The sequence below is a fragment of the Cervus canadensis genome, chromosome 3, assembly GCF_019320065.1.
Source record: "Cervus canadensis isolate Bull #8, Minnesota chromosome 3, ASM1932006v1, whole genome shotgun sequence".
Classification (NCBI taxonomy): Eukaryota; Metazoa; Chordata; class Mammalia; order Artiodactyla; family Cervidae; genus Cervus; species Cervus canadensis.
In genome coordinates, this window is record NC_057388.1 from 83,813,774 (window position 1) to 83,885,862 (window position 72,089).

Consider the following 72,089-nt stretch of genomic DNA (forward strand, 5'->3'; position numbering starts at 1 on the left):
GACTTTCTGGTCGTTATGTGCAGCAAGAGGGACTCGTGCCATGAACTCTTTATTTTATTTAATTTTTTCCCCAATTATTTTTATTAGTTGGAGGCTAATTACTTTACAATATTGTAGTGGTCTTTGCCATACATTGACATGAGTCAGCCATGGAGTTACATGTGTTCCCCACCCTGATCCCCCCTCCCCCCTCCCTCCCCATCCCATCCCTCTGGGTCATCCCAGTGCACCAGCCCCGAGCACTTGTCTCATGCATCCAACCTGGACTGGCGATCTGTTTCACACTTGATAATATACATGTTTCAATGCTATTCTCTCAGATCATCCACCCTCGCCTTCTCCCATAGAGTCCAAAAGTCTGTTCTATACATCTGTGTCTCTTTTTCTGTCTTGCATATAGGGTTATCATTACCATCTTTCTAAATTCCATATATATGCGTTAGTATACTGTATTGGTGTTTTTCTTTCTGGCTTACTTCACTCTGTATAATGGGCTCCAGTTTCATCCATCTCATTAGAACTGATTCAAATGGATTCTTTTTAATGGCTGAGTAATATTCCATGGTGTATATGTACCACAGCTTTCTTATCCATTCGTCTGCTGATGGGCATCTAGGTTGCTTCCATGTCCTGGCAAGCAAGAGGGACTCGTGCCATGAACTTTAAAGCACGTGGGCTCCACAGATCACAAACTCATGAGAAAAATCAATGTGCTAAAGGACTCAAGGGCACCTTTGTCATTTGGCAGCCAGCACTAAACACTGGCACAGCAGGACCCCACATTCTAAACATCCATTATTGTGACTAACACAACTCAGTCCTACGGGAAATGTTTCTCCATATCATATGCCTTATATCCTTGAAACCAGAAGCAGCTTGCCTGTTGTGGGTGTGCCCCTTTGATGGCAGAGATTGGTGTTTTTAGAGTGCAGGGCAGGCTTGGGCAAGTGGAGCCCTTGGGTAAGTGAAAAGACTAACTTACTTGTCAAATGCTTCTCTCAGCCACATGAGTACAATTGGTTTTTGCCTGATAAAATATGCTTTAGATTAGTGCAGGGTGTCTACTGGGTTTTTTTCTCTTCAAATTCTCCACTTTGTGACTCCAGATAAATTCACAAATTGTATAGTACTTAGAATAGTGGTGCATAGTTGGAAAGCATCATTTTACAATAATAAATAATTTATATTGTTATAAATACATAAATGTGCATGGTAGCATGCAAGTTGCTGTATATGCAACTGAGAGGTTCTAGATATTATAAAAAGAAATGAAGAAAACTGAAACATTTGTATACAAACATACATTTGTATAATTTGATATTATAAAATTATTGTATTTTGTAATGTTTTCTGTGGAATGATAATTTTCATGCACAATCCTATTACATTTTGAACTATGGAATATAAAGTTCTTGGTTCATTTATGAGTTATTGATAATTCCTGTTGCCACTGCCTCATAAGAACAAAGTTTGTCCAAACTGATATACACAAATATATTATTTAAGAACTGTCATTAACTCAAGTGAGAGTCGTTCTGTTGTGTCCAAACCTTTTGCAACCTCATAGACTGCCAGGCTCCTCTGTCCAAGAGATTTTCCAGGCAAGAATACTGAAGTGGGTAGCCACTTCCTTCTCCAGGCAATCTTCCCTACCCAGGGATCAAACCCAGGTTCTCTGTATTGCAGGCAGATTCTTTACCGTCTGAGCCACTAGGGAAGCTCCATAACTCAAGAGTGGTTTTCTAATTTAGTATTACCATTGATAAAACACAAATTAAGTGAACATTTTGATTGTAACATTATAATCAGCAATTTTGCTGAAATGAGAGTAATAATTAATCTTGTGGAACATATTATTTATCGCTTCCATATATCTTTATTTTATTAGTCATCCAAAATCTGTTTATCAGCAGAACACCTAGATATGTACAATAATAAATTTATCTATGGTATTTTGCAATTTGGTATCTTGATTTATCCCTTTTAAATATTTAGTCATGTGTTAGGTAAGTAGCCACTGTACTCTTTTTTTTTTTTTTCATTTATTTTTATTAGTTGTAGGTTAATTACTTTACAATATTGTAGGGTTTTTGTCATACATTGACATGAATCAGCCATGGATTTACGCATATTCCCCATCCCGATCCCCCCTCCCACCTCCCTCTCCACCTGATTCCTCTGGGTCTTCCCAGTGCACCAGGCCCAAGCACTTGTCTCATGAAGCAGATCACCAGCCCAGGCTGGATGCCACTGTACTCTTATGCCATGTACTACAGACATTGATGGTAGGTCTATTTCTGGGACCTGCTTTTACTTTTTTTCTGGTTGAAATTTCTGTCATTATTTCTGTGAGATCTCTATTGTATCCTTTTAACAATACCCCATTGACTTGAGCTAATTTGAAGGGATTTCACTTCTTTGCACTAAAGAATCTTACCTAAGTCAATCACAGAGGCAAATATCATTTGCTACGTCAAAGAAAAATAAGTGGATTCTCATTTGAATTAAAAATCATGTAAACCATAGTTTACCAAATTCTGATTTTCTATATTCTGAACCTTTTAGAAATCAGAACTTTGAAAAAAAAATACGAATGATACTGCCAAGTTTATCAGTAAGCATATTTCTGTTTCTCTGAATATTTAGATGGATTTTGAGTGTACTGTAGGAGTGAAGCAGGCATAAAAAATAAAAATTTTACATTAAGTTCCATCTTTTTTTAAAATATTAAAACAGTTGTTTTCTTTCTTTATCTTTTTGGTCGTACTGGGTCTTCGTTGCTGCCTCTGGGCTTTCTCTGGCTGCAGCAAGCAGGCGCTACTCCTTGCCGCAGTGCTCAGGCTTCTTACTGCCGTGGCCTCTCTCGTTGCAGAGCCCAAGCTCCAGGCGCATGGGCTGCAGTAGTTTTGCCACATGGGGTCAGTAGTTACGGCTCATGGGCCCCAGAGCTTGGGCTCAGAAGTTGTGATGCTCGGGCTTAGCGGCTCCACAGGATGTGGAATCTTCCTGAACCAGGGATGGGATCAGTGTCTCCTATATTGGCTGGCAGATTCTTATCCACTGTGCACCAGGGAAGTTCAAGCTCAATCTTTTTAACAGATGAAAACACAGTTAGATTGATGCCTTATGTATATTAAGAACCAAAGTGATGTTAATGATATATGACTAGGACTTCAGACAGAAAACTGAACATTAGGAGAAAAGAACTTCATGTAAAATATTAATATTAGCCAAAAAAGGAGGCTCATCTCTGTTGTATGTGTATGTATGTGTGTGTGTGTGTGTATGCACTGATTTCTTGGTGAAAATTCAAGAGAAATATTTGCTGTATTTATTTGCTTGGTTAAAATCAGATTATTCACTGTTTGGAAAATGTTTCCTGATTTAGAGCCAGAGAATTCTTAAACATGAAAAGATCTTTATGTAATTCTCCACCCTCTCCTCCTATGGATGAGAAAACTGAGGCCTAATTTGCTATATTGATTTGCTCATAAATAGCAGCTAAAAATACCCATGTGTTTGAATTACTAGTCCAGTATTCTTTCCTTTAAAGAATATTCTTTCTGTAGTTTCTTTAAATAAAAGAAAATCTAAGAAGGAAGTGATTATAATACAGAGGAAAGAGATTTAATGATCAATTTTAGAATCTATTCCTGACATTGTTATTCATGAGGGCATTACTTTGAGATAAAGAGGAAATTTAAACAAAGATCTCCTGCACTATATTCAGATATAAGCATGTTTTGATTCCACCTAATTCTATACATTTATTCAGATGTGACACAGATATTCAGATCTCGTTTGGTGCCTAAATGTGTGGAGAGTTGATCTTGATATGAAAAGAAGACAGAATTGTTGAAGTTCCATAAAGTTTCCTTTTTTTGTGGAGTTACTATTTCAACCTCTTTTTTCCCTTCCTTCCTCCTTAGGGGACTTAATCATTTTCCTAAACTGTTTTATTACTTTCTTCCCTCCAAGGTGAATTGTTGCACTTAAATGCTTTGGAAGCTATCCATCTGTACCACTTCAGAGTCTTTTTTTTTTTTTTTTTAATACTTTCTACTTGTCTCTTTCTAGAAAGGTCTTTCCCATCACGATTTAAATGTGCTTAAGTTTCTCCTATTATTAAATGCAAGCAAGTGACCGACCTCTCTGATCCCCCCAAAAGGATATTGTCATCCATTTATCTTCATTTTCTCCTTCTCCCCAGGGCCAAGATATTTCAAAGATAAATGCCTAGAGCTCCTGTTGTGGCTCAGTGGTAAAGAATTCACTTGCTGATGCAGGGGATATGGGTTTGATTCCTGATTTGGGAAGATCCACATGCCACAGAGCAACTAAATCTAGTGCATCACAGCTATTAAGCCTGTGTTCTAAAGCCAGGGAGCCACAGTGACTGTAGCCCGCGTGCCTAGAAACTGTGCTCCGCAACAAGAGAAGCCACTACAACGAGAAGACTGTACACCACAACTAGAGAGGAGCCCCCGCTTGCCTCAACTAGAGAAAAGCCCACGCAGCAACGAAGACCCAGCACAGACAGAAATAAATAAAACAATAAACTTTCTAAAAATGATAGATGCTGTGTCTCTGTCTCCACCTGCTCAATGCATTTCATCTCAGCTTGACCCTCCCTTACTCATCTAACTCCAAATCCTTGTCACAAATTCTGGCACAGAAATTGCTCCCTACTGTTACCACTGACTGCCTGCTTGCTAACATTTTTAAGTCTTTATCTTGCTTGTTCTATAGAACCACAGGATGTCTCACGTGGAAAAAATAATCTACATCACCTACTCCAGCTGCCCCTCCCATTCCCCCGCCATGATGGACGTGAAAACTGAAGATGTGAAAACTCAAGGCGTTCACTTTCCCAAGCACTTTCACCACTGTTTCCATAGTCAGGGGAAAGAAAGGAAATGTCATGTTGCCGAAAGAGTCTTCACTGTTCATCTGACCATCTCTCTACCAGGATGTGTTTTGCTGTGCTTAGCGGCAGTCATTTCTGACTCTTTGTGACCCCATGGACTGAAGACCACCAGGCTCCTCTGTCCAAGTCAACGTAAATCTGTGATGCTGAAAGTGAAATGGTTTCAATAAGAGGTCAGGGTAAAAACGACTTGTGTTTTGCATGTCTAATGAGTCTCCTTTGAGAACTTCATGATAGCCAGTCTTTTTAAAAAGCATCAGTACTATCTATGGTGAAACAGATCACCAGCCCAGGTGGGATGCATGAGACAAGTGCTTGGGCCTGGTGCACTGGGAAGACCCAGAGGAATCGGGTGGAGAGGGAGGTGGGAGGGGGGATCGGGATTGGGAATACATGTAAATCCATGGCTGATTCATATATATGTATGACAAAACCCACTGGAAAAAAAAATAATAATAAAAAAAAATATATATAAAAAAAAAAAAGGATCAGTACAAAAATGCTCTTTACCTCTAAGATGTGGCAGGAGAGGGTAGGTTCATATTTTACATAATCTGTATGGCACAGTACAAAGTGAAAATATGTGGCCTCTTGTTTCAAACAGCAAAAAATGATGCATTATTGCTGCTCAAATATAGTTTTTTTCCTCAAATTTATTTCATTAGCTATAAAACACAATAAAAATCGTAAGCAACAAAAAAAAAATAAAAATAAAAAGCATCAGTAACTCTAGCATTTATTTTACAAAGGAGAATGGATATTAAGAGCCATGAAAGTTTTGACAAGGGTACAGTCCTACTCTTACTACTAGCGACTTTTTGAAGTGCACTAGCTGATACATCTACATGAGTGAATTTTAATTGTTACACAGGGAAGAAGTAAAAGTTATATCTTGTTGCAAATGTGATCTATCAAGCAGCTGGATAGATTTCTGCTAGAAGAGGAAGAAGCTGTCTTCTCCGCTTCCTTCCTCCCTCCTCATACAGAAGTGAGATGTTATGTTCAACCTTTTACTCTGGCCAGCCTGGATCTTTTCCTGTTCAAACTCGAGAACTTTTAAGTTTCACATCCATCTGCAGCTCCTCAGCTTCGAGAATTAGGTCAGCATTTAAATATAGAGCAACTCATTATTTAAAAACTTGAGAAGCTTTGGAGCCATGTCAAGCCTCATCTCCATGAAGCATTCTGCCTAATTCTTACTAGCACTATCTGAATATTATTACTACGTGAAATGTCCTTAGTGCTTGTACATTCAGTTTGTGCCAGACATCAGATGTCTGCTCATAGGTTGCCTAGGAGCACTTCTCTAGTTTTGTTTTTTTCTTTTCAGGTATGTTTCTTTGCCCATTCAGATGGTCATTTGCATGAAGAATTTGGAGTCCATCCAACTAGGTGAATGAAAACTGGCAATTTACTTAGCTTACCTATCCTAAATCTTAATGGGGCTTTCCTGGTGGCTTAGTGGTAAAGAATCCGCCTGCCAATGCAGGAGACACAGGTTCAATCCCTGGGTCTGGAGGAGCCCCTGGAGTAGGGAATGGCAACCCACTCCAGTATTCTTGCCTGAGAAATCTCATGCACAGAGGAGCTTGATGGGCTATAGCCCATGGGGTCACAAAAGAGTCGGACACCTCTTAGTGACTAAATAGCAACAAACAACAAATCTTCATCTCCTCAGCTCTCCAATGGGAATAGTATTTTAGGTTTACAGGGTTGCCATGAGGATTGTATGTTCCCAGCATGCTTGGCACGTGGCAGGCATCTAGCACAGATTAGCTTCCTTTCTATCATCCTCGTTTCCTCTCTTCCTTCCCTTTCTTTGTCATAGAACCAATAGCCAAGTCACTTTTGGTAGATTCTTTATACACTCTCATTAAATGAATGGGTATTACTACGACAGATTATGGTAAAGGCTTATTTTGCAAAGGTAATATTGAAAACTGTGTGTGACTTGGGATGAGTGATTCTATTCTATATACCTAATATGTAGTTCAGCTGGCTAGGTATATTTTGCAACTTTTTCAGAGAATGCAATGAATTGTTAATCCAAATTAGAGGGTGGTAGCTGGGGCCCTGTTGAGAGAACAGCTCAGCTCTGCCACATTATAGGCATATGGTCACTTGGTTGGGACAATGACTTTTTGTACACGTGCCAAATGAAACTGTACAATGTCCATTGACTTTCTGTCCTTTTGTTTTTCTGTTACTGGATGAATTTGCTGCTCTTGTGTGTGTGTGTGTATTTTGTCCCAACTTATGTCCAGTAAACATTACTGAGAAAATGAACAAGATGAAGGAACAAGTGTATCTTGTTAGATGGATTCACTGAGTGTTAAAGCTGAAACCCTTTCACACAAGGTTCACAGCCTTTTCATGAAGGCCCAGTTTTGCCTCAACTCACGTCTGTGTGTGCGTGTGTTTAGAGAATATGAAATACCACCAAGGTGAATATATGAATATGTGCAATCTCAGGAAGACTCTAGCTATTCTCGCATATAATAAATATATGCCATCCAGCTGCCACAAGGCTGCTTTCCCACATATCTGGTTTGAGATTCCTGGTTCTAAAATCCTCAGTACATTAATAATAATAAGTAACATATTTCTGGGGCTGCCTGACCTCAAGACATGGTTAGTGATCTAATTTCTGGATGAAAGATTAAAAAGCTGTATTAATCAGATGTGCATGTGGGGCACTGATAATTTGTTGTTGAAAATCAATGTTATTTTCTCAAAAACATTTTTCTCTTTAGTAAAGCAGATCATATGACCTAAATCATAAGAATATACATTTTGATCACTGAAATAAATTCAATTATTTTCAGACTAAATGGAAAAATAAATAAATAAAAGGAGTGTCTAAAGGTTTTTTAGGATTTTCTCAAGTTGAACTTCATGCCAGTTGCTTGCCACAAGGCTCCATGTTCACAGGCTGGGGATTCACCTATGACAGCCAGCACTGAAGTCACATGCATGTGGGAACTTAATTTTTCTTTCTGAACACGCTGACCTGGTTAATGGATCACACTTGGTGTGACCACTCTGAACTCCTTGGGAGATAGGTAAAGGACTGGTGATTTTTTGTATTTCTGCTTTGTAAATAAGACCATCTATACCAATGGATTCCACAGAGATGACAGACATAGAGAACAGATGTATGGATACATCAAGAGGGAAAAGTGGGTATAAAATGAATTGGGAGATTGGGATTGACATATATACACTATTGATACTATGCATAAAATAGACAACTAACGAGAATCTTGGAGGAGGAAATGGCAACCGACTGCAGTATTCGTGCCTGGAGAATCCCATGGACAGAGGAACCTGGCAGGCTACAGTCCATAGGGTCGCTCAGAGTCAGACACGACTGAAGTGACTTAGCACTCACAATGAGAACCTACGCTATACAGCACTGGGAACTCAACTCTGCTCTGTGGTGACCTAAATGGGAAGGAAATCCAAAAAAAGAGGGGATATATATGTCTTTATAACTCATTCATGAGGCTGTACAACAGAAACCAACACATTGTAAAGTAACTATACTCTAATAAAAATCTGAAGAAAAATAAAAGGATTAAAGAGCTTCAGTGAGGAAGGAGTGAGCAGGACCACAGCAGGGGAAAGCTTAGATAAGGGTCTGGGAGAGAAAAAAAGGACAAACAAGACTGATTTTGCTCAGGCACAGTTATACTAAAGGCCGGGTCCCTTTGTCAGAGGAGTTCCAGCTGCTGGAAACTGGCATATAGGGCTGTACTAGAAGAATGGGAGAGAAACTTATCTGAGAGGCAGGAATTATGGCTTAATCTGGGCTCTGCCTTAACCAGCTGTGTGATTTCAAATAAGCCACTATTTTGGATAAGGCCTCCATTTCCTCAGTTATAAAATAATAGAGTCAGATCACTTAAACCATCTGTTCTACTATGTATCCTGCGATTCTAAGATTAGCTAGTTCTGATATCATACTCTCTATGGAATGAGGACATTTCTCAAATCCCTAGGTAGAGCTGAGGAAACAACAGTGGGGACACTGCTGTCTTCTGGAGATTAATCAAATTCACTTTCAACTTCTGATTTTGTATTTCCAAATTGACTAGTACCTCTGTATTAGTTTGACTTGCATCTACCTCTTCACTGATGGGGAGTGATCTGAGGACAGTAAACATGATTTATAATTTTTTTTTTTTCAGAAACATACTGCACAACTTTAAAACCTCTATGATAATTAGAAAACACATATCCACAGTACTATTAACAAATATAAATTCTACGTACACTCAATATTCTTGTTTAAAAAAAGAACTTCGTTAAGCCATTTTTACCATGTATGATACTTTCTTTTAGCCTTACTTTACAACTCTCGTTTTCACAAAAAGTATTGATAGAATGCTCAGTGGAACAATATATTTTTCTTATCGTTTGGTTATTAAGTTGTTTATTCTGTTTGGTTCTATTAAATAAATATTACTGATGTAAAGAACTTATATGCAATTCCCTGGCTATTCATATGATATGATTCCACATTAAAAATTATCCCTGAATTAAAAAGGAAAAATCAGAAAAAAATGCTAAATATTACCTTAGAGTTGAAATAAGTCATTAACGTGTGAAATTGAATCAAAAGAGATCTGAAATAGACATAGAATTCTACATGAAGTGAACATATGGGCGATGCTAGAGGAAAATGCTGCAGTTTCCCAGACTAGAAGAAGCACCAGCAGCTGGTTATGCTCCTGGCACAGATGGAAAGACGTCCCATATTTTTCCAATAGATTAAAATATTCAAAGACATAGAAAATTTTAGTAGAGTAGGAAACTTTATAACCTCATTATCTAAACCTGGTTAGAAATTCTTACGGAGCTTCGATAGGGAAAATGCAAAAGGAACTATTTATGAGGAGTTATAGAATCATTTAACCAAGTTTCTTGGTTCTATAGAAGATATTTCCTTTGACTATATTCCTGAATAGAGGGGATGTATGAGGATTGTAACTTAAATTGAGTTCTGCCAAGGGAGTGTGAGTGAGAGGAGGGCAGAGTTTTTAGGAGTTCAGCCCTCTTTTCTCTGTGGAATTAAGAAAAAGAAATGGCAAGTGACCTGAAATTCAATGAGGCAATGTGACCACTTCAGTGAAAAAGTTCATCTGACTCACAGTGGAAAATAACTGAAATGGGGTTTTTATCTGAAACAAGCAACATTTATAGCCACCCAAGATATTTTATTCTGGCCTGGAAAATTCCATGGACAGAAGAACCAGATGGGCTACAGTCCATGGGGTCGCAAAGAATCAGATACCACTGAAAGACTGACACTAACTAACTAAGATACTTTGAAGGAGCAAAAAGTATTCTCAATAGTTCTAAGAAAACAAGATATAGCCAGAAAAATCATAATAATTCTTTGCCTGCTCCCTAAGAACATGGCCAGGAAGGACTGTTGGAAAGTGTGGAGGGGAAGAAGTGCTAAGGTACTGCTCCTTTCCTGATCCAGAATTTTGCAGCCTGAAAGGCAGTTGGAGAAGGACAGGCAGCCAGTTAGTTCAGCTGACATCCATTTTTAGAGGTAAAAATGTTACAATTATTTTGATAGACTTCTAGTTTAGACTCTTCCCAGGTCAGAGATTAGAGTTTTAGATGTCAAAAGTAGAAAGATGATACAGATGAAGCTATTTGCATGGTCAGAAATAGACACACAGACAAAGAAAACAGACTTGTGGACACAGAGGGGAAGGAGACGTTGGGAAAAATTGAGAGAGGAGTATGGAGAATATACATTACCTTGTGTAAAATAGCTAGCGAGTGGGAAGTTGCTGTATTAGGACAGGGAGCTCATTTTGGTGCTCTGGGATGACTTAGAGGGGTGGGATGGGGGGCGTGTGGGGGAGGTTCAAGAGGGAGGGGATATACATATCATATATATAGGGTTGATTCATGTTTTGGTACAGCAGAACGAGCATAACATTGTAAAGCAATTATATTCCAGTAAAAATATTCCAAATCTATTTAATACAATAAAGTCATACGCAAACCCAATTTTAAAGTATCTTTTTAGTGTAACTTAAATGCTACCTTTGATAAGTACAAGCACTGGGATGCAAAGCAGGTAGCGTGGCTCCAAAAGCCCTACTCATTACACTGCTTACCTTTACCTGATCATCCCTTAAACATCAGTATTGCCTAGGGTTCTCTGCTGGATCCTATTTTATTCTCCCTCTCCACACTTTTTCTGGGCCATGCAGCCCAGTGCTTCACTAACCACACGCTGACTACCTTCAAATGTATCTCATGAGCCTTAAACACCCCAGACACGTACTTGACAGCGTGTCATGGATGTCCAACAGGCAACTCGAAATTAGCACTTAATAAAATAAACCCATTTAACCCTTCCAAACTCTTAGCTAAAATGTGAAGTTCTTTGTGGGAACTCTGCTTATCGATATTTTACTTCTCCTTGTTCCATACCTTCCTTTACAAGTCATATTTCTCCGATTCTCAGACTTTTAAATTTAGTTTTTACTTTTCTATTGTTTGTATGTTTTGGAAGCTACCTTAAATCCAGTTGTTGCTGTTTATGAGTCGCTAAGTCATGTCTCTTTTTCTATCCCATGGACTGTAGCCTACCAGGCTCCTCTGTCCATGGGATTTCCCAGGCAAGAATACTGGAGTAGCCCTCTTAAGTCTATTAATATTACCAAACACCAGTAAATGAATGAACTAAAAAAAAAAAAAGAAATTACTCCATGTGGCAGTGGGTGAGGGCATGCCCATGAGTTGGCATGATCTGTCCAGGAGATGGCGCTCACAGTATATTTTTTACTTTTAGGCTTTTATATTGAGAAAAATCTCACAATTTCCTTATACAGATAATTAATTCAAAGCAATATTATATTTCATGTCTTATGTCTTGTCATCTTTATATAGTCCTCTGGGCTAACAAGACTTTATGTAATGATTTTGTGTTCTTATTTTACAGGTGAAGGTAGAGCTTGGGATGAAATTGTTAGAAGGAACAAAATGAGGAAGCAAATACCTTGACACTTGATTCTAAAATTCCAATAAACAGAAAGTCATAACCTTAGTATTATAGAGTGGGAAACATACAAGCTGGAAAGTATTAGTAGAAGAGAAGATGAGAGATTTGAGGAGAGAGAACTAATAACCACACATACATCTAGGGTTATCTGAAATAATAAGGAGGAAAAACTTTATTTCAAAGGCAATTACACAGTGGTGTCCTGACACTCCACATGTGTGATCATGGGTAAGGTCTCTTTCTCTGGTCTTTAGATTACTTTTCTAAGGAAAGAAATTGAGCTAGATAATATCTATGAATACCGCAGTTCTAAAATTCTGTGGTCGCCAAACAAAACTACAGAGTAAGGGGGGGAAATAATTGCAAGTTCAACTGGGGAAAGATATAGGCTACGAGAGCTTTCATAGCCTTATGAAAAGTTAACCTACTGGTCCTTGCATAGAACTAGTTTTGAAACCAAGCAGGACACTATGGTCCTTGTCTCCCACATCCTCAGCTTAGCTTTTGTCTGTAGAAAAACTTTAGCCGAATAATAAGTTTAATAAGAGAAGTGAGAAAATGCAGAAACAAAGGAAAACAGTCCAAGGAGACCAGATAATAATAGTTTAGTCATAAGCAAAGTCAAGGACCTTTATTTCCTCCTCATGGGCTATAGATAATATTCTGAGGCATATCCTTTAAGTTATCTTGTGTACGAAACCTCCACCAGGTGGGACTTAACTACATGATGGCCAGACAGTCATGACATAAGCCTCCGCAGTTCTGGGAACTGAACTCAAGGAAATGGGAACACACCGACCCTGGAACTGAAGATTAACTGTGCTTAAAACAATCAAGATGACCCTGAGCAAACTGCCCCATGACCAATTTCAGAGTTGACTGTGCTGTTTCTGTTAATACATGTAGCCCCCTCCCTTTACCTATAAAAGCTCTTGCCCACTGGTTGTTAACGGGGTAAGTTGGCCTTTGGACAAGAGTCCGACCCCCTCCCCCAGTTGCTGGCATTGAAAATAATGCAAGCTTTCCTTCCCATCAACTTGTCTCTTTATTGGCTTTTGAGCTGCAAGCAGCTGTAGCCTACATCAGGTTACAGTTTGTTGATGGATAGTAGTTCTGGGTCACTATCTTCAACCATGGTTGCGTACTAGGCTCACTGGGGAGTATTTTAAATTATGGCAATGGCTGGGGCCCATCCTCTCAGACCAACTAAACAGAGTCTCTGAAGGTGGGACTCAGCTCTCACTATTTGGTAAAAGTGCTCCAGGCAATTCTGTTGCACAGACAAGATTAAGAATCACTGATTTAGATCATCAAAAAGACTATTAAAACTAAAAACCTTTAATGAGAATAAACAATGTTCCTAATACTGATGAAAGGTGTAGGCATAATTTTGGAGGGGAAAAAGATGCAAACGGAAAAATGAGAATATAAAAGAAGAGGGCAGAATATATGAGGCAGAAATCTGGGGGAAAATACAGGAGAATAAAGGGTCAAGTGGCGGGAATATGGGCAAACTCAAGTTGTCTTGCTTTTGGAAAATTTAATCTAATTTTAAATGAAAAAAATTGTTTAGAAAATCGTTTAGAAAAAAAAAACACAATATTTTTCTTTGCCTTCCATTCTAAACCTTCCATGCTGTTATTATTGTCAGGAAGGAAATTAAAGCGGAAAATGTTAGGAGCAAGAAATAACACAACCTATATCATGTTATCTGGGATCTCTTCTCTCTCTTTTCTAGATGGAAAAGACTAAGTGTAAGGCATTTCCATGCAGACAAGAGTGTTCTGATATCCTCTTGTCTCTTTGTTATTGAACTTTTTGTTGAATTAGATTGCATGTGACTTTTATGGTTATCTACCTGATTTTACTGTTTTGTTGTTTTTTGAGTAATAGAATCATTCTTATATGCCTTTCTATCAGATTACTTGGCTTAATTCTGGGTGGAGACAAACTATTTGCTGCTTGGTTCATTGGACTTGGAAGCATTAAAAAAAAGAAGAAGAGTCATGCTATGCATGTGTTTCTTTCTTCTAAACATACAGAATTCCTATTCCTGGAGAATCTCACACTCTAGAAAGTTCTTATCTGAATGAGAGTGCAGAGGAAAATATACCGATCTCTCAGAGAAAGCAAGATAAAATAAAAATCGAATTTATGTTATACACATGTTCATACACACATATCCACACAAGAAGTTTTGTATATAATTTCAGGGACTCATTATGGTCTTGAAACTCATCCATGGATTTCTTCTGGGCCCTGGATCTCATCAGGATACATTCATGAGGGAACTGGACTGAACTTGTGAATAAGAACTGTTGTTGCCTTTGAATTGTTAAATGAATATACACCTAAATGGCTTCTTATGTACGAATGAATTTTTCTTGAAAGACACAGAAGTTGACTTGGACAATTAAGAAAAAAAAAATTCCCTGTTCTCAGGCAGGATTAGTCAACATCATAAAGTTGTCAGTTCTCCCTAAGTTAATTTAAAATTTTAATGCAATTCAATAAAAATACCAGTAAACATTTTTAATGGAGACAAACTGATTAAAATTTCATATAAAAATTTAAGAATAGCCAGAAAAACACTGAAAAGGTAAAACTGTGAGATGAGCTAACCTTACTAGATATCAAAACACACCATGAAGTCACTATAATTAAATCAGTGTGATACTGGCTCATGAATAGTCAAACAGGCTAGAGCAATAGAACAGGGGGAAGAAAATCCAAAAATAGACACAGCACATATGGAAATTTAGTATAATATAAAAGAGTATTTCAAATCACCATAGGAAAAATGAACTTTATAGTAAGTGGTGCTGAGACAACTGGGTAACAATTTTGAGAAAAAATAAAATTAGATACCTACCTCATACTATACACAAGAATAAACTCCTATAATAATATGAACTGATTATACATAAGAATAAATGGGGGAGGGATGAAGTGGGAGGTTGAGGTTAGCAGATACAAGCTTTTATATATAGAATGGATAAACAAGGTCCTACTGTATAGTACAGAGAACTATATTCAGTATCCTGTGATAAAGCATAACAGAAAAGAATATATTAAAAAGAATATGTATATATATATATATATATATATATATATATATATATATATAACTGAATGCCTTTGCCGTACAGCGGTAATTAACACAACACTGTAAATCAACTATACTTCGATAAAAAAGAATAAAAGAATAAAATGGAACAGAGATATAAATGCAAAAACAAAACAAAAAACCATACAAGTAATAGAGGAAAACATAGGTAGGTTCCTCTTTAACTTCATTGCAGGGAAAGGCTGTAAACTATATTCAAAATTTGGAGACAATAAGTAAATTGATAGATTTGGCTACATAAAAATAAAGCTATTTCCATGCAAAGAAAACCACTAACAAACCAAAAGATAGTTGAGGATTTTGCAAGTAAGGAACTTGGAAGTTGCCACTTTGTCCTAAGAGTAGAAAGCTAAACAGGCTGAAAAATCAACAACTCTTTGAATCAACAACAAAAATCAACAACTCCTTAGACGTGAGGACACAAGGCAAAGTGCTGCTTCCAAAATTGGAGAGACAGTCTGAGGGTACAAGGACTTGCTGCTTCCTGAACAGAGGCTCACGAGAGAGATTTGGTTTTCTTTTTTCTTTTCTTTTCTTTTTTTAATAAGGCCTGCCCTCAAAGGAGACTAGTTAACCAGAGCCTACTGTAGTGCTGTTGTTGTGTTGTGTTCAGTTGTTCAGCCACGTCTGACTCTCTGTGGCCCCAGGGACAGTAACCCACTAGGCTCCGTTGTCCATGGAATTTGCAGGCAAGAATACTGGAGTGGGGTGCCATTTACTACTCCAGGGGATAGAGCCAGGGATCAAACCTGCATCTCTTGTGTCTCCTGCATTGGCAGGCAGATTCTTTACCACTTGTGCCAGCCTGGTGTTATCAGAGCTGACAAGCGGGCAGCAGAGGATGAGATGGTGGGAGAGCATCACTGACTCGATGGACATGAGTTTGAGCAAACCCCGGGAGAGAGTGAAGGACAGGGAAGCTTGGTGAGCTGCCGTCCATGGGGTTGCAAGCAGTCGGACGTGACTGAGTCACTGAATAGCATACTCTAGTTGTCTGGTCCCACCTAAGGGAGGAGAAAGAAATCCTGAGAAACACTTGTGAAGATCACAGTCCAGAGGCACAGGCTTACAGAAAGACTGAGACTGAATGATAGGATGCTTCTCCTACCTGCACGCTTTACCATCTCATTCCTTATTTATGGCAGTTGTTTTTATCTGGTGTATCATGTCCATCTTCAAAAAAAATTACAAAGCATACCAAAAGGCAAAAAAATATAATTTGGAGTGACAGAGTAAGCATCAGAACTAGTCTTGGCAGGCATATTGGAATTATTAGATGGAGAATTAAAACAACTATGACTAATAGGCTAAGGATTCTAGTGAATAAAGTAGACAGCATATAAGAAAAGATGGGCAATGTAAGCAGAGAAATAGAAATCTTAAGAAAGAACCAAAACAAAACAAGGGCTAAAATGTGAAAGAGATTTTTTTTAAATGTCTATGACAAGCTTATTAGTAGATTGGACATGATTGAGTAAAGACTATCTGAACTTGAAGCTAACTCCATAGGAAAAAGTGAAAAAAAGTGAAAGTTGCTCAGCCATGTGACTCTTTGTGACCCCATACACTATGCAGTCCATAGAATTCCCCAGGGCAGAATACTGGAGTGGGTACCTTTTCCCTTCTCCAGGGGATCTTCCCAACTCAGGGATCGAACCCAGGTCTTCAGCAATGCAGGCAGATTCTTTACCAGCTGTGGGACAACCACCCCAAATGCAACGTTCCTGTAATGGGAATACCAGCAAGAAAAGACAGAAAAAGTAACAGGAAAAAAAAAAAGAAAATGAGAATTTCTCCATATTAATGTCAGACATCAAACCAAAGATCCAGAAGCAGGAGGTTCAGAAAACACCAATCAAGATAAATGCAAAATATCTACAGCTAGGGGCTTCCATGGTGGCTCAGTGGAAAAGAATCCACCTGCCAATACAGGAATCAAGATTGCTGGGAGAAATATCAATAACCTCAGATATGCAGATGACACCACCCTTATGGCAGAAAGCAAAGAAGAACTAAAGAGACTCTTGTTGAAAGTGACAGAGGAGAGTGAAAAAGTTGGCTTAAAACTCAGCATTCAGAAGACTTTTAAGATCATGGCATCTGGTCCCATCACTTCATGGCAAACAGATGGGGAACAATAGAAATAGTGAGAGACTTTATTTTTCTGGGCTCCTAAATCACTCCAGATGGTGACTGCAGCCATGAAATTAAAAAAGATGCTTGCTCCTTTCAAGAAAAGTTATGACCAACCTAGACAGCTTATTAAGAAACAGAGATATTCCTTTGCCAACAAAGGTCCATCTAGTCAAGGCTATGGTTTTCCCAGTAGTCATGTATGGATGTGAGAGTTGGACTATAAAGAAAGCTGAGCACTGAAGAATTGATGCTTTTGAACTGTGGTGTTGGAGAAGACTCTTGAGAGTCCCTTGGACTGCAAGGAGATCCAACCAGTCTATCCTAAAGGAGATCAATCCTGGGTGTTCATTGGAAGGACTGATGTGGAAGCTGAAACTCCAATACTTTGGCCACCTCATGCGAAGAGTTGACTCATTGGAAAAGCCCCTGATGCTGGGAAAGATTGAAGGAAGGAGGAGAAGGGGATGACAGAGGATGAGATGGTTGGATGGCATCACCTACTCAACGGACATGAGTTTGAGTAAACTCCGGGAGTTGGTGCTGGACAGGGAAGCCTGGTGTGCTGCAGTCCATGGGGTCGCAAAGAGTCCGACAGGACTGAGTGACTGAACTGAACTGACTGAACTGAGTTCAGTCCTTAATTTGGGAAGATCCCATTTGCCTTGGAGCAGCTAAGCCCATGTGCCACAACTACTGAGCCTGTGCTCTAGAGCCTGGGAATTGCAACCCTGAGTCCAAGTGCTGCAACTACTGAAGCCTGAACATCGTAGAGCCCATGCTCCGCAACAAGAGAAGTCACCGCAGTGAGAAGCCTGAGTACTGCAAAAAAGAGTAGCCCCTGCTCGCTGCAACTAGAGAAACGCCTACACAGCAAAGAAGACTCAGCACAGGCAATATATATATATAATCTGCATCTCTATATCTGCATCTGTATATGTATATATACTTATACTATATATATATATATATAAATTTTTAAAAAGTACCACTAGGTTATCACATTCAAACTAGAGAAAATCAAATTAAAAAAAAAATCTTTAGAGAAGTCAGAGGGAAAAACACCTTCTGTATGGAGAAACAAAGATTAGAGTAGTATCTGACTTCTTAGAATCTATGCACACAAGAAGAGGGTACAGTGAAATATTAGAGCATTTGTAGAAAAAAAATTCACCAACATAAAATTCTTACACTGCAAAATTATCCTTCAAAAGTGAAGAAAAAGTAGACTTCTTGGACAAACAAAAATTGCAGGGGGTGGTTATTGCTAATAAATATGCCTTGCAAGACATTGTAAAAAAAAAAAAACTTAATAACTATAATTTTTGTTAAAAAGAAAAGAAGAAGATCTTTAAAGAGAAATAAGATGAAATAGGTAAAACACTTGGATCTGTGTAAAGAAAAGAAGAATATCAAAGAAGGATAAATGAGGATAAAATATAAACTTTTATTTTTTGTATTCTTATTGATCCATCAAGTAAAAGTTTATTCAAAATAATAATAGCAACGCTGTATTCAATTGTGTACACACACACACACTATATATATACACACACACACATATATATCTACTTATGTATATACATATATATCCACTTCTGTGGGCTTCCCAGGTAGCCCTAGTGGTAAAGAACCTGCCTGCCAATTCAGGAGACATAAGAGATGCAGGTTCCATCCCTGGGTCAGGGAGATAATCTAGGAAGAAATGGCAACCTACTTCAGTATTCTTGCTGGGAAGTCCCATGGGCAGAGTAGCTGGTAAGCTCCACTCCAAGGGCTTGCAGAGTTGGATGCAACTGAAGAAACAAGAGCAATGTATTCACATATAAAAGTGAGATAAATGACAACAGTGATACAAGGGATGAAAGAGAAAAATTAGGATTACTTAATTGTTTTAAGGCATTCACATTGCCCATGAAGTGGTATAATGTTATTCAAAGTGGACTTTGACTAATCACAAATGTACAATGTAAACTCTAGGAAAACTACTAAAGTAAAAACTAAAATGTAACTGATATGAAAAGAAAGATGAGAAAATTGAATGATATAAAAGCTCAGTTAAACCACAAAAGGCAGAAAAAGAAGGAAAGACAAAAATAGGAGCAAAGAACAAGAGCAAAAAACAGAACAGTAACAGATATAGTAGATGTTAATCTAACTATATCAATAATAACTTTAAACATTGAGGTCTGGATGCACCGATTAAAAGAGATTGTGGGAGGAAATAAAAAACAAGACCAACTATATGCTATCTACAAGAAACTCACTTTAAATACAGTGACACACACAGATTAAAAGTAAATGGAGAAAAGCATACTCCTGATTTCATTCAAGGATGCTTGAGTGAAGAATCAAGAACGCTTCAAGAATGCTTACATAAGATGATGCGCGCTCTGTGTGTGTGCATGCTCAGTCGTATCCGGCTCTTTGCGGCCCCATGGACTGTAACTCACAAAGCTGCTCTGTCCTAATTTTCCAGGGAAGAATACTGGAGTGGGTTGTCATTTTCTACTTCAGGGAATCTTCCCAACCCTGGGACAGAACCTGCATCTCTTATGTATCCTGCATTGGCAGACAGATGCTTTACTAACTGTGCCACCTGGGAAGCCCTGTATAAAAAGTCAACCTGAGAAACTGGATGAAATGCATATTGTAGATGTAGTATTTTTGCAACTATTTTTTGATAAGTATAAGATTATTTCAAATTGAAAAATTAGAAGTTAAAAATAATTAATAAAATATTAATTAAATGTGCTGTGTGACAAGAAAAATCTCTTTGTTCTTTTTTAAAATTTGCTAAATTGTGCTAAAATTTAAGAAGCTTCAATTTAAAAATATTCTCAATTCTAAATGATATAGAAAGTATAACACTGCAGTTTCAAGTACTTATCTTCAAATAAAAAACTAAAAAAGTGAATTTTTGAAACACATTCAGTTAACAAGTTAAGAACAAAAGCTATATATGCGCTCAGAAAAAAATTGACAGGCTCGGTAAATTTTGGGAAAAAAGGTTTTCATCTTCTAAAAGTATCCAGGTAAAGATCAGTGAGTTATATGATAGAAAAATTGATTCTAAAGTGAGGGTTTTCTTTAAGACAGAACATAATGTTTTATAACACATTTAAATTATGGTTTGAACAATTCTACTTAGGTTGTTTCCAAGACTGTTTTCAATTGAATATAGTTGTTCAAATGGTTCTAATACAAAAAAAATAAATTGCAGTTAAAATAAGCCAATTTAGCACTGACAAATATTGTTTTCAACCTTAGACAATTGTCAAAGTTGTTGATTTTAATAGTAGATTGCCAAATTGATGCAATTACTTGGTCACTATGAACTGCTTACCAAAAAAAGAAAACATAGGTACATTTGCTGAGAGAACATCTTTGAAAAAACCTATCAAACACAGGATTTTCATTTCCATCTGCCATGATATTTGGAAGCCATAATATGCAGCTATGTGGGAATTTTTTGGATTATCAGGTATAAAGTTGTTCTGAATGGCTTTGCCTATAACTAGAATTTATAACCTCTGTCTTAACTTCTACAACACAGATTTCTTTGCAGATATAGTGCACTATAACTGATAACCAACTGCACCTTCTTTCTTCAGCTTCTTCCTATAATTACAGTTGACCTTGCGACAATGTGGGTTTGAATTGTGTGGGTCCACTTATATACAGATATTTTTCAGTAAATATAGTACCTGTAAATAAATTTCTCACATTAGCTTTTTATTTTGATGTCTAATGTTAATAATACATATAACATCTAGTGTTTTTGTATCATATAAGACAATATTGATATAGGTACAGACAGACAATTCATCTTGTAAACAGATGGCATCAACTTATGGCATTGAGCATGCAGGTTCAGTCACTCATCACTTCATGGCAAACAGATGGGGAAATGGAACCAGTGACAGACTTTATTTTCTTGTGCTCCAAAATCACTGTGGACAGTGACTATAGCCATGAAATTAAGACACTTGCTCATTGGAAGAAAAACTATGATAAATCTAGACAGCATATTAAAAACCAGAGACATTACTTTGCCAACAAAGGTCCATATAGTCCAAATTATGGTTTTTCTAGTAGTCATGTACAAATGTGAGAGTTGGACCATAAAGAAGGCTGAGTGCCAAAAAATTGGTGCTTTCAAATTGCGGTGCTGGAGAAGACTCTGCAAGGAATCAAACAAGTCAATCCCAAAGGAAATCAACTCTGAATAGTCATTGGAAGGACTGATGCTGAAGCTGAAGCTCCAATTCTTTGGCCACCTAATACAAAGAGCTGACTCATTAAAGAAGACTCTGATGCTGGGAGATATTGAAGTCAGGAGGCGAAGGGGGCAACAGAGGACGAGATGGTTGGATGGCATCACCAACTCAATGGACATGAATTTGAGCAAACTCTGGGAGTTGGTGAAGGACAGGGAAGTCTGGCCCGCTCCAGTTCATGGGGCTGCAAAAAGTTGGACATGACTTAGTGACTGAACAATAACATTCCACTGTGAGCCTCTTCACTTGGACAGCCTCTAATTATGTAACCAATTTAAAGGGAGAGCCTCCTACTGCTCTATCAGTCCACACAAAGCCACAGGCTCTAGAAAAGCTAAGGCGTTGCAAGGCAGAAGGTAGAAGATCCCAGGTTCCAAATGTGAAATATCTCCAGCTGAACCTTTTGAGGTAGAGGTGATACAAGGTCAGTTACCAGCCACTTCAGACCTTTATTTCAAAACTGAGAACTGATATCTCACTTAATGTTGTCTCTAGGTCAGCAAATCTATAATCCTGGGATTGTAAGGGCTGATGAAGGAGCCAGAAGCTAAGAGCCAAAATAGGGGTGCATTCATTCTGGCCTAAGAAACTGCAACCGAGATATTCACAGTATTTAAAAAAACAAACAAACAAACAAACATTCAGTTCAGTTCAGTTCAGTCGCTCAGTCATGTGGGACCCTTTGCAACATTAGATGCTGTTAAGAGTGGTGAGGAAGACTATTCAAAACTATTGCAGGGACTTCCCTGGTGGTCCAGAGGTTAAGACTCCATGCTTCCACTGCAGAAAGCATGAGTTAGATCCCTGATCTGGGAACTAAGATTCCACATGCCTCACAGTATAGCCAAAAACAAACAAACGAACAAACAACAACCCCCCACCCCAGGGTGGGGGAAACATGTTACAAATAGGGGTCAATTGAATCAACTCCGCTGAAACAAAAGGCAGGAGAGTTTTTAAGCTCTGGGGAAGGCAGAAGCTCTGGAAGATGTTAGGGAGATTGGTCACTAGGATTAGGACATTTTGAGAAGGAATTGATGTTTTAATTACTTTTACCCAATTCTGAAGAGTCTGACCCAGAAGACTTCTTAGTAGAAGGGGAGGTGCAAAATCAGGTCAGGTTTGTGGATCACTTCTAAAATGATACCTATTATTGCCTCTTTCTTTTGAGTCCTCATCCTTCCTTCTCATTTATTTGTTTTTCAGGTTGAATCTCACCTCTTTGTTCTTCCAGCATCTTACTTACCTTGGAAGTCATCCAGCATATCTCCTTTCCCTTAGTCCATTCTGTTGAAAAGAGAAGGAGACACAATGAGAAGTTATTGTCTAGTAAGGATATAAATGCAGTGAAAACATAATTTAAAAATAAAGATAAAATATCACAATGCTAAGAACTCAAATTTTTGAGAAGCAAGATTGAGACTGGTGGCTTACAATCTAACATTACACACTAGAGCAAGAAAATGAAAAGCACTGTACATGTGTTAAAATGGCAAGAAAGATTTTACTCAAGGCTGTTGCAATAGGGGAGAGAGATTAAACTCAATTCTAAATACAATAATGATTACAATTCAGAAAGTATAGTCATTGGGTAAGCTGAAGAAGCTGGTGGAAAGTAACTTTATTAGGTGTCAAAGGTGAGAGAGGAGAAGAGCTTGATGAGATATCAAGGGTGGGGATTCTTTATAAACTGGTTTAGTGGGACTCTTTGCTAAATCTGAGCTTAGCAGATCATCACTGGAGTCTGGGAAAGGCTCAGAGGAGCCTGGCTAAATTTTGGTCAATGTACTAGTGAATTAAATTGCTGAAAACATTAGAGTTTAGAATGGGAAAATAAATACATAAAATGGTTGTTGAGGTTATTTTGGATAGAAATATAGAAATTTGGTTAATTTGTACATTCTGCTTTATGATGACAGGCTTTAGAAAACACTTGGACTTCATTTCCCAGTGGTCTTGGTCCTTATTAAATTACTCATATTCACATGAAACTCTAGTGTATAAGTTCTGATATGCAGGAGGAAGGTAAAGAGAAATAACGTGGAAATGTTTCAAGATTTTTTTATTGCATAACTTAATATTTATTTCTTTCAGGTAAGTACAACCCCATTTTATGGATTTTGCCAATTTCTTCCACACTTTCCACCCTCCCTCCTTCTCACCGACCTCAATCCCTTTCTTTTTATGCTGTCTTCATTTCTAAAGTAGAGAAAAAAGGAAAGTTATTCTTTTTATATCTAGAGTCCTATTTTCAATTTATTTTATTTTTTCACATAATTTTTAAGTTCTTAAAATGTTAAGCTAGTTACTTTGCTTCCTTAAAATGTGCTATAGCAAGAGATAAACATACCCAACTATTTTAGGACATGAAACTTTAAATTATCTGTGAAAGCCAGATGAGTTCTGGAGACATTGGTATGCGAGAGAATGTACTAGAGACTATTTAGTTTCCAAAGGTCCTTCACAGCATCTAGTCCTGAAACAACAAACATCCTTTTGCTCTTGAAACTGGTTCAGAACAGAATAGAATGAACAAGGCCTGCTGGTTGAAGCTTTGGAGGTAAGCCGACCATTTGCTTAACAAAGCAAGGCCTCGCTCCACCTCACCAAGGCGCTTTCATCTGAAAACTGAGTTCAAAACCAAGTAGAAACAGGCTCTCTCCAGTGGGATTCATCTCTTCCTAGTTTCAGATCAGCATAAAGAATAGTTTCTTTTATGTTTTCCTGCTATTCACATTTTTAAACAGATCCAAAACTAGACGTATGCTTAAATAATGATAGCTGGTACACATTTCCTTTTCTCCAACTGGGGATTCAGATTCTTATTTTCCCAGAGCAAGGTGAAATTGCTTTTCAACTCAGTGCACTAAAAGCTGATGCACAAGAATATGAAAGGAACAGTCCTTAATAATGAGGAAGATAATTGGAAACATACAATCTCTGCTCCCCCTTTTGAATGCCCTTTTTATTATTATTTTCTTAGCCTTTAAAATCCACAGGTTTCTTTTCTGAGGGCTGGAGGTAGGGAGGAGAGCTCTTTAGCTGTACAGATAGTGCTAAAATCATATAATTTAATTTAACATGCCTTTCAGAAAGCTATTTGTTTCCCATATTCCCATTTCTGTGTAATTAATGAGAACTTTGCATCGATTTGTGTCTGTGCCTACTGGAAGTTTAAATACAGGGTTCATCACCAGCACAGGCAACATTTCATCTCTGCTGCCTTTTAAGAATGGCCAGTCTCTTCCGAAATGGAAGTAAAGAATACAAACCAAGACCAAAACTGCTCACAGGCAAGTGCTGTTTGTGCCTGCAAATGACCGTAACTATAAAATTTGTTTTTGATCTGACTCACCCTTTCAACAATTCCTGGATGCTACAAACACAAACACATACTCTTGGTGTTCAGAAGTGGGTCAGCTCTTCTTTCCTTAGCCACCTAAGTCCACGGGGAAGATGCCTTTGGATAAGAAACTAAGCATTGAATCACTAATATTTTAGGCTAGCTCCTGCCAGAACACTTTTAAAGACCATACAATTAAAATTTCCTTGAAATATAAGAGCACATGGAAATGCTATTCTTCAATCTTTGAAAAGCTTCTTCTTAAAAGACAGTTGTTGAAGGAGTAGAGGACCAACATTGCAGATGGTCATTCACTTCTTCCTGATGACAACCTATTAGAAATAAAATTCTGAAGATCAGTTCCTAAGCAGAAGACAACCAAAAATAAAGGAGTGAAAATGATGGACTGATTGACAGGTAGGTAGAAATCTAAATATTCAGTAATAAGCATTTTATTAAATGCTGTACAAGATAGTTGCAAAGGAAAAGGCACATTTCCTATCTTTGAAGAGCTCTTGCATTCTAGTCACTAGAACAGAACAGAGGAAGTAAAAGCATAGCCTCATTTGTTATTGTCAAACAACAAAAATGCAGCTAAAGTGCTAAAAAGAGTTGGATGCCCTTTATTCAAGGAAAGCAATCCATGGATTGGGTGGAAGTACAGTTCCCCCACATGCAGAAAAGCATTCTTCCCAAGGGATTTTATGCAAAATAGAGTTTTATAGAGAGTTAAAAGGGGCAATGCAAATGGAAATACAAATATAAAGAACAGACTTTTCGACCCAGTGGGGGAGGGAGAAGGTGGGGTGATTTGAGACAATAATATTGAAACATATATATTATCATATGTAAAATAGATAGCCAATGGGAATTTGCTATATGACACAGGGAATCCAAAACCAGTGTTCTGTGACAACCTAGAGGGGTGGGATGGGGAGGGAGGTGGGAAGGAGGTTTGAGAGAAAGGGGACACATGTATACCTATGGCTGATTCATGTTGAGGCATGGCAGAAACTATCACAATGTTGTAAAGTAATTATCCTCCAATTAAAAATAAAATAAAAGTTTAAAAAGCCTAAGAGATAAAAAAGAGGCAATGAAGAAACAGGGCACAATGGTCAGGAGGTCAGGGTTTTCTTCAAAGCCTAAGGGGTCCTGTTTTCTAGTGCAAGCTGAGTTAGGGAGCTGGAGGGTAGGGGTTGGTGTGGTTGGGTTTCGTTGGCAGTGAGGTGTTTCCCATAAACCCAGGCTGAATTAAGTTTCAGTTTGTGACATGGGCCAGGCCACTGGGGTGTCTTCCATTTTATGGGTCCCAGTATATATTAATCACCCGGATCATAATCAGTCCCAGAAACGAGTGAGCAGTAAACTAGAATCATTCAATCTCTCTTTCTCCCTCCGTCTCAAAATCTAACTCCCTGCTCATCCCTGTCTTTACAGCATGTCTCACATTTATAAGGATTTAGATGACCCAGAAACACTTGAAGACACAGAGATGGAGCCTTTTATTAAAAAATAAATAAATAAACCCAATAAGACCATGATAAAACTATTTTTTATAAGAAGGAAGAGCAAATATGCACATTTTATTTGACAAGTCCTATTTTATGATGAGTCTGAACATGGCACTACTTTTTTTGAGGTTCTATCTTTTGTTCGGAGAAATTGTCTTCAATTTCTTCATTTTGCATGACTCTGTGTTGGTGTCTGTGCTTTAGATTAATAGCCCCCTTTCCCAATCTTGAAGGAAGGAACTACTGTAGGAGATGAACCTCTTCCTTGAACCCTGCCCTGGCTCTTAGTTATCTCTCAAACTCTTGTGATTGTCCAAGCAGCCCATTTTATTTGTAGTGGTTCCTAGTAATTGAAGGTTTGGATGTCCTTCATCCAGTGAAGGACATGGATGTCCCAAATTGAGGAATCTAGGCAGCACTGAGATTCAGGCAGACTGGAAGTCAGACGCCCCAGGCAGCAACTTTGAAAATATGCAAATATACACGGTCTTGTGGGGCCACCTGTTCAAACCCCAAAGCTAGAGACTCAGAGGTATCCCCTGGGTCCCTGCTGCAAAAACCAGGAAACCAGAAGAGCGCATGGCTTCTGTCTGGGAGAAGCCGCAAGCTGCAGCAAGGCAGAGGGGGAGGTGAGGGTGACGCCCACCAGCGAAGAAAAAAAGGGCGAAAAAATGGCCGCCTACAGTTTCCATCCCAGGGAGACTGCAGGCCGCCAAATGTTTTCCAGGTCAGACAGCTGCCCATCAGGCTGAGGAGCCAAGACCAGTCAGTGAGCCTCTCCCAGAAAGTACCCTTGTCGCTGGACTCGCTGCTTCCTCCCTGGACCCTGCAGTGGGGTCACCATCTTGAACTGGGAACCCTGCCATTGATTTTTTGAGTGCTGAAAATGATAAATAATGACACATTCAAAATTATTTACAGTGAGCATGGGGTGAAGAAATTGGGTGAATAGTTTCATGATTTTCTATCAGATGTTTCATGTCCAAGAAATCTGTTATACCTAGAAGAGGTCTGAACTAATCATTTTAAAATACAGACCCCAAACAAAACAAAACAGAAACCCTGTTAATTCAAGCATGCACTGAATAGATTCCAATTATTAAAGAAACCAAACCCAGGAAGTATCTTAGTTCTTGTATAAGGCTTTTCCATTAATAAGCATCACTAATGATAAATATTCTCAGAGTATACTATTTGTTCAATCAATAAATCCTGAAGCTATTTGATTTTTTATTGCAAAATTATATATTTTCTTTGTTTGTGGATACTATAAACACAGTTGATTTTTAGATAATTTTTAATTCTAATAATTATATGTGTATATGTGCTTGTGTGTTAAGTCACTTCAGTCGTGTCTGACTGTTTGTGACCCCATGGACTGTATCCTGCCAGTCTACACTGTCCATGCGATTCTCCAGGCAGGAACACTGGAGTGGGCTGGCATGCCCTCATCCAGGGCATCTTCCCCACCCAGGTACCCTGTGTCTCATGCCTCCTGAATTGGCAGGCAGGTTCTTTACCACTAGCACCACTTGGGAAACCCCCATTTGTGTATATATGTGTGTGTAAATAATAACAGTTTTACTTTAATTTTTTCTCCTTCATTTTATATCTTTTTCCTCACTACAGTTTGAAAACAAATGAGAAAAATATCCTTGTCTCATTTATTATTTTAGAAAGAATGCTATTAACATTTGCATTAAGTATGATATTTGCCACAGTTCTTTTTGGGAGGTTGGGGGACTGTTTTTTGGGGGGAGGTTGGGGGAATGTATTTTTTAAATAAGGAAATTCTCTTTTGTTCTTAATTGCTATGAGTTTCTTTTTTCATGGATTGATGTTGAATTTAATCAGATATTTTTCCTTCATTTACTGGAATGAGCATATGATTTTTCTCCTTCATCCTATGTGTTGAAAAGCTAGTGTCACTATAGAAAGTGAAAGTGAAAAGTGATCTAAAGTCACTCAGTTGTGTCTGATTCTTTGTGACCCCATGAACTATACAGTCTATGGAATTCTCTAGGTCAGAATACTGGAGTGGGTAGCCTATCGCTTCTCCAGAGGATCTTCCCAACCCAGGAATCAAAGCGGGATCTCCTGCATTCCAGGCAGATTCTTTACCAACTGAGCTACCAGGGAGTGTCACTATAGAATTACATAACAAATCACCCCCAAACTTAGTGACTTAAAACAGAAATCATCTACATCAGACCTATTAATATCTCCTGTCCATGGGATTTTGCAGGCAAGGATACTGGAGCAGGTTGCCGTGCCCTCCTCCAAGGGATCTTCCCGACCCAGGGATTGAACTCGTGTCTCCTACGTTGGCAGGCGAATTCTTTACTGCTGAGCCACCAGGGAAGCCCCCATGCAGAAACTATAAGTCCAACTTAAAAAAAAAAAGTCAAAGGAAATCCCAATGGATGCTACTGAATTCCAAATGAGTTATATGAAATAGCACTGCGTTATTGCTAATGTTCAGAGATATTTCTTGGTACATTTTGGGGACTTTGATTTCATTATAAAAGTTCATGCACAGAGTTAAAAACTATTAGGACGGAAAACCTTAAAGTAAAAGCAATAAAAGTTATCTCGTTTCATACACCCCCACACTCCCAATTTCCTCTCATCAGAAAGTCAACTTCTGTATTTTCTTGTATATCTTTAAAATGAAATGTCTTTTATTTACTGCATCATTTCCCATCTAGCCTTTTATTTTTCCATTACAAAACCACCCCCCAATTCCATTACTCATTGAGTCTACACATTCTGAGATAATCAGACTAGAAATCACTTTTGGAACTCAACAGGGAAATATATTTTATTTATCATAGAAAATATGTTCTTTTAGGAAAAGAATTGGAATTAACAAGATGCTCTCTGGAGCACTAAGTCATGTGACCACTATAATTTTAATAATAATGGTCAGTGATGGTGTGTGGATGTGCATTTTGTAAGTATATCACTGTCATTTCACCACAGAATTATTCAATGTTAGTAACTCTAGCGGCTAAAAGATTTTGTAAACAGTGTTTCATCTTCAGTATCAAGTAATTTTTATGTTTTGTCTTCATATAAAAGGTATGAATGATATCTTTCCTCTGAGACATATAGAACAAGATGTAAGATTTTTTTGAAAGCTAAATGTATCCTTGGATACCTCTGCTGGAAGATTATAGGAGAGAAACGTGAGGTAGGCTAATGCATTTGAAGCTTGCTATAAAGTACAATATACTTTAAAGTAAGACTATTTTGGATTTCTTCCAAACCATTTATTTCTAAAGAACCATAAGAACCTTATTAAGAAGGGGTTATTCTGGGCGATGTTTTAACGTCCTTTTAAGTTTCTCAGACTACTTGTCCACACAATTTTCTCTATCTCCCAGAGAATATTTTATCCAGTCTTTCAGGAACTCTCATAATATTTCTCCCTCCCATGACTCCAAAGCATTATTATTCATTTACATCTTAAATCACTGTGTTAGGATCCCATCTCTAATTCTGAGTAGACAGATATGTTTTGCCTTAATTAAAGGAATATGCATCATTCTTAAATGAACTGGGAATTTCTGAGTCTCTTAAAGCTCACTCTGTTGGCTGAGAAGAAGGATGGTCTTTAATTTAGTACAATATTATTTTAAAGACCATGTCACAGGTAGCATTTTAGTGAGGTTCCTGACTAATTTACAGGAGATTCCCCCAATTTTTGATTATAGTCAAGTAACTTGGTAAAGAATCCCAAAGAAAAATATTTAAATTTTTTAATGACAGGATAGACTTTGATTTTAAGGCTTCTCTCAAACCCTACTTTCTCTGTGGTTGACTGCTTAACTTTCTACCTTGATAAGATGAAGTCTCCTCTGCCGTGATTTGAAACTTAGGTAGGTAAATGTGCTGTATTAGTGACTTGGTGATAAAGCTACATCAAAAAAAAAAAAAGGCAAAGCATAAATCAACTATATTTCAATAAGAAAAATAAATTACAAAAATGGCAAAACATAGCACTGTGATGGCTTTCAATCTGGACAGCCTCATCTGGTCTGTTTGCAATTATTTCAGAGTGTGAAATAATTTAAAATTTAATTCACAAATGAAGCAATGGAAGATACTATTGTGAAATTAGAGACACGATGAAAGGGTGTTCCTCCAAGGAGAGTGGTCACAGATGTCACGTATCTATTTTGGCCTTGAGATAATGGTAGGTATTTCTTCACAATCTGGAATTCCTTTAGTGACATTTGTGATTCTGTCAAGAATCCCTTAATGTACTTGAACTACCTGGTGAGCTGACTTAAGGGAATTTATTTTCTTATCTATATACCTAATGATCTTTTAATATGTACCTTTATGACTGTCTTTTATGAGAATACAAATTGCTATTTCATAACTTATTATTGTATGCAATCACTCAACTGACTGGAGAAGGAAATAGCAACCTGCTCCAGTATTCTTCCCTAGAAATTTCCATGGACAGAGGATCCTGGCAGGCTACAGTCTATGGGGTCACTGAGCACGCACATGCACATACAACTGAGTGTCAGAAAGGAATTTAAAAGAAGGGCTGATGACCTAAAAAGGGAGTTAGCTGAGTAACCCCACTAACTTTCAACATTTTATTGAAGATAACAGTCCAGTATTAAAGTATGCTTTAGTCAATGTTAATAGTTTTCCATATGAGGGAAGCTTACTACTCAATCCCATCTGTTTATCTGGTAAAGAGTATACTATGATTTTTAACACAAGTAGTCTGGACTATACAATTCGTTTTTAAGTAATAAAAATGCCATTGAGAAATGTGTTTATATGTTGACCCCTTTTTTTACATCCTTTTATTCAGAAGCTTCCTTTATTTTTGGAATAATAACCAGTCATTTGTGAAACCAAATTCATTGCAGTTAAAGACAATTTCAGTGAGTTTTCCCATCCCCCAAATCTTTTCTTGTATATGGAGGTAATACAAGTGATTAAAATAACCACTTACAAGGAAAAAAAGTAAAGAAGAAAGAAACTTCCAATGCAAAAATCTATAGTAGACATTTTTTGTTTTTTCTCAGTTTGCTTGCATGCTTAGTCACTTCACTTGTGTCTGACTCATTGTGACCCCATGGACTGTAGCCTGCCAGGCTCCTCTGTCCATGGAATTTCTCCCGGCAAGAATACTAGAGTGGATTGCCATTTCCTCCTCCAGGGGATCTTCCTGACCCAGGGATCAATCCCAGGTCTCCTACATTGCAAGAGGATTCTTTATCATCTTAGCCACCAGGGAAGCCCTTTTTTCATTTAGAATATAGTCAATGTTACTCACAAAATAACATTGCTATTTCCTTCTCCACATCTAGGCTTTAAACTGTAGCTAATCAATAATTTCCTTTCTTTTCTTCTGTACTTTCTCTTCCTAAGTCTCTCCCCTAAGCACTTCCAGGTCGGTGCTGCACATTTTGAATCAATTTTTTGCTCAATAATATGCCTCAGTTTATTTTTTAAACCCTGTTTTATGTCAAGAAGGATTTGATGGGGATGATTAAGAGTACAGAGGCCTTTATAAGACTCAATTTCAGTAAGTGCAGCTCATCTTCACAGGAGTTGGAAAGAAAAAATAAGTTTCTCTCTGTCTCTTTGTCTCTTTCTGTCTCTTTGTCTCTGTCCCTGCTTATCTCTGTTACTGTGTTTCTACCTCTTACACATACATGTCCTTCATTTTGGATGTACATTGGCTTCATTCATTCTTTCTTTCTTTCTTTTTTTTACAGATTGGCTATTTATGCATAATTTGCAAGTTCATCTGATCTTTTTGTTCAAGCTTCCATACTGGTTCATGAAATCTCTGTGTCCCTACTTTTAGTTTTCAAGGAGAGAGACTGATTTTGGCCTTGCATCTGAAATCTACACTGAGTCCAGGGTCCAAGAAGAAAATGTTTTTATGGAAAAAAATCTATAGTGAAAACACAGTCTGAATTCTGGCACAGATGTGAACAGCTGTGTGTCCTTAAACATGCCGTCCATCTCTCTGGGTTGCAGTTTGGAGATCAGGCATGGAGAAGGGCAGCACAATTAGGCGTGAAAGCCTCAGCCAGGCAGGACAAGATGTAGGACCAGGCAGGGACAGACAAGATGGTGATTCTCTGTCTGGGTCCTTGCTTTGAACTTCTTTGGAGCTTCATTTTTAGAATTTTGGTATTAGTCACCTTCTGAGACTATACCAGACATAGAAGGGAAATAATTTTACTTTCTCTCTGTGCACTCCCTCCCCACCCCTTGCCCTTTCCTATTTCACTCAATTTATTTCCTCTTTCTCTTTCCTTCATCTGCCCTTTAACAACAAACAAGAGTCTGAGGAGTGCCAAAGATAGATTCTGGTGTGTATGCCGGAGACTGTAAGGACAGGCTGAAGGGCAGAAGGAGGGTTAGGAGGGCCACTCAGCCTGGAAGTCTGAGTCACTTGTTCATTTCTTTGGTAACTATTATTAGACTTGAGGAAATAAGCAAATGTGTTTTGATCAACTCTGCTTTATTATTGCTGTGAATGATATGACTGCCTAATTAATGAACTACACAAATGGAGATGTCAGAAAGAACTGATTTATATCATTAGTCAAAATAAACAGAAAAATAAACATCTCCTACTTATTTGAGAAATATGGTAATCCAAACTGGGACTTACCCAATGACTCAGTGGGTAAAGATTCTGCCTTTAGTGAAGTAGACGCAAGATCCCTGGGTTGAAAAGATCCCTTGGAGAAGGAAATGGCACCCCACTCCAGTATTCTTGCCTGGAAAATTCCATGGACAGAGGAGCCTGGTGGGCTTCAGTCTGTAGGGTCACAAAGAGTCAGCTTGTCAACTTCGAACGAAGTTGACGATATGGTTTATTTTGACTGAGTGCTGTTGGTCAATTATAAAAATTCAAATCATAAAGAATTAACTAAAGATTATCTGCAGGTTGAAGGACTAAACCATTTGTTCATATCTTCTCTGATACTCTTATTAAAAAAGTCTTCCCTCTTTCTTTTATAATCACACTCTTTACTATTGGCCTGGGCTAGAATCAGACTCAAAAGTTTAAGCTTTGTGGGTAGAAGTGACTCTAAAAGAAGAACTTACTGGAGGGTCAGGGAATAACAGACACATCTACTTTTATGTCTTTGCTCTTAAATGTCCAAGTCCATGAATTTAAGACCCTTTAACCCTATGGCCTGTGTCTACCTTCTCAGAACTCTATCTCCACTTATGTTCAATTCTTTCAAAATGCCCTTTCTGTTGTCTTGCTTTCTCTCCATGTTTACACGTCCAATCTGGGTGTAAAGGGAAATTAAAGGGGAAGGATTGCTTTAGGAGGTATGGAGTCCTTTTCAGCATCTCTCCCTGACACAGACAAGGCTTAATGAAACTGATAAAAATCTCTTTGCTTAAGCGCCAAAGTTCTAGACTTGGTTTTCTCTTCTTTTTATAGATTCTCTAGGTCTGTGTCATACCTGATTCTGTTTCTCTATCCAGTTTTTTCTGTTGGATCCTCCATGCTGTGCTGTCACCAGCTTTCCTCTTAATACCTTCTAGCAATTTCTGAATCCCCCATCTGCTGCTTGATAACCATGTACCTGGCTCACTCGCCAAGTGTATTCTCTTCTTGGGCCCCTTGACTAGGTATGATGAGTGTGGGCCTGAGGCTGATAGAGGCTTTTTTTAAAACAAACAAACAAACAAACAAACAAAAAAAAACCCTACACATTTCTTTTATTTTTAAAAGTTCTTCAAATTTATTATTCTTCTTTTAAAGGTATGTGTGCTTGTGCATGTTCATGATTCTTTGTGAACTCATGGACTGTTGCCCACTAGGCTTCTCTGTCCATGGAATTCTCCAAACAAGAATTACTAGAGTGGGTTGCCATTTCCTTTTCCATTATTTTTATGTTTTTTAATTTGTGCTTTGCCTTTTACTTGCCCATTAGCTAGTGTTCAATTTGTTTTTAACAGAAATGGCTTGTGATCCAATTTTATCTGATTTTGGTTTTCATTTTTGAATACACAGGCTAACAGCTGCCTATGCAACAGAAAAAAATATGTGTTAAATGTCTTAAACATTCTGAAAATGTTTCTTCTAGAAAATGTCCCTGTGGAATGACATCACATAAAAACCTGATTTTATTTCTCACCAGAGTAAAACATCAGTGGTGTCTTTCCCAGACTCATAGCTTGACAATTTATTACTCAATAATGATGTAAAGAGCCTCATGTGCTACATTTTTATTACATATTCTTATGGTATGCTAATATGGGTCAATGTCCTCTGTGTTCCATGCTGTGTTGACTTCTATGATGAGGAGATGGCCATATTTTAATCTATCAAGTGTTTACAAGACATTAATATTTACATGTTAGCACTATGCCACATGAATCTATATTCAGTGATAGTATTCAAAACCTAGGAGACAATAATGATTTTTTTGAGTATTTCATTTTTAAAATGGTGTATCTTAATTAATAGATGGTACCATATGCTGCTTTGTAAGCAGAAATCAGAGAAAACTGGGTCATGCATCATTTTTGCTACTGCATTCATTCATGTAGGATGTGAAATCAGATTTAGTGGCTCATATTTATTCATTTACTTAAAAAAGAACCTTGTGATCTTGCCAAAAGAAAAAAAAAAAAGCCACACTGAAACAAGTCTTTTCCTGGCAGGGGCGGGATTACAGTAAATAAAGCTTATTATGCTGTCCCGTCTGCCCATGGCAAATCATTCATAACACTGACTCTTCAATAGTTACAATGATTTGGACTTTCTTGTGGTCAGAATGCAAATTGTTCATTTGTAGCATTAGAAAGTGATATATGTAAAGTCACTTAGGACTTTTGGTAGGTGTTGACTTGAATTCATTGTGTGTTTAGATTATTTATTTAAATTATCTTTGAATAAGGACAATGCAAATAAGTGTTTCAACTGACTATAACACTAAGGCCTACAAAGAGCAATGCAAGTGTGATTAGTCTAACTTTGAAAAAAGTGAATCTACCTGTATTAATCTAATACTTTCTAATGGGTAGGAATAAACAACTTTATTTCTATAATTTACCACTTCATTTCAGTAATCAAAATAATATTCCAAATGGTCAAGGAAGATATTTACTGTGAATTCCTTACTGTTTCAATACACCAGAGGAGACCAAAGAAGGATTAGAAAACTCTGTATTTGTGCTTCATATTCCTTACATGTGAAATGGAGTTGGACTAGTAGATGATCCTGAAGACCTTGCCAGAGGTTACACCTAGTAAAGGGTTTGCAAAGACCTTAAGGGCATCTAAAGTAAGCTTCCATTCCTCCATCTGAGGCCTACTCAGAACTTGAGCAAAAGAAATCTAGCTTTGAAAGTGTTAGTTCAAAAAAATATTGCTTTTTGTTTTTCCTTTGGTTGGCTGGATGAAGCACAAGCTGGAATCAAGATTGCTGGGAGAAGTATCAATAACCTGAGATATGCAGATGACACCACCCTATGGTAGAAAGAGAAGAAAAACTAGACAGCCTCTTGATAAAACTGAAAGAGGAGAGTGAAAAACCCGGCTTAAAACTCAACATTCAGAAAACTAAGATCATGGCATCTGGTCCTGTCACTTCATGCCAAATAGATGGGGAAATAGTGGAAACAGTGGCTGACTTTATTTTCTTGGACTCCAAAATCACTGCAGATGGTGACTGCAGCCATGAAATTAAAAGACACTTGCTCCTTGGAAGAAAAGCTATGACCAACCTAGAGAGCATATTAAAAAGCAGAGACATTACTTTGTCAACAAAGGCCCATCTAATCAAAGCTATGGTTTTTCCAGTAGTCATGTATGGATGTGAGAGCTGGACTTATAAAGAAAACTGAGTGCTGAAGAAATGATACTTTTGAACTGTGGCATTGGAGAAGACTCTTGAGAGTCCCTTGGACTGCAAGAAGATCCAACCAGTCCATCCTGAAGGAAATCAGTCCTGAATATTCTTTGGAAGGACTAATGCCGAATCTGAAACTGCAGTACTTTGGCCACCTGATACAAAGAGCTGACTCATTGGAAAAGACCCTGATGCTGGGGAAGGTTGAAGGCAGGAGGAGAAAGGGATGACAGAGGATGAGATGTTTGGACAGCATCACCGACTCAATGGGCATGAGTTTGAGTAAGCTCCGGGAGTTGGTGATGGACAGGTAGGCCTGGCGTGCTTTAGTCCATGGGGTTGCAAAGAGCTGGACACGACTGAGAGACTGAACTGAACTTCCTTGGCCATTTGATGTGATGAACTTTGACTTTTAGCAAAGTAAGCTTATTTCTCACTAGCGCACTTTGTGGTTACATCTACTTCAATTAGTGTTTCAGTACAGAAGCAGGAGTAGTTTCACGCAAATTATTAAATACATGAAGACAGTTTCCTAAGGGGGCTTCCGTCTACTTTGTCTATTTGTCCTAGAGGAATTAAGCATGTACATCATGTATTGGGGCTTCCCTGGTTACTCAGATGGTAAAGAATCTTCCTGCAATGCAGGACACCCAGGTTCAATTCTTGGGTCATGAAGATCCCCTGAAGAAGGGAGTGTCTACCCATTCCATTATTCTTGCCTGGAGAATCCCAAGGACAGAGGAGCCAGGTGGACTACAGTCCACAGGGTTGCAAAGAATCAGACATGACTGAACGACTAACATGTACTAAGTAACTAACATATTGAGTAACTAAAATTATTGAGTAACTAAATAACTAACATGTATTGACATCACATAATAAATGACACCAGGGAAAATGAGTCAATAAACTGCCAGTCATAGAATTCAGACCATCAGTTTCACATTCAAAATATTGAAATATATTTAAAACTCTTTGACTTAAGCCTTTAAAAATAATTTTAAAAGTATTGCCTAAGTAAAACAGAGTTTTGTTTTTAAACTAGACAAGGTATGGATTTCAGATTTTGAGGGGCACAGAAAAAATAAAACCATTCTCTTCCCTGGCTTTTCTAAGTCTTCTTTAAGGCCAGATTTCTCATTCAATATTGTAGGTGCCCTTAGATTGCTGCCACTGAAAAGTACTAAATGACTACAAAGCACTTTGTGAATATGGATGCTCTCCAAAGGCTAAATGAAAATCTATAGCAGAAAACAATAATAAAAATCATACTCTGAGTGGTAGACACAGTGTTTTAATAATTTAATATGGTTGTAACACAGAAGCAAACATATTACTTCTCTAATTTATTGATGGCCATGTAATAGTTGCAATAGAAATGGATGATTTATGAATTCATGAATTATTCTTCAGCTAGTCTTTATTCTTGAAACTAAGTGTTTAAGTCTTGCTTTAGGCTTTCATTCTTGGTGCTATGTAAAAATAACTTTTCTCTCAGGCCTGAAAATGTAAGCAGACTGTATTTGTATAATCCAGATACTTTTTTCATTATTAATTTCTATAACCGGCCTGTGATGAAAGTATAGCTTGCTATTTCAATACACAATGAAATGTGCATAGTTTGTCATTTGGGTTAGAGAGCTATATGTTAATGAAAGGGAACTGCTATCAGATTCCAGTTCAACCAATTGTATCTTTCTTGGAAATAATGTTTTTCTACATTTGTTTTATAGGATTGCTTTATAGAGTGATCATATCCAGTACGCAGTGACTGTATATTGACTTAAAGTCATTTACTCACATGGCGTGTGTAAGTCATGGATCCTGTGATGTCCATTTAGCAGATGTTTACTTGGCTGTCCTAATTTGTTTCTAAATGAAATCTGAGCTGCTTGTTTGAACTCTGAGTGCCCAGCACATGCCCTATGGGTGAGAGAAAACTCTTTCATTTGCTTCTATCTTAGATGCACTGGAGTTCTCTTGACATTCCATTTTAACCCCATCTTTTCTAAATCCACTGAGGGTTTGTTAAAACCTGGACTCAGATTTGCTTACTGGATCATTGTGCTCCTTGATGGAATGGAATCAAGTTTTAAGGGACCATTCCTAGACACATGATTGGAAACTGTTAGAAAATGATTACTAAAATGTAGGTGCAGGCTAGTAGGCCCCCACTAAGTTAACACTAATCTTTCTGAGTAAAACAACTTTAATAATAAATAGAAAAATGACCTTCCTGGAAAATAGTAAATATATAAATGACTCTGCTAGAAATGAAATAAAATCCTGGCTGACCACTTAATTTACTAAGTCATCTTGTAAAAATTATTTAACATGATGCTTGTACTTTTTGGCCCTAATTGAACAAATGTATACAACAGTGGTATGTCCTTCATAAAGATGTCTGAGGAACAATTAAGATTATCCTTGAAAAGAATTTAGCAGGGCACCAGGCTCATAGACACCCTTCAATGTTGACTAGCAATAGCAAACATGTAGTTCTAAGTACAGTTCCTAGCATGTAGTGGGCTTTTGATAACTGTGTAAATGAGGCACTGAAAAGGTACAAGATTGGGCTGTAATAATAAAGAAAAGCTATTTTTGTCTCCAACTGCCCCTTTACAACGTACTCACCAATAAGAGATTTTCTCTGTCATGGATGAACACTGAGCAGATCCATGACCTTTATGTTTATTCTTAGCAAAGATACAAAAATGTAAGCACAAAATTATGGTTACTTTAAAACACTAGATACTCCCTGAAGTTACAAATCTAGCATTCTGTCTGAGATTTGCACTAATATTTCACTCTTCCATCAGAGTTCCTATTTCACTCCCTTTCTGCTTTTTGTGTAATCTACAGTTGCTTGACCAGATGCCTTAGGTGGGAAGGGGCTGGGAGACATTAAACAGTCTTTTTATTCATCTTCCCCTGCTTGTTGTGTTAGAGAATACCAGGGACGAATAACGGGAAGGATGGGAGAAGAGAGGACAGACAGTCATGTTCTTGCTTGACTGATGACTAAATCTGTCATGAATGAACTTCCTCTCTGACTCTAGGAGATGTTTAGACCTGGTTCTTTTTTTTTAGTGGCCTTCCATTTGGAGGGTCACTGCTCCCTCAACCAGTCTCTGGGGGCATATTCTGTGTGTCTTCTCCCTGTTGGAGTCCCTTTCACTCCCCATCTCCAAGTTGTCATCTTAGAAGAGTTTGAAATGGCTTCAGGTACACGTTTTTTCTCTCTTTGAGCCCACATCTAGTCCACAGGAGAAATCATTCATTTTTGGCCCCCACCATTGGTGGGAGTATAATTACGTCTCAAGCCCTCTTCTCTACCTTTTCCTCTTCTGGTCCACACACCAGGTGTATTCTAGGCATCACAGACTCTCCCAATTTGGAGGGAACAGATTCCAAGCTTTCCAAGTGGTTCAGGGGAAGCCTCCCATCTTTAGGCTGAGGGGAAGGAGGAAGCACTGGTTCTTGCTTTGTCTTCTTACCTCTCACAGTGCAGTCTGCTGCTTCCTTGAAGAAGGGTGGAGACCCACTCAGGGGAGCTGCTTTCTTACAATCTCTTTCAACACTTTTATATTTTTAAAACAGATAAGGAGGGATTAAAGAAAAAGCGGGGGTAGTTTTATGTTATTTAACTTAGGAATTTCTGCTAGTGGTAGAGTGACTCTATATTATTATAGAAATAATAACAATGGTAATAATAAATTACATTTATTGAATATTTATTAGTGCCAGATATTGTGTAAATGCTATTTTATTTGATCCATTAAAAAGAAAATCCTACTGGAAAGTGGGTCTTAATTTCTAACTTAAAAAACAGATATTGAAGCATGGGGCACTTTAGTTACATGTTCACGGTCACCTAGCTAGTTAAGGGCCTAGCATTTTAATTCAGAGGGACATGCTTAACCAGACTGCAAACTGCTTTTTCATTACTATTATGTGAATCAGTGATTATTTTAGTTTCACTTTCCATTATCTTCTAGGATTTTACACAGCTCCTTACAGAATATAGGCTTCAAATTTGTATCAGATGAGTGGGGAAAAAAAGACAAAAGTCTAAAGATACTGTAAAACAGATTATAGTCTCTTTTTTATAGGCAGAGGTTTTCTTCCACAGTTGCGTCAACATATGAATTTGGGTGGGAGACACAAATCAGTCCATCATACGTGGTCTTAACTGTCACAATTTCACGATATGGGTTGACAACTTCTTTTTATGGTATCCCCCCAGATTTGTGTTGTCAACTAATTTGAGAAAATGGTGGCGGCATTTTTCAGTGCAGGATTATTACCACAAACTCAGTTTACCTGGGAAAAACACAAGTTTAGAATTGTTCGGCTTCATTTGACAAACAGATTTTGTTTGTTGAGGTGGCGCTCGTGGTAAAGAACCCACCTGTCAGTGCAAGAGACACATGAGAGTTTGAAATGGCTCCCTTCCGTGGTGGCTCGGACAGTAAGGAGTCTGTCTGCAATGCGGGAGACCGGGGTTCAATCCCTGGGTCAGGAAGATTCCCTGGAGAAAGACATGGCAACGCACTCCAGTATTCTTGCCTGACGGACTACAGTCCGTAGGGTCGCAAAGATTTGGACAGGACGGAAGCAACTTAGCACAAAGAACTCCTTTTAACTTTCCTGTGACGAACAAAACTCCTGTAAGTAATGAGATCAGTCTTTACGTATTCTAGTCCTCTAGGACAGATCATTCCCAGGCACCTGAATGAGTAGCACTTTGTAGCCAGCTCATCAATGAAGGAAGCTCACCTCAGCACTGAGAAAGGAGGCTCATTAGTCTGTGACTCTGCAGATTCTTTGTTCACTTAAAGATAGATCGGTGTCTTAGCCCTTTTGTGGTTCTGCTAAAGCTTAGCAGAGTTCTTCTAAAACTTCTAAAACTCTGCAGAGTTCTTCTCTGCAAAACTCTTCTTTGATTTCTAAGTTTTTAGAATTTTCTTGGCAGGGCTTGCTAACGCTGCTCTTAACATTCTTCTCAAAAATTAGTTTTGAAATTTTCCGTGATAAATGCTTTACACAGTTGGTCATTGTAAACATCCTATGTTTTCTTTTTAATTCTTCTCTAGGCTTCAGCAAATCCACATTTTTACTTCCAAAAATGTTAGCACTTATAGGATTTACACTTGTTAAAGAAAGATGATGCTTTTGAGAGTCCAGGCTCTATAGCCAGACTTCCTGGGTTTGAAATATGGCTCTCCAGTTTATAATCAGCATGTCTTGAAAAAGTTATTTAACTGCTCTGTTTTAGCTTCCTCATCTTTAAATTGGGATTAAAATAGGATGCTGTTAAGATTCAAGAAAGTGATTTATTTAAAAGGACTTAAAATACTACTTGATATAGAGAAACACCCCATGAAGTTAGTTATCATTAGTCTTCTTATTTTTTTACTTTCATTGAATAGTTGTGGATGTCCCTAGGCAGTTTAGAAAACTTCATATTCCCTCTTCCGATTATTTGGAATCAGCTATCAGGGGAGCTCATGGCCAGGTTTGAGTAAGACCCAACTTGTGAAAGGCTGCACAGGCAGACTCTGGCCTCCCGACCTGCCCTTTGTCTAGTCCTTCCGAATTGGAAGCATGACTTAGTAATGCAGGATCAGCTTTCAAATCCCTGCCTGCCAAACCCACTCTTCTGACCACTAGTTGGTAGTAGAGATTCTAGACTCATGGATATAGATTTCTCTTCATGTTTGTGAACATAGGGTTCTTTGTATAGCACTGGGAAGCCATTAATTTAGTTAATTAAGGTACCTAGTATCCTTAGGTAATTTTGCCACAGTTCATCTACCAACAGGAGATCCATTAGTCTCCTCCTGCCTAGGCATCTTCTTGTCCTTGAGGTGCTCAAAGTCATCCTGAGGATCTTCCCTGGGCTGGTCTCCTCAAAATGCATCAAAAATTATAGCAGAATGACATTTTTTTGACATGATAAACCAAAAGAAGGAAAAATTAGGAGGGTTGGGAAAGTAAGTCAGTATGCCTAGGAGATGCAGGCATCAGAGCTGGAGCTTTGGGAAGCACCCTACTTGACGTCTCAGACTTTAGGATATGTTAAGATGATGTGATCCATTGGACAAATGCTCAGCTCTGCTAAACTTGAGTTTCCTGATCTGTGAAATGTTGTCAATTATATTTCCTACTTTATAGGTTCATTGATACAAATATTTATTAAGTATCTATCAACTGTATATATATTTTTTCGTCTATTATTTCTGTCTCTCTATTATGCCTGTCTTTCTTGGGCTTCCCTGGTAGCTCAGATAATAAAGAATCTCCCTGCAATGTAGGAGACCCAGGTTTAATCCCTGGGTCAGGAAAATTCTCTGGAGAAAGGAATGGTAACCCACTTCAGTATTCTTGTTTGGGAAGTCCTACGGACAGAGGAGCCTGGAGGGCTACAGTCCATGGGGTCGCATGGAGTCGAACATGACTGATCAACTAACACCTTCATCATGTATCTAGATATAACTTCATCTGGGGTCATTCACTGTATAGCCTGTAAAAAAGAAAGAAAGAATCAAACGAGCAAAAAAAAAAAAAGCATGTGTCTACTCAAAGCATCTAGGCTAACCTGTCTCTGTTCTCTCTTCACTTGTATTAGTCAGTAGCATCGGATATTGGTACGGAGATTAAGAGGCACAAAATACTATGTATAAAATAAGTAAGCTACAAGTTATTTTTAATTTCTGTAAACATCAACAACTATTATAGTCTTTTTTAATGGTATTAGAAGTCATAACTTGTCTGTTTTTGTTGACTCTCATGATAGTTTATTTCTTTGCATGTTGATAAATATTGAAAGTGAGTACATATCTTTACATACAGAAAATCTGTTTGACTGGATTGAGGATACTTACATACTGATGGTATTTGTGTTGGCTTTTGCTAAAGCCAGGGGACACTTTTCCAAACCCTGAACCATCACTGGTTCAGTTACAGAACTTTAGATTTAGCATTTTCAAAACTAGTCAAACCTGTATCAGCAATTGCCTTCAGGGCAACTCCTCTCTTTGTATGTTCTCAATGCTCACCTCATTGGTTTCAGTTCACAGGTTGTTTATGGTTGTTTGATTGACACTCAGGGGGTTTCCCTTGCTTTTTGTGAAAAATGGAAATCATGTTTTCTCCAGAATCCAGCTGTTTTATACTAAGAGGTTTTACAAAAGGACTCCTCCATATTATTAATACTTGAAAAAGTAACTTTGTGATTAAAAAATATTTGATCATATCTTTGATCTGTCTTTAATATATGCAATTGTAAAGTTATGTTTTATTATAATGATCCAGTTTTCCATCCTTCTCCTCCTCTGTATGCTATTACTAACATTTCGCACTTCTTCCTATATTAGCATGTGCCATTTATAAATGTGTTATATACATGGATTCTGGAGAGTTACTGTGCATATTTTTGTTGTAGTTTCCTGACCAGTAGCTTGTATTGTACATATATATTCGTTTGTAACACACTTGTAGGTGATTATCATAGCAGTAATGACATTTGAAATGTATTATAAACTGACGGACATGTTTAATAAAACATTGTGGGTTCTGTCAGTGAAACTGCTTTCTACATAAAGGCTTATTATATATATGTATTTTTAAATCCTGAAAATGCTCTAGAGTTCCAAGAATTATAGATGATATCTGATTTATATCTGACTAATTGAGACATCTTTGTGACTCCATGTCCTCCAGAAAACTGGAGGAATCCAGAAAACAGGCCAGAATCCTTTCTCCAGGGGATTTTCCCAACACAGGGATTGAACCCAGGTCTCCAGCACTGCAGGTGGATTCTTTACCATCTGAGCCACCAGGAAAGCCCTTCAGAAACCTAATAAATGTCAAAGTTGGGTTTTGACACACATGGTATCAGATTTGTGAGAATATTTAAGGCCATTTTTGGAGTTCAATTTGATGCCAAGTAGAAATGCATAGAACATTATTTTGGGCATATTTTTTTCTGCATTGTGTTAAGTTTACTAGCTGACATTTGCCCGTTCTACATCATATTTGAGGGAAGACTTTTAATCTTTTACAGAAATATTAAAAAAAAAAACTGTTTTAAATTGAACTGTCAGGTTCATTGGAATTTGCTGGACAGATGTGTACTGTTGCTAGATGCAGTCTCCCAGGTGTTTTTTGTTTTGTTTTGTTTTTTGTTTTTATCTCTGCTCATTGTTTTTTCTCCCTCTTCCTTTCCCACCTTCCCTGGCTTGGCCCACTGACTTCTCTTCCCACAGATTCAACCCACCTCCAGTTCCCAGGCCAATCCCAGCTTGAGGCATTGATACTGAATGTCCTCCTTCAGATGATTTGGGACACAGTGCTCAACGCTGATCCCTGGGTCATCATTGTTTCCAGCTTGACTACTGCATGGTGTCCCAATGATGAAAGCTCAGAGCCTATTTTTTTTATACAAGTAGCAGCCTAGGCTTCTTTTCTTGGATCCTGTAGGATTGCTGGTAAGCCCTGATGGGCTCCTTTGTTGGCAAAGGCTTTAATTTCACCATCTAAGAAATTTGAAAACATGCATTTCTATTAATGTGTTTATCTCATAGTTTCTGAATCATGGTTCACTAATAAGAGAGGCTTCTTAGAATACCTCCAAGGACTGGTCCCTACTTCTTGGAGACAGATTTCTCTAATGCTAGCACTACCTGATTTTCTGAGCATTGCTCAACACTGTTCCTATTGCTAATCTCCCATTTCCTGCCCAATGTACCTATGTTATTTATCTTGGCTCCATCATGCCAACTCTTTACTGGACCTTTACTGAGCAAACTCTTTACTGTGTTTGCTGAACACCTCAGGCACTAGATCTTTGCAATTCTATTGAGTGAATCAATTACCAGGCTCTAGTCCTTCCCTCTCGGAGAAGGCACTGGCATCCCACTCCAATACTCTTGCCTGGAAAATCCCATGGACGGAGGAGCCTGGTGGGCTGCAATCCATGGGGTCGCGAAGAGTCGGACACGGCTGAGAGACTTCACTTTCACTTTTCACTTTCACGCATTGGAGAAGGAAATGGCAACCCACTCCAGTGTTCTTGCCTGGAGACTCCCAGGGATGGGGGAGCCTGGTGGGCTGCCATCTGTGGGGTTGCACAGAGGCGGACACGACTGATGTGACTTAGCAGCAGCAGCAGCAGCAGTCCTTCCCTCTTACTTTTTTTTTTTTACTTCCCACCTTACTTTTTTTCTCTACATCTTTGAAGAATATATTCTATAACTTAACTCTGGGCCTCCCTAGAGGAAGTACAAGTTCAAAAACTTATAGAACATGAATTTCTTAAATTTAGAACTAAAAAATTAGAGTTTTTACTTATCCTAGTGTAATATATTATATATATATATATATATGTAATATATTATTCCTGTTTGATATATTAAGTCCTTCAACTCCTTTCTTTTTGAAAAAAAAATCATAATTTGTTATATAAAAGGGAATTCAGAAATCATTTTGTAGAGTACTTTCAATTTACAGATAAGGAAATGTAGGTTTGACATGTTAAAGTTATTTGCTCAAGATTAAATTAGAGAAAAGCTAGGTTTCTTTATATCTTACCTAAGATAAGTTTAGAAAAACTAAGCTCTATATACTTTAGACTTTATTTGCCAAAGAGTAGCAGCCTCTTTATTTTAATGATAATTGATATCTGAAGTATTGCAATAGACTTTAAATTTCACAGAGTAGACTGTTGAGTTAAATCAATGCTGTAACCAAGCTTTAGAAAAATTTTCAACTGTATAGAATTAACTGTTTCCAAAACCAAGAAACTCCATCAGCTTTTTAGACTCGCATACTAGCAGTGACTAAGGCAATGTCAGTAGGGGGCAGCCAGCTACTAAAATTTAGAAACATGCCTCTTCTTGGCTTTTCTATTCTTATTAAAGTTTCCAAACCAGATTTTATAAAATACTTAGGTGTCTGACCCAGTGGTGATAATTTTTGATTAAAATAAGAATTTATTCTATTTCTATGTCAACTATTCCAGTGCTCACTGGAGTACTGAAAATCAGTTCTGACACCAACCAGAGTTAGTGTCAGACTACAGGTTTATTAAGGGGTAGGGTACCCGACAAGGCCACCTCCACCTCCGATGCAAGCCACAAGTTCAGGGGGTTCCTCAGACCACTCACGCTTCTGATTGTCTGGGTCTAAAAGTGAGGGTGCCCATCTTACTGTTTGGTAACTCACTAGAATAACTCACAGAACTCAGGGAAGTGCTATACCTCTGATTACAGTTTTTTTTATTTTTACAAGATTTTTTTCTTTACCAGTCATTTTAAGTAATGGTTTATTTTGTTTTTATGTTTTATCTTCTTTGGCTGCTCTGTGTGGCTTGTGGGAAGTTAGTTCCTTGAGCAGGGATTGAACGTGGGGCCACAGCAGTGAAAGTGCCAAGTCCTAACCACTGGGACACGAGGGAATTCCCTTGATTACAGTTTTGTTACAAAGGATACAAATCAGGAGGACCAGTCAAATGGGGAGATGTGTAAGGCAAGTTCTTGGAGATAATGTAGATCTTCTGTATTCTTTCTTGTGGAATCAGGGCATATTTTTCTGGCAATCAGTGTGTTCACCATCCAGAAAGCTCTACTGAACTTTGGGGTCCAGAGTTTTTTGGGAGATCAGGTTGACCTCACATGGCTCTCAGTTCCAACCCTTTACTGGACCTTTCATAGGTCTGAGACCAGCTCCCATTCTGAAGCTCTCTAGAGAGCGCAGCAGTTCATCTCACAGCATAACAAAGTTACTTCTAAAATTGGAGCTATCACAAGGATTTAGAGTCTCCCTTTCAGGAACCAGGAACAATAGTCACTCAAATTCTTTATTTTACAACAGAATCATATTACATAAATACACTCAATTTTGCCAAAGAACATTAGAGTTTAAGAGTAATCTCCCAATTACCATTATCTTTGTCTGTTGCTGTTTGTTCCTAAAGTACTAAAGAATCATATATCAGTGATACATTATAGATTTTTCTTTTTTTCTTGAAAGATTGTACAGAGAGAAAAACTCAGGAAAAATGTTTTGCTATTAGAAAGTGTAGGGACACTTCATTCCTGCTTAAATATTTTCAAAGTCTGTAACTTAAAAACTAACGTCTAGGTTTATATTCAGCTCGTAATGGACAATGGGGAAGAGTGAACAAATTTTAGATAAACCAACAGAGAATACAGGAAGAAAACTGCTGAATGAATGAGTAAGGTGGTGGTCTTAATTAGGCAAAGGGAAACCAGATTTGTGTCAACTGCTTCTGTCCATAGCTAGCTGTATTATCTTGAAGATCTGGATGCTCTCAACCTCTCTCTTCCATATTCAATATGTAGAAATTATATGCAGTTATTTTAATTATAGTTAAAACACATTTCATCATTTAAAAATATCTCTTATAAGAAATGATCAAGTCCACGGTATTGAAATGAGACTGAAGCCATTACTTGGACCTCCTAGGTAGCACCAGTGGTAAAGATATCACATATCAATGCAGGAGACGCAAACAAATGTGGGTTCCATCCTTGGGTTGGGAAGATCTCCTGGAGGAGGGCATGTCAATGCACTCCAGTGTCCTTGCCTGGAGAATCTCCGTGGACAGAGGAGCCTGGCGGGCTACAGTCCACAGGGTCGCAAGAGTTGGACTCGACTGAAGGGACTGAGTATGCAAAGCCATTACTACACAGGGTGCTGTTACCTACACCTGGCGGTGGGGTTCCGGATTTCAGTGCTTCTGGGAAAAGAGGGCTGAGTGTATCTTATGGGGATTGGAGACTAATTTCCACATTCATAAATGAAAGCTGTAAAACCTTTCTGTTGTCTAAGTTTGCATCCGGATACAACAGTTGCATGGATTGTGAAGGGTGAAAGCAAAGGATCCTAAATGATAGGAAGCTAGACAATTATTGGAATATTAGCTTCAGTTCTGAAAATGTGAAATCCTTGAAGACATATAACATATGCAACTGATTTGTGAAACCCTAGGAGCTGAGTTGAGGCTACTTAAATAGTGATTAAGAAGACAGGAGAAATGAGGGAGAGAAAGAAAAATAAATCCATGAAAAATAAACATACCAACAAAATTTACAAAGCATCTGAAGAAATCCAATCCAAGATATGAATTGTCCCTCACTGCAAACAAACACATGAACCTGAAAACAATAAACAAGCAAAACTTCAATCATAAAAATAGAGATGTCATTCAATTATCTAGAATGTACTTTAAATAAATATGTTTAGAAACCTTGAAGCAATATTTATAAAACAAAAAGTGGGAGCTCTAAAACGAAGACTGGTTCTTGTGAACCATGAGCCAATTAGATTCTTTGTAAGGAAAGAAAAAATATTTAAAATGGGAACTGTAATAAAGATTATACTTGTGTCAATTGAAGAGAAAAATTTTAATAGAGAATTTTGAAATTACCTAAAATATCACTTAAAAAGATAAATACAAAGTATAAAATGAAGTTTAAAGAAATAGAACATAAATAGAGATGCTCTAGGAGAATCTAAGAGAGGCCAACAATTTACAAAACCGGAGAATGATACAAATTCTTATACTGAAAGAGTACCTTCAGTATCATGTATAACAAATAAAAGATGAGATGACTCAGACTGGGTAGATTGGATTTATGTTATTTCTTTTTAAACATTGACATATTATTTTTGTTTTTATTTTTATACAGCATTTAAAAGTTATACTCTTTTTTACAGTTATTACAAAATATTGGTGCTATTCCCTTTGTTTCACAAGATTGGATTTGTCTTATTAAGATTTCAAAAGTCTATACCCAACTAGGGCTTCCCTCATAGCTCAGTTGGCAAAGAATCTGCCTGCAATGCAGCAGACCCTGGTTCGACTTGGGTTGGGACGATCCTTTGGGGAAGGGAAAGGCTACCCAATCCAGTATTCTGGCCTGGAGAATTCCATAGGCTGTATAGTCCACGGGGTCATAAAGAGTCGGACACCACTGAGTGACTTTCACTTTCACTCATACCCAACTAAACTGTTGTAAACAAAACAATCATGAAAGAAACATATTTTTGGACATTTAAACACTAAAATATATGATTTTTGCCGCAAAATGTCACTGAGATTTTTCTAAAGGCTATATTTTAGCAAGAGGAAAAAATAAACCCAGAAAGAAAAAGTGTGATGCAGGAAAAAATGTTCAGCAAAAATTTATATTGGAAAATAAAAATAAGTGATGTCTGTAAATATAAACTCTGGCATATTTTAAAATAAAAAAACTAACATTCAAAACAATAATCAGATGACAATATGTATGGGATAGCTCTTGCCTCCTATGTCTTAGCTGATAGAGAGAGACTAACTTTTAGACTTTTTTAATACAATCACTGTGTATGTGTATGTGTGTGTCTGTGTGTGCTCAGTCATGTCTAACTCTTTGTGACCCCGTGGACTGTAGCCCACCAGGATCCTCTGTCCATGGGATTTTCCAGGCAAGAATACTGGAGAGGATTGCCATTGCCTCCTCAAGGGGATCTTCCCGACCCAGGGATCAAACCTGTATCTCTTGCATCTCCTGTGTTGGTAGGTGGATTCTTTACCACTGCACCACCTGGGAAGGCCTGGACAATCACAGTACTTGACAGATATTTGGTACTCAATAAATAGTTGTTGATGGCATGGAAGAAGGAATGTAAGTAAGACTTCAGTAAGTAAGTCTTTTGGGGGTCTCAAGTCCCTTAGTAGATACATTATGAAATGTAAAACAATTGAATGCTAAAGCATTTCCAGGAGCGGGGGGAAAGCCATATCCTAAATACATTTTATGAATTATGTCTCCTGGCATAGTTATTAAATGATTTCAGCACAATAGCAATTCAAAGAGAATGTTGTTTAATTAGACATTCTGAAATAGGTAATATTTTCAGTAGAACTATTTAAATTTTGTTAAGTCTACATTAAAGACCATGTAAGAGGTATACACTATATGTTTTATCAGCTCATAATGTCTTGTGACTTGAAAGAAAAAGGTAGTAAAAAAAAAAGCAGCAGAAAAATATTGAGTTGGCATTTCATAGAATGAACTTATTTTTACTTAGTAGACTTTGGAATACTGTTGGTTAATGAAGATGGTATCAAGGAGAATAGAACAGGGAGTGCTTATAATTGCATTATTCAGATTCATGGTAGATTGAATAAATGATGGAGGACAAGAAAACTGCTTCCTTCTTTTCTCTTTTGAAGTTATCTGTTTCTCAGCTTAATGAGAGTATCTTCTAAACATTTGGGTTCCAGGATGTCAAAAGTCAGAATTTAAGAAAGGAAGACAAGATTTAAAGAGTGAAAGTGATGGATAGCAAGATGAGGAGTAAGGAAGGACATTTATAAAAAAAAAAAGAGCAAGTATGTGTTTATATCAAAAATAAGGAAAGAGTTTGGAAGTTGATTCTTATTGAAAAAAGTGCAGAAGAGATACTTCTACCATGGAATGAGGGTGGCATGAGAGGGCAACATGTAACGAGAAAGACAAAGACTTAACAGTGGGAATATTTTGGTTCATATATTAATGCCATTAAGAATCTGGCTACACATAAATGAACTGGTACATATGCATGAGGATGAAGTATGGTATATAGTAAAATATGAAGAGTTGGGACCAGAAAACACCTATTGTATCATAGAAAAAGTCTTTTTATTTTTTTCTGCCCGTCTTAGATAATCCAGCTGGGCCCTTGTAAATCAGTCTAGTGAAAAAGACTGATGAGAGAAAAAGAAACAGAAGTTTATTAACATGTGCATTGCACATATACATGGGAGCACCCAATGATGAGTAACCCAAAAAGGTGCTTAGAATTTAGGCTAGATACTTGGACTAAACAAATGAAAGGGATTTGGGGTTTCAGAGAAGGGGTGGCAAGTTATGGGAAGGTCATCAGGAAAACTATGACCCCACAATCCCTCCTGGACGTATATCCAGAAAAAAAAATGTCCAAAAGGATGCATGCACCCCAGTGTTCATTGCAGCACTGTTTACAATAGCTAAGACATGAAAACAACCTAAATGTCCATTGACAGAGGAATGGATAAAGAAGATGTGGTAGATATGTACAATAGAATATTGTTGTTGTTATTTAGTCACTAAGTCATGTCAGTCTCTGCCACCCCATGGGCTGTAGCCCACCGGCTCCTCTGTCCATGGGGTTTCCTAGACAGGAATACTGTAATGGATAGCCATTTCCTTCTCCAGGGGTTCTTTCTGGCCCAAAGATTGAACTGATGTCTCCAACATTGCAGGTGGATTCTTTACCACTGAGCCACCAAGGAAGGCCATTGGAATATTACTTAGCCATCAAAAAGTATGAAATAATGTCATTTGCAGTATCATGGATGGACCTAGAAATTGTCATACTGAGTGAAGTAAGTCAGATAGAGAAAGGAAAATATTGTGTGATATCCCTTGTATGTGGAATCTAAAAAAATGATACAAATTAACTTATTTACAAAACAGAAACAGACACACAGGCCTAGAGAATGAACTTGTGGTTACCAGGGGGTGAGAGTGGGGGCACAGGATTGTTAGGGAGTTTGGGATGGACATGTGCATTCTGCTATATATAAAATGGATAACCAACAAGGACCTACTGTATAGCATAGGGAATTCTTCACAATGTTCTGTGGCAGCTTGGATTGGAAGTATGTTTGGGGGAGAATGGATACATGTGTTTGTATGGCTGAGTCACTTTACTGTCCACCTGAGACTATCGCAACATTGTTAATCAGTTATACTCCAATATAAATGAAAAGGTTTTTTTCTCTTAAGTATGGTAAATGAGATTGTTTAGTAAGGTTTTTTATGCAGATATAAATACTAGTTCTTGGTCTTTAGCTCAAAATAATCCATATGCCAAAGAGGCATATTTCAGGGTGGTGTATTCTGGTACTCTTAACTATCTACCTTTGATTGAAAATGTTTATTACATTTTCAAAATTTATTACAAATTTCCTGAAGATTTACCACTACCCACATTATTTATATATTTTTTGTTGCCTTAGACAAAAGAAGGAAATTTCTAAAACCTGAAAACAAACTGAAACAAAATTAGGGATCTTTATCACTTAACATTTGCATGGTAGTCTGCTTTTATAAAATTAAAATTTTAGGCCCATGACATTATTGGTTTTGAGTGCTATAAATTATTACTTTAAAAAATTCTCCTTCAAGTACCAAATTATTAATCTACCTTTTAGTTTAACTGCCAAATTACCTTTTGGCAATTCAATGTTACATTAATAATTTGATTCTTAGATTATGCTGAACCTCAATTTGATAATTAAACTATTATGTTGAACCTATTAGAATATTAGTTGTTTTCTAAAAGAAGTATTAACTGGTAGGAGTTTGATACATTCTGTAGCTTGAAAGAAGTCTAATTTAAATTGACAAGCTTTCTTGTCTTCTAGTTCATAGCATTTTACATTTAGAATAAAACAGAATTAAGATTTGAAAGTTGAGTATCTAATTCCCAGAACTATACATCTTTCAGTGTCAGGCAGTGAAGAAGTTGATTATATGAACCATTTGTTTTTTCCTCATGTCATAATATGTTCTTGCTACATTAATATCTTCAACATATTTACCTGAAACTTTAGTTTATTTAAGTTGAGAAAAATAGAGATTGTTATTTATGTTGATTTGTAACCTGAAAAACCCCAGATATGAGGTATAGATTATTTCCATTTGGCAAAGCATTTTTGTTTAGTTGAGGTGGCTCAGATGGTAAGGAATCTGCCTGCAATGCAGGAGACCCCGGTTTGATCCCTGGGTCAGGAGGATCCCCTGGAGAACGAAATGGCTACCCACTCCAGCATTCTTACCTGGAGAATTCTATGGAGAGAAGTGGTTGGCAGACTACAGTCCATGGAGTCACAAAGAGTCAGACATGACTGAGTGACCTACACTTGAACTCTGAGGTGGTTAAAGGACACAACTAGTCTGTTGAATCAGAATACTGCTTAGACGGTATCTAGCAAATGTGTGGATAATCTTTTATTAAAATTCTTAGCATATAAATTCTACTTCAATGAAGAATAAAAACTAGACAAATTAATAATGAGTTTCAGTGCTACGTAATCAAATGGGCTACATTTCCATTATGTTGGTTGCCCGACTCTCAGAGCTCTAAACAGAAAACCTCTGATACTCATATCCTGTTCCACTGAAAACTATCAAGACAACATTGTTCAACTCACGTTGAGCTGTGGCATGAATTCTCAGATCAGGCATTGGCTGTGGCTTTCTTTGTGGTGCTTCTAGGTTTGAGATGCTGATATCCTCGTTGCTGTCAGCAACGGGAGAGTAGAAGCCCTCTGCTTTGTAGGTGCTCCTGTTTTCACTTGTTTTATACAGCGGTCTGCTCTCTCTTTCTAATTAAGATGCCATCACCCAGGGCAATTTGAGATCAGGGAATGGTGTTCCTATGAACTGTCTTGTGCAAAGATTGCAGTGTAAATAAAAGAGAAACAGCCTTTCATTACTTGCTTCAAGTGCAACAACTCCGTGGAATAAAACAGACAGTATTTGCCTTTGCCAAGGCACAGAGCAGCATTTGCTCTGAAAATACATGACACTGAGCTCGTGTCTTTGTTTTCAGATGCCAGGAAATCACATATAGAATAAATTATATGGAATATAGTATATATTGTAAGCCCCAAATAATTAAAGCTCACTGGAAAATTCCTAAATTATAGCAGACCTTAATGCTGTAGCATGAAAGACTTAAAGTAACACTTATATTGTGAGATAAGAAAATTAAAACAAATTTTAAGGGTACTAATTTGGAGTGGGATGTGTAGGATAAATAGGGAAATACAACAGCTAGAGTCAGGAAGGTAAGTTAGGAAATTGGAAGAATTTTTATTGTGGAGTGATGCCTATGGTTATAATATTCTAGGTTGAGAAAAGGACTTATTGGTAATCTGATAAGGCCCTCTAATATTTCACTGACTTAGGACTGATAGTGAGAAAAAGAATTCTTTTCTGAAAAAGTTGTTAGCTTTCTCCCAGGTTAGAAAAAAAAAAAAATGGAATAAAAAAGAAATTCTGGACGAAGAGGCCACACACAGTTCTTGCTGTATCTTGCCCATATTTGACAGATTTTAACCATGAATTACCATAAAGTTAGCAAAACTTAAAATTCAGGATTAAGTTCTGAACTAACTTAATTCAGAACTAAGTTGTCCCCAGACCATTTCAAGAGGACTATTTGCAATGGGCTTCCCTAGTGGCTCAGAGGGTAAAGTGTCCGCCTGCACTGTGGGAGACCTGGGTTCAATCCCTGGGTCGGGAAGATGCCCTGGAGAAGGGAATGGCTTCCCGCTCCAGTATTTTGGCCTGGAGAATTCCATGGACTGTGTTGTCCATGGGATTCCCAAGGGTCGGACACCAACTGAGTGGCTTTCACACATATTTGCCATGTAGTCACATATTTCATAAAATTTACAAAAGCAAAATATTTTTAAACTTAATTTTTATGTTATAATACAGTGTAGTTGATTTACAATGTTTTGCTAGTTTCAGCAGAGTGATTCAATTACACACATACATATATCCATTCTTTTTCAGATTATTTTCCCATATAGGTTATTATAGAGTATTGTTTCTTGTCCTTGTTGATTATCTATTTTGTATATAGTAATGTGTATATGTTAATCCCAAACTACTAATTTATCCCTCCCCTCACCTTACCCCTTTGGTAATCATAACTTTGTTTTTGAAGTTTGTGAGTCTCTTTCTGTTTTGTAAATAAGTTTATTTGTATCATTTTTCCTTAGATTCCAATACAAGTGATATCATATGGTATTTGTGTTTTTCTGTCTGACTTACTTTACTTCGTATGATAATCTCTAGGTCCACACACATTACTGCAAATGGCAATATTTCACTCTTTAATGGCTGAGTAACATTTCATTGTATATATGTACCACATCTTCTTTATTCTTTCCATTGATGATGAACATTTAGGTTGCTTCCATGTCTTGGCTATTGTAAATAGTGCTACAATGAACATTGGGGTCCATGTATTTTTTCAAATTAGGTTTTCCCTGGATATCTGCTCAAGAGTGGGATTACAAAAGCAAAATATTTGATCACAGTCAATACCAGTGTCTGTGTTAGTGATTCTTAACTCAGTTGTGCTTCCTTTTATATGGGTGGCACTAGAGAGGACATGGGCAAAAATTTTTGACATCTGCCTAAGGAAAAGTTAGTGAAAGTGAAAGTGCAAATCACTCAGTCAGGTCTGACTCTTTGCCGACCTCATGAACTATATAAAGAAAGTTGAGCACCGAAGAATTGATGCTTTTGAACTGTGGTGTTGGAGAAGACTCTTGAGAGTCCCTTGGACTGCAAGGAGACCCAACCAGTCCATCCTAAAGGAGATCAGTCCTGGGTGTTCATTGGAAGGACTGATGCTGAAGCTGAAACTCCAATACTTTGGCCAAAGTATTGATGCGAAGAGCTGACTCTTCTGAAGAGACTGTGATGCTGGGAAAGATTGAGGGCAGGAGGAGAAGGGGACGACAGAGGATGAGATGGCTGGATGGCATCACCAACTCGAAGGACATGAGTTTGAGTAAACTCTGGGAGTTGGTGATGGGCAGGGAGGCCTGGCGTGCTGCAATTCATGGGGTTGCAGAGTCGGACACGACTGAGCAACTGAACTATACAGTCCATGGACTTCTCCAGGCCAGAATATTAGAGTCGGTAGCCTTTCCCTTCTCCAGGGGATCTTCTCAACCCAGGTATCAAACCCAGGTCTCCCACATTGCAGGTGGATTCTTTACCAGCTGAGCCACAAGGGAAGCCCAAGAACACTGGAGTGGTAGCCTAACCCTTCTCCAGCAGATCTTCATGACCCAGGAATCGAACTGGGGTCTCCTGCATTGCAGGCAGATTCTTTACCAACTGAGCTATGAGGGAAGCCCAAAGGAAAAGGTAAGATGTTGATATATTGAAGCTTGGACTTAAAGGGATTGTATTTATGTAGTTGCAGTCACATTGTGCATCAGTGTTTTTTAGCTGCCAAGGTTAAGGAATGATTTCAAAGAATTCTTCTATACTCAACTGAGTCAATGGACACAATGTCATCAGTGAATGAGTACTCGTTGTGAGTGTTGTTAATTCACAGTACTTAAAAGTAGTCGCAGCAGAACAAAACTTGATATTCCCCCCAAGCACTACAGCTCATATAAGCTTTAAAAAAATTTTATATTTCATATATGAATGAAACTTGATAGAAGAGTCTCCAAATCTGACAACAATCTTAAAAGTTTACATGACACGAGTTGTGAAGCTAATCAGTAATAAATAAATTTCCATCAGCCATGCTAGAGGAAAAACTAAATTACCTTCCTATTCTCTCTGTAGAAAATGAGCTTACAAAATTGATGCCTATAAAGTGATAATCAAAGAGTAATTATCCACAAACATAACCTGAAGTAAAGTATATTATTTAATAATTTAATTATATTAATTTTCTAAATTTTTGACAATTATATTGCCTGTCAACTTTTCAATATTTGTAATTTTTATGGTATCTTTTCTCCAATATGTGTACATTCATTCTAAAACCAAATTTTGCATTGAATTCCTTAAAAAAATGTATCTACAAATTGCATATGGTTAAGGTCACACAAAACATGAATTTCTCTCCATTAATCAAGTGCTTAAGAAGCTATATAAAGACAGTTTAAAAAAATGGGGGGAGTCAAGAAACACAGGACACTTCATCACTTTTGAATACTGTTCTTAGATAAGGGCATCCATGGTTAAATATGTTCAAGATCATCTATTGGGATTTAGGAAGAAAATATTTCAGCTTCTGTATATAATTTTTTTAAAAACTATGTTTTTTTTTTTGCATAGGCTTAATGTTATAATTTTTGGCAGTCATTGTTTAATCTGTTTTTAATTTCTTCTTCCAGTTTCCTATTAATGGAATTTTATCAGAGTTTTAACAGGGAAACACAATGACCATAATTAATATGGAAAAAGGGTATTATTATAGGGATTACACCCAATACATTTGTGGAAGCTAGTGAAGAAGTCAAAGGAGAGTGGTTACCTATCCTTTGGTAACCACCAGTGGGGTTAAGTCAGAAGGGCTAATAGGGAGAAAAGCCGGAAATCAGGTAGAGAAGAGTTAGGGAAAATGGCAACTGGGAGGACCAACTTGAATCTATGAAATCAAACTGGAACCCATTTCTGCTTTTCAATGCCTCTGACCTTGGCTATGTGTTTGATTTAGAAAAGGCTGGTGATCTTCACCAAGGAGTTGCACAGATTCTTGTCTCAAGGGTCAAGCTCACAGGAGATTCCATGGGAACTGAGGTAGATGTGGGTCTGACAGGTGCCCCAAGCCTACGGGTGAGCCAAAAGATCAGCTCCACCATGTGTAAGCTGTAATGGTAACTGACTGAACTGGTCACCTGTATCGACTTCAGAATACAATGACTACTGCTTCTCTTTAGGCTTTATAATTCAGGCAAATTTGTCTGGTGGCCAAATCCTAATATACAACTATCTAGGGAACGGAATTTGGGGAAGTAACTTTCTGGCTTATGAAAATTGCTATGTTTCTTCATTGACTAGGGATTGTTGAGTATGTTTTCGTGATTGTTGAACATTCAGATATACTCCAAAGGAATTAGAATCTTTTTCTTTTCATTTTCTTTACCTTTTTTGCCCCTAAGAATAATGGATCAATTAAAGCCCTTAACATACGTCCTTATTTAATGATAATTTTATTTCTATAGAATAGAGTCCTATAAATAATCTGGTCCAAATAGTAGGCATAGTTTTAATTTTGATAGATGTTAAAAGATGCTTTTCCAGAAAAGTCTGTATAACTTAACATTTCCAACTACAGTTTTTTTTTAGTATATTGATTCTCCCTGCCAACAAGAGAAATGACACTTTTTAAAATTTATAATAATCCAATGAGTGGATGTGTTATTTCATTTTAAATTTGAAATTCATCCTTTCCTAGATATTTTGAATAAATGTTCATAATTGATGGCCATTCAGATATGCCCTTTTGTTACTGTTGATCCATTATTTTGCTCACTTTTCTATTTTTTTAGGGGGGGAGTTCTTTCTGTCAATTTGTGCCATGTTATTTTTTTATTTTGTTGGGACTTATAATTACAAGGTTGTTTGTAGGAATAATATAAGATCTGCTATGTGATGTTATCTCTCTTCAGAGAATATGTATGTTTTCTTCTTTCAGGTAGCCAGTGGCTGTAACAATGCAAAACCATGTCAGTTCTATTTCAAGAATGGTATTGATTCAGATCTCAGCTGCAGTCTATGCAGGAGACCAACGATTTCTGATTTACACTTAATCCTAGGGTGCGGCCTTTTGGTCCCTTCCTTTTATTCTTTTAAACGATTTTAAATCTAATTTTGATATTTATCTCTTAAAGAAGCCCTTCAAAAGATACATTTCAGTCTGTTATCCTCTCTGACATTTCTCTTGGAATCTGCAAGGGAAAAACCACCTCCAAACTTCCAGGCTCACCTTCCTGAACCTCTGCATAATGCTTCACTATTTTAACTATTCAAGTCCTTCAAAGAGATTTTGAAAAATACATGATAATGAGCTTTTCTACTCAGAGGTCAGGCCAAAGTACTCAATTCATCATTACCAGAACCTGATATCTGAATCTGAAATTGTAATGGCACTCATGCTTAGAGTGAAAGTATTATTGGTAACATGGGGGTTTCTGAGTGAGTCCTCAATAAATGGCATACCTGTCCTCCATTTGAGATTAATGACAACTTGAGAAATAAGACAAAGAATCAAAGCAGTGTCCAAGAGAACTCCTTTCTTAATAACAGAGTTTAAGTTGCAGAAATAGTTCAGCATGACAATCAGCTTGGCCTGTTTGCTGAAACCAGATCCAGGCAGATGTACCTGAGCCATTACGGGCCATGTTATACAAGGCAGCCACCTCGTGTAGCTCTTTTGACCACACAGCTGAATGGAGGATAATCTTAGCTGTCTACGTGCAGGCCTGCCTTCTGGTCAGGTGTCTATCGCCTGCTGAAGAGTGAGCAAAGGAGTGACAGAGAGGTGATGGTACTTAGGGAAAATCCCTTGTTGTGGATCCCAGAGACAGAGAAAAGAAAAAGTAATTTAAGTTTATTAATTGAGAAAGACTATCAAGAAGGCTAAAATTTCATGCTTATATATGGCTTAGCCTCAAGACCTTTTGCTTTTGAAGGGTAAATATTAAATAATGAATACACCAGTGGTTGGTGCTTGGGTTTTTTAAATTGTATGACTTTGGACAAACCGCTTAACTTCCAGCCAATGTTTCTTCATTAGTACAAAGGAGATCATAACCTCTTTTTAGCTAATGTTTTTTGTTTTAATGCTCAAATGAGATGATATGTTTAAAATACTGTACACCATAAGGAAATTCTGTTAGCCTATTTCTTGTGTGTGTGTGTGTGTGTGTGTGTTTGCTATTTGCAACACTTTCTGAGCACAGCCTCCTGGGCACTTCTCCTTATTAGGATGTTTGTTTGTCTGCCCTCTGCCTTCCTGTCAGTCCCCAAGGGGGCCCCTTCTTCTTTCCTTAGTGGAGCTCCATCATCATTTCCATGCAGCCCAGGCTTCACACTTTTATTGCCTAGCTTTGTACTTTTTTCCCCCGAGCACAAATGAATGGCAGGTGTTACAGATCTTTTCTAACTTAATATTATGTTTGTGGTGAAAATCACTTTTCCATTTGAAAATTTCTCCCAAACCCTGAAGGTTACTTCCTCTTAGCAAAATATATTCCTTAGTTCTCTGACATGCTAGCTCATTAAACTGCATCTCAGCTCTGGGGGCTCTGATGGAGAAAAATCTACCAGCTGTTATTTTCTCTATTATTTGTCTCAGGTTTTAACCAAAATATAAGCAGGGAAGTGTCTGAATAGATAATTATAGTAATATGATATGATATGATACAATGTAATGTAATGTAATATATGATGTGATACAAATAATTTTGTGATAACCCCTACCCCAACCAAACCCCAAATTTCCTCTTCATGCTTCTATAAATGTCATATAGAACTTCAAAATGAGATTATTGCTGTGTTAAATGTAGCAGAGGTTTCATTTTTTTCCCTAGGAAATTATCTTGCTGTTATAGTCTAAGACTTTTAGTAGAAAGTTTTTTGTATGCTAGCTCTCTTTGCTTATAAATTATGGAGAGAAGTAATTAAAAATGCAAGTATGAAAGTGAAAGTTGCTCAGTCATGTCTGAGTCTTTGCGAGTTCATAGTCCATACAGTCCATGGAATTCTCCAGGCCAGAATACTGGTGTGGGTACCCTTTCCCTTCTCCAGGAGATCTTCCCAACCCAGGGATCGAACCCAGGTCTCCCTCCTTGCAGGTGGATTCTTTACCAGCTGAGCCACCAATGAAGCCCAAGAATACTGGAGTGGGTAGCCTATCCCTTCTCCAGTGAATCTTCCCAACCCAGGAATTGAACTGGGATCTCTTGCATAGGACTTCCCTGTAGCTCAAATGATAAAGAATCTGCCTGCAATGCAGGAGACCAGGGATTCTGGGTTGGGAAGATCCTCTGGAGAAGGGACTGGCAATCCACTCCAGTATTCTTGCCTGGGGAATTCCATGGACAGAGAAGCCTGGAGGGCTACAGTTCACGGTGTAGCAAAGAATCAGACATGACTGAGCGACTCACATACATACACACACTTCTGCATTGCAGGCGGATTCTTTACCAACTGAGCTATCACGGAAGCCCAATGCTAGTAAGATGCAAGTATATCTTTTATCAATAAAAATTCTATTCTTTAAAGTTAAAATGCTTTCTTATAAAACCTTAATGCTAAGTTCAGTTCCATTATTCACCTGAGCTCATGAGATATTTTACAGAGCTGGCTTATGAAATGGATGTGCAAAATATTCGAGATTTCCTTTAAGTGTATTAATTATGGTCTAAAGATCACCTCATTTTTAGAAAGCTCTGCTCATCAAAAACATCTTCTGGCCTTTCCTTGTTTTACATCCTCTTTCTTCCACTGCTGCCTGAGGTTTCAGGCCATTTATTGTACTGTGGAGATGTCTTCTGCCTTATCCTGGGATCTACCACTAGCCTCTATATCCACTCAGGAGCTGAGAATGCTTTCCTCTCACTAGTTGGAGTGCAGGGTACGTTAGTTCCTTTCTGACTGTTTCCCAGAATTCTTTGTCTCTTAACAAAAGGGACTCTGACCTTGGGTTTTAGAAACATTCTCCATTTATAATTACCCTTTTGAAATGGATGAGTTTGTTTGAAATCTTTAAATTAAGATTACCCAGGGTTTTCCTCTGCTGGCCATCATTCATTTTCTCTGCTGAATATATGAAATTCCCTCTTAATTTTTATCCTTTGAACCATTTGTCTCTGTTAGACTGAGGCTGCATGGTACTGAAGTATCATGGTTTTCTACAGGATAAATGATGTGCCAGTTTAGTTAAAAAAACAAAAAACAACCAATACCTATACCTTCTGAGGTGTGCCATCAGGGAACATCAGTTTAATTTCTATATTTGTTTCTTGTTAGCATGGGGATGAATTTTTCGCTTTTCTGTTTGTGTTGCATGAGCAAGATCTGCACTCATGTCTGTGCATTCACTTGATAGCTAATACTTGATATGTCATGTGTGACTGCCCTTCTATCATAGAAGAATAAAAGTGATAGAGAATTAAGTGATAGAGAAAAGCCCCCATGTTAGCACCTTGGTTAGTTACTCTAAAGAAAATATCTGAGAATGCTTTATAATTAGGGTTGTCTTTCCCTAGGATTGATAAACTCTGTCCAGTAATGATCTCAATTTCCATATAGTCCTTTCAGTGGCTCTCAGGACGTCTAGATTTAAAGCTGGATAGTCTGGTGGGTTATAGTCCATGGGGTCACAAGGAGTCAGACATGACTGAGTGACTGAGCACCCATGCATTAGCATCCTGTCATGAGACATTTATTTTCTATATGCTGTTCTCCACATTCCTCGAGTGTTAATTCTCTTTGAGAACATTAGAGACAAGCACTGTTAAATTCCAGACCTCCTATGGAAATTGTTGAAGTTTAAGGCTAACTATTTCATTAATGTACAAGTTTGACATTTTATTTAGCAGCAAGAAATACGAGTGTCTCTAGAGCTCAATAAGCCTAAGACAGAAAACAACCATAGGTCACTCTCATGTCTTTATTGTAATATGGGAAAGATTGAACATTTATCAGCCTGAAAATTTCATTTTTACCAGTAAGTTAAAAAAAAAAGTCTGCTCACAACTAGTAAGATATTAGTCAGGAATATGCCGTAATTTCATTTTTAGACATGTGATCTGGCTCAGTTGTGCTGGTGAAGAATAGAAGAAAAATAAATTCAGTAAGCATCAAGGTTGGGAAATTATAGAAGAAGGTGAATCTTGCTTGCTTCTTCACCTTGGCCAGAAGTGGAAGTCCCTTGAGTTTATCTTTTAAATCTTTCTTTGTACAGTTTGCTTACTTTTACAAGAAAATATTTTCTTGCAAGCTTCAATTATGTCCTGCATCAGCCCTCCTTTGTGAGTGAATCCTCTGGTAACTGCCCTGATTAAATCGATAGTTTGAAAGACTCTTCTTGCTGTCCTTCCCTTTATTTCATCTTTTTTTCTCCTTTCTCAGGAGAGAAAACATAACACACACATGCCACACATACACACAAAAAAAACTTATTTTAATTTGAGTTATGCCTACAGATCTTTAAAACTGAGAACAGAGATATATCTTACTTCATGTCTCCATGTCCAAAACAGCTAAGAGGAGCTGTCTAATTGAACTTTCTGTGATGATGGAAATGTTCTGAATAAAGGTAGACTATTGAACACTTGAAATGTGCCTAGGGTAACCAACAAGACTAAAATTTTTATTTTATTTAGTATTGATTAATTTAAACTTAAATTTAGATAGCTACCTGTGGCTGCTGTTTTGGTTGTTGTGGGTATAAAGCTTGTTTTTGTCAGAGGTGGTCTTTCCTTGTGGCTCAGCTGATAAAGAATCCGCCTGCAATGTGGGAGATCTGGGTTTGATCCCTGGGTTGGGAAGATCCCCTGGGGAAGGGAAAGGCTACCCACACCAGTATTCTGACCCAGAGAATTCCATGGACTGTGTAGTCCACGGGGTTGCGGCACAACTGAGTGACTTTCACACTTGTCAGAGGTAAATACAGGGTTAGAATATTGTAGTTCATATCTCTCTTGTCTACCAATTGTTTTCCTAAGAAATTTATTCTATTGATAGGTTGAATTGCCATGGTATAGTGTTCAAAATATGAACTCCTCTATTTACTTCCAACTGCTAATACTACTTACTAACTATATACGTGATAAAATTTAGCTTCTTTGAATTTCAATTTTCTGAACAAGTGAAGCTAATGATGCCTCATATTGGTTGGTACAAAGTTTATGTTAGAATGCATGGTACATAGTATTGCTCAGTAGACATTAATTTTTTCTCTTCTTTTTTTCTCCTATATATCTCTTTTTAAAAAATAAGAATATTTCTGAAGGTGATGCTTATTAAACTATCCACACTTTGGTAAAATACCTTTCCTCTGGTTTTATTTTTGCATAGGGAAAATAGTCTCAAGGAAGAAGAGAAGCAATAATTAGACTTAGAGGAAATAGGATATGCTAAAGAGAAGATTCATCAACTTGTAATGTCAGCAGAGTAAGACAGCAAAGAGAAAACCCAAAATAGTTCAGCCTTAACAAGATAGTGTCCTTTTCACTCTCCGGTTATACGGGCACCCCGTGGTTACTAAAAGTCAACAAAATTTCTCGCAACCCGTTGTTCCCTGAGAACTCTCCACTCATAGCAGTCTTTAACCACCAAGCTCCACACTGAGCTCAGCGGGGCTGGATTAATGAACTGGTGAAGCACCTTGCTGCCAAGAGCCCCAGAGATAACATTCAGATCAGCCATGATGACAACAACACAGTATATTTAGCTTGTCTTTAAAAACTAATACCACAGGCATGCTGGAGACTTAATTCCATTGATCTCTATTGCTTTTCCCCTTTTCACTTCATCTGGAGTGGAATGTGGCCGAGAGCCCTACAATAACAAGGAGCTTCTCTATTCGCAAAACAAACACCATGTAAGACTACTTCTCAAAGTGTAGGACCATAATCCATATGCCATTATGGATTATGCCAACAGACCATAATGTTCTGTTGGCAGTCATCAATGTTTGTCACACGCAAACCCTGGGCTACATGTGTGCAAAGTGCTGGGAGGATCTGGGGGCTTGATGTCAGACGGCAGAAAAGCAGGAGTTAATACTGTCCTTTGCTCTGTTCTTACCTGCTCTGGGAGTGACCCTGGAAAAGTTACACCATGTCTCTTAGCTTTAGATTACACAGCAGTCCCCAAGCTTTTTGGTCCTAGGGAGCAGTTTCATGGAAGACAGTTTTTCTTGGAAGACATGGATGGGTTGGGGAGGGCATGGGTAGAGAATGATTTTGGAATGGTTCAAGCACATTATATTTATTGTGCACTTTATTCCTATTATTATTACATCAACTCCACCTCAGATCATAAGGCATTAGATCCGGGAGGTTGGGGACCCCTGACGCATTTGATTAAAAAAAAAAGAAAAAAAAATCCTAACACAGAAATTATACTGCCGTTTAGGCCAGTTGTGTTGATAAATGAAATCCAAAAAGCAAACCTCTGTGAGTTATGCAGTTCTTATTTTCTAGAACTATAGCACTCATTTAAGCTGAATTCCCAGATTTTATCCAATTTAATTATTTTAAAAATTTAGTTTTAAGCCATTTAAAAACTTTAAAGAAAATTGGCACTTTCTAAAATAGGTTGTGTACCCATTTTCACACTTTGGAAACCAAAAGTATGTTAGCTTGTACAGTTAGGCTAACTAGTTTTGGGGCATATCCAGAGAAAAAGAAGGCTTTTCTCTCCCTGCCAACACTGAATTATAAGACTATAGCTGTATTACAAGGCTTAAAAAGTCAAGCCTCCCTAGTTGCTGAGCTAAATTGCATTAGCAAGTACCTGGTAGAGTACATCCACACTGAACTTATTAAAATGTCAGACAGAGCTTAAAGGTCCCTGCTTCCCACCAGCTGATGTCCATCTTCATCTGATGCTGCTACACTGTGGATGGCAAGCAATGTGTGGAAACTCACACCAAGTCATTTGGAGTTTGTGAAGATAACAGTGATGTTTATTTGTATGTGAAGATCAACTTTTATACCAAAAAAAGAGCCAAATTCCTCAATGCATTTTATACAGTGAAATCATATAAAATATTTCTGTTATCCCTGCAAAGTTATAAGATCATGCTGAAATACAGCATAGCATATAAATAAAGCTCTCCATGTCTTTCCAAGGTAAAATTCAGGGAATTAAATGGAAACCTGACAATAAAAATTTACTTTTAAAAAATAATAATTTTATTTGTTTAATTTTTTGGCTGCACTAGGTCTTTTTTGAGCACTGGCTTTCTCTAGTTGTGGCAATCGAGAGGCTACTCCTCTCTAGTTGGGGTGTGCGAGCTTCTCATTGCTCTGGTTTCTCCTGTTGCAGAATACGGGATCTAGAGTACATGGGCTTAAAGAGTTGTGGCACGTGGGCTCTAGGGCACAAGCTCCGTAGTTGTGGTTCACAGGCTTAGTTGCCACATGGCATGGGAAACTTCCTGGACCAGGGATTGAACTCATGTCCTTTACATTGGCAGGTGGATTCTCAACCACTGGACCACCAGGGAAGCTCTGAAATGTACTTTTGATCATTATTTTAAGTGATCATTTGGTAGGTGAGAAAACAGAACACATCATTGAGGAAAATCTCATGAAAGCATGTTAGTGATATTGCAGTAAGTATGCTATGTAAGATTTTATAGAACAACGATGACTACTGTCTCTTACCTAAGCCACTGTTATTATGGTTTTTGATTGTATTTAGTTTAAAAAATCTTAGTATATCTATCTATTCACTTGAAGGCAGAAATTATATACCTTTTTTTTTATAGTTCTAGTGACACTAAATCAAAAGTTTTAGATTGTTCCACTTGGCTTGATTTTTGTGCCATATATTTTGGGGATGAATACAAGGAGGACTTGCTACTTTTAAAGCAATTGACATATGCATTATAGGAGAAGAAGCACTTATTATCCTATAGAAGATAGAAGCATTTCTATCAAGTGCTTAAGGTCAATTTTTAATACAATATCAAATAAAGTGACATCTAGTGACTTCTGTGCTAATAGAATAATTATAAGAGCAGAAAACTCTGCAGGTGAGATAGCTCCTATCATACAATATCCAAAATGTGGCCAAGAAATCCTTGTAAAGAACTGTATTTTGCTCAAGAAGTAAGTTCTAAAGCTAGCATCTACAGCAAATGTCACAGATAGTATTACCTGTTAAGTTCCTTTAAAATTCTCATAATTCTCATAAATGTATCATACTGCAGCATGCCAGGCTCCTTGGGATTCTCCAGACAAGAATACTAGAATGGGTTGCCATGCCCTCCTCCAGGGGATCTTCCCGACCCAGCGATTGAACCCACATCTCTTGTGTCTTCTGCATTGGCAGGTGGGTTCTTTACCACTAGTGCCACCCTGTACTTATCTGTCACTTCAGTTCAGTTGCTCAGTCGTGTCTGACTCTTTGTGACCCCATGGACTGTAGCATGCCAGGCCTCCCTGTCCATCACCAACTCCCAGAGTTCACTTAAACTCATGCCCATTGAGTCGGTGATGCCATTCAACCACCTCATCCTCTGTCGTCCCCTTCTCCTCCTGCCTTCAATCATTCGTAGCATCAGGGTCTTTTCCAGTGAGTCAGTTCTTCGCATCAGGTGGCCAAAGAATTGCAGTTTCAGCTTCAGCATCAGTCCTTCCAATGAACATTCAGGGTTGATATCCTTTAGGATGAACGGTTGGATCTCCTTGCAGTCCAAGGGACTCTCAAGAGTCTTCTCCAACACCACGGTTCAAAACCATCAATTCTTCAGTGTTCAGCTTTCTTTGTAATCCAACTCTCACATCCATACATGACAACTGGAAAAACCATAGCTTTGACTAGATGGACCTTTGTTGGCAAAGTAATGTCTCTGCTTTTTAATATGCTATCTAAGTTGGTCATAGCTTTTCTTCCAAGGAGCAAGTGTCTTTTAATTTCATGGCTGCAGTCACCATCTGCAGTGATTTTGGAGCCCCCCAAAATAAAGTCTGCCACTGTTTTCGTTGTTTCTGCATCCATTTGCCATGAAGTGATGGGACCAGATGATATGATCTTAGTTTTCTGAATGTTGAGTTTTAAGCCAACTTTTTCACTCTCCTCTTTCACTTTCATCAAGAGGCTCTTTAGTTCTTCTTTGCTTTTTGCTATAAGGGTGGTGTCATCTGTATATCTGAGGTTGATATTTCTCCCAGTGATCTTGGTTCCAGCTTGTGCTTCATGCAGCCCACCATTTTTCATGATGTACTCTGCATATAAGTTAAATAAGCAGGGTGACAATATGCAGTCTTGACGTAGTTGTTTCCCGATTTGGAACCAGTCTGTTGCTCCACATCCAGTTGTAACTATTGCTTACTGACCTTCATACAGATTTCTTAGGAGGCAGATCAGGTGGTCTGGTGATCCCATCGCTTGAAAAATTTTCCACAGTTTGTGGTGACCACACAGTCAAAGGCTTTGGCACAGTCAATAAAGCAGAATTAGATGTTTTTCTGGAACTCTGTTGCTTTTTCAATGATCCAGCAGATGTTGGCAATTTGATCTCTGGTTCCTCTGCCTTTTCTAAATCTAACTTGTACATCTGGAAGTTCACAGTTCAGGTACTGTTGTTGAAGCCTGGCTTGGAGAATTTTGAGCAATTACTTTGCTAGTTTGTGAGATAAGGGCAATTGTGCGGTAGTTTGAGCATTCTTTGCCATTGCCCTTCTTTGGGATTGAAATGAAAACTGACCTTTCCCAGTCCTGTGGCCACTGCTGAGTTTTCCAAATTTGCTGGCATATTGTGTGTGTGCATGCTAAGTCATTTCAGTCGTGTCCAACTCTCTGCAGCCCTATGGACCATGGCCTGCCAGGCTCCTCTGCCCATGGGATTCTCCAGGCAAGAATATTGGATAATTGAGAGTGAATCCTGATTTATATACCAAGCTTCCAAATCCCAATACACACTAACAAATTTGTTTGGATGAAGATTAAATAACCAGAGGAGCTATAGCTAGGTTTCAAAGTCAGCTCAGGATATGTCATGTGCTCAGGAAGTGTCAGTTGTGTGTGCTTCTTATATATCCTCCAGGTATTAAGCAGGTACCAACATCTCTGAAAACATCACTGGTTAATTTTCATACAGAATGTCAATTTTATGAGGGTGTTCTTTATGTTCTTTTATTGTAAACTTTTCAAAATTATTTGTAAGTGTGTGAGTACATAATGGATTCCAGAATTTTACTCTTTTATGTCCAAGTTCATTTCCACAGTATTGGTATAAATAGTTCACAGTATATATAACTGATAAATAAAGTATATTAGTTAACTGTTTTTATTTTTTTTTCAGTTTATTTATTTATTTATTTTTCATTTATTTTTATTAGTTGAAGGCTAATTACTTTACAATATTGTAGTGGTTTTTGCCATACATTGACATGAATCAGCCATGGATTTACGTGTGTTCCCCATCCCGATCCCCCCTCCTGCCTCCCTTCCCATCCGATCCCTCTGGGTCTAGTTAACTGTTTTTAAAAATTACAATAGGCTTGTGTTGGCTTTGCATCTTGCTGCCATTTTTAACCTACTGAAAAGATTTGTGGAGATAGGAATGTAGCTGTACTCTGGGGATAAACTCTTAGGGATAAAATAAAAGATTAAGTTTGGACATGAAAAATAAAGTAAATAATGATTCATTGATTGCTTTGAAAGTTTTACAGAAATGAACACTGAAGAATCTTTTAATTAATTTTTATTTTTAACAAAATGTTACGGGAAAACCATTTTTAATTTTTAATACAATTTTTGAAGGTTACTTTCCAATTGCAGTTACCAAATACTCATCTTATTCCCCGTGTTGTACGCTACATCCTTGAGCCGGTATTACATCCAGTAGTTTGTGTCTCCCCGTCCCTCACCAGTATATTGTCCACACCTGCCCCCTACTGGTAGCCACTAATTTGCTCTCTATATATGTGAGTCTGCTTATTTTTCTTATATTCACTAATTTATGTATCTTTTACATTCCACATGAAGTGATAATCATACAGTATTTGTCTTTCTTTGACTTTCTCTGCTTAGCATAAGCAGCAGTACTCTGCGGATAAAATCTCAGGGATAAAATAGAACTTTTTATCCATTATTTGTTTTTAACATTATTATAGCATAATGCCCTCCAAATCCATCCCTGTTGTGGCAAGTGGGAAAATTTCATTCTTTTTTTGTTTTGAGAGTTTATTCTAATTTACTCTAGAACTGGTCATTCCTAGAGCTGCCTGCCTTCAACTCTGGTTTCTCTGAGAAGGGGAGGAATCAGGCAGACATAAATAATGGTGATGACATGCTATGGTTGGTTAAGAATGAAACTGAAAACAGATAGAGATCAACCTAGAGGTATTGGGAAGAGAGGATTTGGAATGAGATTACTTTAAGACTTAATGACACAGATTCTCAGCTTGAGGAGAGACTTGGATGTTATCTAAGCCAAGATGAAGAGTGTGTGTCCTTTGAGAGATATTACCTAGATTTTTTTTTTTTTAGTCACCATATTCCAACTCTATGAGAAGGAAGAGGGCTGGTGTAGTTGAGTCCTGTCCAAAGATATTAACTTAGTTATGTTATTATGCTATGCAGTGGTAAAAGGAAGAGAGCAAATATCCTTTGCAAAAACTCTTTTTTTCTTCTTTGGAATATTTCCCCCTGTATTTATTTTTCTTTGGCACTGAGTTAGTTGTAAGGACAGCTATAAATATGAATTTGTGATTTTTTGAAATTTGGATGGAGATATAAGAAGTAACTTAGTGTATAAATCTTTTTGCTCTATAGGGTTTAAATCTGCCCTTTAATAGCGTTCTATTTCCTCCTTTGATAAATGAATAAAAGTACCTAATGCCTATTCTGCTAATTTTAGTCATCTTGACTGAGGTCAGCAGGTAAAATGAGGGGCTCTGTGTTCTGTATATAGCATTCTGATTGTGCAAGGATTTAGAGACGTAGAATTTTGAGAAGAAGGGAAGCCCAATCTGGGGAAAAAAAAAAAAGAGAGACTTTTTCGTTTGGAAATGATACTGATTCTAATCATCTTTGCTTTAATTCTCATGAGGGCAGAAATCTGTGAAGACCTACATGTGAGTTACTATTCTTTTAAGTTTTTGCCTTGAAGGCACATGAATCCATTTGTTAAAATTTATCCTGGAAGTAGGTTATCATGAAAAGACTTCAGTTACTTGTATATTGTCCCTCTGTGGTCTTCCGAAACTTTTTTTTTTAAGATTTAATGTGACTTGGCTAAGAATCAGAGAGAACCAGATGCATGTCCTCAGGTAACATTCCCTGCTTGGAAGTGGCCACAATCAGGGCACTGTGTCCAGCAGGGACCTCGGATTCTGGTCTGCAAGCATCCTCACAGAGGCGCTGAATCGTCCTGGAAAGCCAGGGAGGCGCTTTGTGCCAGCAGCTTCCCTGAACTGTCTTTGAAACTGACCTTATTAAATTTCTGCTGGGGTAATTTGCTCTGGGGATCTCCTGAGTTACTTGAATGGATAAAAACAGGCTGTCAATCTTTGACCCGACTCTAGTTACTAGGACAGGGTTCATGAGGGGTTAGCAGGGCCTCTGCTTCAGGCTGAGAGAAAGCTCATGCAGGTTTATATGAAGCAAAAGTCCTTTCCTGCCTGAGCTACAGAGTCCTCACTTGCCTCTTCCTGTTATCTCCTGTTCCCATTTGGAAATACGCACGTTACAGTAACATGCAGAAGAAAAAAATGACTACTACATAATTTTTTGACTTTGCACCGGGGAGCATATGTTGTGTTGGAGACCTGGTTGGACAAAACTCCTTTCCAAAACTTAATGTGTGCATGTGGGCTTCCTCCTTTGATTTTAACTGCAACACCCAGCTATTCATGAGCTTCCTTGGTGGCTCAGACTGTAAAGAATCTGTTTACAGTGCAGGAGACCTGGGTTTGATCCCTGGGTTGGGAAGATTCCTCTGGGGAAGGGAATGGCTACCCACTCCCGTATTTTTGCCTGGAGCATTCTATGGATAGAGGAGCCTGGCAGGCTACAGTCCATGGAGTCACAAAGAGTTTACAGTATTGAGCGACTTTCACTACTACTTCACTATCCAACTGTTCATATAGAATATTTCTGAACCTCAGTCACTGGTGGCATTATTCTGGCTATTTTCCCAGGATATTCTTCTTACCCTGTGCATGTCCATGGCTGTAATGGACACTACTTGATGGAGGCAGGTACTCTCTGGATTCTCACACAGAATCTTCAATTAAAGTTAACCAGGAAAAAAACTGATAAATAGAAAGACAAAGATAAAGGTAAAGATAAAGAAAGACACAGATAAAACAAGATCCTGAGTAAGAATAAAATGATACAACAATGTGTGAGGACACAGCCCTTGGAATGACCTCCCCATCAGGGTCAGATGAGGGCCACTGGGTAGATATTATGGTGGTATGGTGGACATACATGTTGATATCCTCTAAAGGCCAGACGTCCCTACTGAGCTCCCTGGAAGGGACACCTAGAAGAAAGACCCGGGGACACCTGGAACCTGG